At 47.7% G+C, this 71,434-nt stretch overlaps 2 protein-coding genes, 1 long non-coding RNA gene and 1 other non-coding gene across 10 annotated transcripts; 2 read left to right on the top strand and 2 right to left on the bottom strand.

Moving 5' to 3' along the window:
- Positions 1-3,171: 3,171 nt before the first annotated feature.
- On the top strand, positions 3,172-5,769 carry LOC149407937 (uncharacterized). Its single transcript, XM_089622691.1, has 6 exons — positions 3,172-3,538; positions 3,789-3,926; positions 4,028-4,836; positions 4,902-4,977; positions 5,065-5,477; positions 5,533-5,769. Exons 1-6 carry the CDS (start codon positions 3,172-3,174, stop codon positions 5,767-5,769), a joined length of 2,040 nt encoding a protein of 679 aa, XP_089478817.1.
- An 18,205-nt stretch (positions 5,770-23,974) lies between these two features.
- Positions 23,975-34,746, bottom strand: RIK (RS2-interacting KH protein). Of its 7 annotated transcripts, none has more exons than XM_089616065.1 (12): positions 34,582-34,746; positions 34,198-34,342; positions 33,770-33,871; positions 33,608-33,642; positions 33,431-33,506; positions 33,171-33,287; positions 33,004-33,090; positions 27,112-27,205; positions 26,907-27,024; positions 26,078-26,570; positions 24,562-24,784; positions 23,975-24,461 (listed from the first exon to the last, which is right to left on the bottom strand). In XM_089616065.1, the coding sequence occupies exons 1-12, from the start codon at positions 34,638-34,640 to the stop codon at positions 24,340-24,342; spliced, it is 1,671 nt and encodes a 556-aa protein (XP_089472191.1). In that variant the 5' UTR covers positions 34,641-34,746; the 3' UTR covers positions 23,975-24,339. The 7 variants fall into 7 exon arrangements, 6 of the variants coding, with proteins under 6 accessions (XP_089472191.1, XP_089472198.1, XP_089472210.1 ...); XM_089616072.1 differs by having other exon boundaries at positions 26,907-27,021; XM_089616084.1 differs by lacking the exon at positions 23,975-24,461 and adding an exon at positions 25,288-25,377 and having other exon boundaries at positions 24,651-24,784; positions 26,054-26,570.
- A 60-nt stretch (positions 34,747-34,806) lies between these two features.
- Positions 34,807-34,880, top strand: TRNAN-GUU (transfer RNA asparagine (anticodon GUU)). The gene has a single exon. It is a non-coding gene; the product is annotated as a tRNA-Asn (tRNA).
- Positions 34,881-59,741: 24,861 nt separating this feature from the next.
- On the bottom strand, positions 59,742-60,509 carry LOC149407934 (uncharacterized). The gene is made up of 3 exons (XR_016296172.1): positions 60,062-60,509; positions 59,895-59,987; positions 59,742-59,823 (listed from the first exon to the last, which is right to left on the bottom strand). It is a non-coding gene; the product is annotated as an uncharacterized LOC149407934 (long non-coding RNA).
- Between the last annotated feature and the right edge of the window lie 10,925 nt (positions 60,510-71,434).

Raw genomic sequence — 71,434 nt, 5'->3', positions numbered from 1 at the left:
AGCCCAACTCTCCGCCAACTTCACGCCACGGCCCGTAGGCCTCGCGGGCCTCGTCTACAGTCGCATAGGCCCCGCCTAGACTAGCAAGGTCCTGCGCGACACCCACCATGGGCTCTCCACGGGCTTTCTCCTCATGGCCTAGTCCGTGCACTCCAACTCCTACAAATAGGAGTCATCGCCTCACAATCTGTAAGCTATTCATAACCTGACACACCCATGCTCTCTGGAATACTCACTCTAAAATACTAAATCCACTCTAGTATGATTCCGAGCTTAGAGAATGTTCGCTCCATACACGCTTACATTACACCAATACTAATGTTGGGTGATGGAGTGCCCGTCGAAGGAAAACCTTCCGGGTCCCGCTAGTTCACGTTTGTTTTCTCTCTCATGTGATGAACAGAATAGACCCTCGACCATTCCTTGGAGGTCTGTGATCTCAGGCGTTTGGTGACACCTAGCCTACGTGCAGCCTTAAGGTCCGGTCCTAGGCTGAACAGCCGACGGCTCTTTAGTGTTGACTCGATTCTGAGTATTAACAAACATAAATTACAAAGTTAAAACTAAACGCACCAAATAAACATGGTGAGAAAATGAGTTGAAGATGTTAGATCATTTAAAGAGTAGGCCGTATTTCTATATGGATCTATATACATGATGCGACAACACAATGATATAGGTAAGAAAAAAAAATTCAATGGTCTAAACCGATTTATACCCTTATGTTAATGTAAAGAGACATGATGAAACATGTTGTGACAACATAATGCAATGGTTAGATCTTGGTCAACGGAATTCAATCGTCTAGAACGATTTGTCATTTTTTGAGAAGTAAGGAGACATGATGAGACATGATGCGACAATACAATGTAACGATTAGATCTTTGTCAAAGAAATTCAATGATCTGGATCAATTTGTTTCACACTATAATGATGGGTATCATCTTTAAAAAATATCATCATCTTCTTATTCACACCATTCTCCTCATAAAAGATGAATTTTCAATATGCTAATTCATTTAATAGATCATCTTCTTCTTTTTCTTCTTCCTCTTTTTCTTATAATTATTTTTATGATGATCTAGAAAAGCAAGTTGAGCTAGGGGTGATGATGATGCTCGTTTAATTTTTTTTTAAACTTGACACATATCAAATCAGATATAATAAAGCTCAAATGAACTTCAAAATGCACTATTTGAGCATTTGTCGAACGAACATACTAATTCATATATTTAGTATAATGTAATTTATCTTTCAAATGCATGTTCTTTTAGAATTATTTAAATTTGATATGTTTATTAAATTAATGTTGTATTTATTTCAAAATATTATTACTTTTAAATTTAGTAAATTTTAATTTTTGTTAAATATTGTCCGATAAGAATTAATAATTTTTTAACGATTTAATTAATTAAATATAAGAATTATAGTGATTTATCAAAATATTTATTAATAAGATTAATATTTAGGATTAATAATATAATAATAAGGAATATAATGTTTTAGTGCGAAATTTGTTGTTGTGGTTGGAGTAAAAAAAATTTAGGTACTAAAATTCCATCAAAATAATATAATTTCAACTTCAAAGTTAGTGTGTGATTGGATATGTTCTAGTAAAAAAATAAATTTCGGTACTAAAATTTCATCAAAATAATATAATTTCAACTTCTAATTTAGTTTTGTTTGATTGGAGATGCTCTAGTAAAAAATAATTTTTTATTTAGAAAAATAAGGAATATAATTTTTTTAGTGCGAAATTTGCTATTGTGGTTGGAGTAAAAAAAATATAGGTACTCAAATTCCATCAAAATAGTATAATTTCAACTTCTAATTTAGTTTTGATTGGAGATGCTCTAGTAAAAAAAATTAAAATCGTTGAGCATTATGTTCTTAAGATTTTTTATTTTATTTTTGTAATTTAATATCATCAAAATATGCCAATTTGACCCTCAAAATAAAAATTAGACAAAAAAAATGCATTAATTGGACAGTTTGTAGGGTGTTTATTGTACAATACATATCTGACTGTGTCTACAACAATGACGCAGAAACTTCTACAAACCATTTTCCCCAAGAGTGTAAATATCGACTATTAATCAAGGATTGAAATCCCGGACGAGAACCGGCCGGGATCGCCCTCTTTTGAACTCCCCGGTACCGGAACCACCAAAACCGGAAGTTTCCGGTGATTCCGGGGGAACCGGACCGGGAACCGGGGAGGAACCCGGTTCTCACTTCCTGGTCCGGTTCAATAAAAAAAAAACAAAAACCGGGTATAAATACCCGGGTTCCTAAAAAAAAAGTCATTCACGCCGGGTTTGGATCTGAAATTTTCCGCCGCGAGCCAAGCCATTTCTTCCTAGATCCCGCCCGGATCCCGCCAACCCACTAGCTTCCCGACGCGACGACGGCCATTTCTTCCCGTATCCCGCCGGATCCCTCCTTTCCCGGTTAGCTTCCCGACGTGTTTATGTTTTTTTTATGATTTTGAGTTTAATTTTTTAAAATTCTTGATAATTCTTGAAGATTAAGTATAAATTGATAGTTGTGAGCATGAATGTAGTGTTTATTTAGAGTTTGTGTTGATGTTTGTAATTTTTTTATATTTAATCCGAATTATGTTGTATTTTTTTTATTAGTTAGTGATGATTAAGGTTATGTTGAACTTGTTTATTGATTTATGGTATATTGTTATGAATTTTTTTTAATTTTAGAGTTTGTGTTCATGTTTATATTTTTTTTGTAATTAATCCGAATTATTTTGTAATTTTTTGATTAGTTAGTAATGATTAAGGTTATGTTGAACTTGTTTATTGATTTATGGTATATTGTTCTGAATTGTTTTTAATTTTAGAGTTTGTGTTCATGTTTATAATTTTTTTGTAATTAATCCGAATTATTTTGTAATTTTTTGATTAGTTAGTGATGATTAAGGTTATGTTGAACTTGTTTATTGATTTATGGTATATTGTTATGAATTGTTTTTAATTTTAGAGTTTGTGTTCATGTTTATAATTTTTTTGTAATTAATCCGAATTATGTTGTAAAGGTGATTTGTTAATTTGTAGGTTACAAGTTGTAAGAGTGTCGGCCCCCGACCCAGCTAGGAGGTACTGTACACCCATTTCCGGGAAAAATAGCGGCCACCAGTGTATATTTTGCGAGCACATTATGGGAGGTGGCGGCATCACGAGAGTGAAAAACCACCTAGCCCATGTAGACGCAACCAAGAGTGTCAGATTTTGTGAAAAAGTCCCTCCTGAAGTGAAAGCAGAGATGCAAGCTTTACTTCAAGGCAATGTCGTAAAAAAGAAGAAGAAACAGTCGTTGGATTCTACGCTTCGCAAGACATTGAATAAAAATGTTGGCGTGGAAGAATCAGACGAAGAAAACTACGAAGCGCAATTACGAGCAGTGATGAAGAGGCCAAGACAAGAGGCGGCTCAGACAGAATGGGAGGCTCGGATGATGTCGAGGTCCGGCAGTGGTTCTACGGCAAAATTTCCACCAGCTGCTCCGTCATTATATAAGTCAGCGAGTGCTAAGCAAAAAAAATTGATGAGATGGTGGAGCCGAAGAAGAGAACGTGGCTCGGAAGATCCATAACAAAATTCTTTGTTCACCAACATGTGCCGGCGAGTAAGGCGGACTCGCATGAGTTCAAAAACATGATAGCGAACGCTCAAGATCTAGGTAATCCTCAATTCGTGATAACTAATTGTATTTCCATATTGTCGCATCACATGTGTTCTTGAAACGTTAACATGATGTATATTGACATATTGCAGGTCCTAATGTTCCTATACCATCTCCGTATGAAATTCATAACAAGTACCTCGATATGGAGGTTGCAGACGCGAAGAACTACATTGAAGAACAAAAGAAGCGGTGGGTCAAATACAGATGCACCATACTCACTGATGGTTGTACGGGGCCGACCAGACTGATCATCATAAACATTATGGTTATTGTGCTGGTGCAACGGTGTTCTTAAAATCCGTTGATGCATCAAAGCATACGAAAACAGGGGAGTACACCTACGGAATATTGAAGTCAGTGGTCAAAGAAATCGGAAAACACAATGTTGTCCAGGTTGTGACCGACAACTGTTCGAACTACAAGAGTGCCAGTTTGAAATTACAACGCAAGTACAATGTGTACTGGACACCTTGCGCCGCACATTGTCTAGATATGATGTTTGTAGATATTGGGAAGAGAGATAGTGTTAAGCAGACTATCAAAGCAGCGAGGGATGCGCCAAAGTTCATCTACAACAACAACACTGTTCTGTCCAAGTTACGGGACACATCCCCAGGTGAAATCATCCGTCCCGACGCAACAAGATTTTTCACGAACTATCTAGCTCTCAGAAGTCTCCGAGAGAATTGCGCTGCGTTGAGGACGATGTTCAGTAGTCAATGGTGGGATGATTCCAAATTGAGTGCAACACCTACAGGTAGATCCATATCCGAGACTTGTTTAAACCCTAGGTTTTGGCATTCGGTGGACGAAGTGTGTGCCATATTCGAGCCGATGTACACCACTCTTCGAGTAGTGGACACTGAGGTGCATCCCATGATGGGATTACTATACTACGTCTTCCACGTGATGAAAAAAAAGTTGGAAGCGATGAGTGGGAAGAAATGGGTCGTCGACATCGTGAACCACATATGGAGTACTCAAATGGAACATCCACTACACATTGCAGCTTTCTTCTTAAATCCAAAATTGTTGTTTAACCCGGACATAACCATGAACAATACTCACATGGCCGCTGTCACAAAGGTGTTCGACTTCTTGCATCCGGATCTTGATGGGTCAACTCTTCAGAGAGAGGTATAAATTGTTACAAGGTATATCACATTATGAATATATGAGTCTTATTTGTTTTGTAATTACAGTTAATCGCATTTCGAGACGCTCGAGGGGACTTCTCACAAAGAAGTGTTGTTTCGACACGAGGCACCCTTTGTGCAAGTAAGCTTGTGAGATGAATTGTATGCATTAACTATGTCATGAAATGGTATGAAATGACATGATATGATTGATGTCACATGATTGCAGGTGAGTGGTGGGAGCTTTACGGAAATTGGACCCCGATTTTACAGACGTTGGCCATTCGAATTTTATCACAAACTTCATCCGCCTCTGCTTGTGAGAGGAATTGGAGTACATTTGCCCTCGTCCACACAAAACAAAGGAACCGTCTGGCGTACAGCAGACTCGAGAAGCTTGTTTTCTGCTCATATAACATGAAGTTGCAGCTCCGAGAAGCAACTCGGATTCACGACAATAACCTCACCCCGATGGATCCTTTGGATATCATCGAACGAACTTTCGAACGCTCGGGGAATGACAATGAGGGAGACGACGAAATGCTCCGCTGGATTGACGAAGTTCACATGGACGACATCAACCAGAACCCGGATCCGACATTAGCTGAAGCGGCTCGAGAGCATGGAGTTGATCCGGAGCGAGTGCTGAACGAGGACGTCCAACCTTAACGCGGATCCGGAAACAGTTTGGATTCAGATTGCGGAGGTTCAAGTCGTAGATCAAGCGGAGGAGGTGGAGATGAAGGTGGATCAGGGGGAGGTGGTGGAGGTTCATATCGGGCTGGAGGTTCCTTTAGTGCTGGACGCACTTCATTTGGTGATGTCGGCGGTGCTCAAGTTGGATACGCACCATCGGAAGAAGATTATGATCGTCTTCATCACCCTGCCTTTTTTTATTCAGGATACGGGCGCGGAGGTCAAGGCGGAGGTATGAATAATGCCATGTCATTTACGTCTAGCAATGACGTTGATGACTTGTCCTACAACTTCGGATCGGTATCAATTGGTCCTCAAGGCACAGAGTCCTCTTATGATAACGAATCTTCTAGTTACAACCAGGACTACTGTTGTCGGCTCGTCAACGATCGACAAGGGCAAAACCACAACGCCACCTCCCGGCCGGCCAAGGCCCGTCCGGTCGACTCCCGGCCGGCAGACTCCCAGCCGGCCAAGGTTTGCCTCGGCCATTGGCCGGCCCAAGGCTTGGCTCGGCCAATGGCCGGCTCAAGGCTTGTGTTATCGGCCCGACCCCGATTGTGGCCGAACGATGGCGAAGCGGCGTCGAAAGCGTCTCAGCAGCTTGCCCCGGCCATTGGCCGGCCCTAGGGCCAGCCTCGGCCAACGGCTGGCCCAATCAGCCTCGACCATTGGCCGGCCCAAGGGCCAGCCTCGGCCAATGGCCGAGCCAAGGCTAACCCCAGCCATTGGTCGGCCCTAGGGCCAGCCTCGGCCAATGGCCGGCCCAAATAGCCTCGGCCATTGGCCGGCCCAAGGGCCAGCCTCGGCCAATGGCCGAGCCAAGGCTAACCCCGGCCATTGGCCTGCCCTAGGGCCAGCCTCGGCCAATGGCCGGCCCAAAAAACCATCGGCCATTGGTCGGCCCAAGGGCCAGCCTCGGCCAATGGCCGAGCCAAGGTTATCCTCGGCCAAGGGGTTGCCCAAAATGCCCCTTGGTCGCCTATAAAAACCGAGGTCCCTCCCTTGGTCCAGGTAATCCATTCTTGAGTACTGAAACGCTGTCGAACTCGTGCCTCGCTCGTTTCTCTCAAGTCTCGGCCTCTAACCACCTAAACCCTCTACATTCTACCTCAACCATACTAATGTTGAGCGTCGGAGAGGTAAACAGAGGCAACCCCTCTGTTTCCCCTTTGTAGTTCACGTATCCTCTACTGCTTTCAGGTATCGAGACGAGGTGAACACCAACCACAGCTAAGGGAAGACTCGTGATACCGAGTCTGACACGCTCAAGCCCGAACGCGACCACTTGGTCCGGCCTTGGGTCGAACCGTTTGGGGCTTCTAAATAGTTGTTCGAAAAACAGCGACAACATTTTGGCGCTAGAAGGAGGGGATCTCTCGACCTTGGCGATGAATTCCCTCTACCACTCTTCTTCATCCTTAAACGGCAAAACTCTCGATAGATGAGTCAATTACCCGTCACCTCCGTGGCCGACCGAGCGACGAGCTCGACATACGGCCTCCGAAGCCTCGCGCACCGTCTAGGAGGGCAACCTCGTGACAACGAGAGCTAGCCCCAAGACTCGGCGAATGACCCCGAGGCCGCGGTCCGAGAGTACGCGGCTCGAGGGCTCGTCGAGCTCCTAAACCGTCCCGGCGTCGATGGCGCACTCATCACCGATCTCCTCGGCCATGGCATCGAGGACGACGCCAACCACGACGAGAAGGACCACGACTATGTGGCAAAATCAGGAATCCACCACGTTAGTCACGAAAGGGGACGCACACGCACGCTTCCAAGGGGACACCCTCGGGCGACCGCGTCGAGACGTCAACTTTCTAATGAGCACGCGCACGCGCCCTCGAGGGGACGCCCTCGGGCGACCACGTCTCGAGTAATGCTTGGGGACGCTTGACCTCTAGGTCCCGAAAGAGACGCTCCAAGCTCACCATCCACGTCCAAAACCCCCGGGGAGATGACGACGTCAATGGCCATGGCGTCTGTCGAGGACGTCACTCGAATGACGTATCCTCGCCTAAAGTGATAGGGACGGCCACCGGAGACTTGAGAGATCGCCTCAATTCCCAAAGGGAATCTCATGGGAGTGACTTGAGAGAAAAACTCAACGCCCAACGTGGGATCGAGAGAGAAGTCATCTTGGGACATCAACCACCCAACGTTGCTGACCGCGCATCCAACAAGAAGCGCGCCGCCACACTCATGGCACCGGCCACCGGTCTCGGCTCGCGAAGGAAGAGGCGTAGAAACGGTCAAGTCCCTAATGACCACCCTTCTCCAGCTCCGAAGCAACCCTTCGTCCCACTCAACACAACGCCCGACCGGATCCTGAGCTTACACAAGGAGAAGCTAGGATCTCCGCCCCCGTTAAAGACGGATCCCGCGACGAGGGACAGAAGCAAGCAATGCGAATATCACCGAGATCACGGACACGTGACGACCGAATGCTACCAGCTTAGGAAGCGAATTGATTCCCTGATCCGAGGTGGGCATCTCAAAGAGTTCGTCACATTCACTAGCAAGGTGACCCCGACCGAGCAACCGACTTGTCAAAAGGGAGAATCCTCTAGCACAAAGACAATGAGATGATGAGCACTGTCTAACACGCGCCTAGCATTCACGGCGACGACCGACACAACTTTCGTCATTGAATTCACGCTTGAACTTATTGTCATTTTATTTCAAACGTGTAATTTTAATTTCCCTAATAAGGCCAATAACCAAGGCAAGCTGTAAAACCCTGCTTGTTGCAATGAAAGTTGTCCTACCCATTGTCACATACTATTGTATGCCTCCGACACGAGAGTTTCTTGGCCTTCGTCTCACAAACACAAGAAACTCGGGGGGCTAATAGGGAACAATACTCAATAAAACAATACTCATCAAAACAACTCAAAAACAAAAAAATAAAAGTAAAACAAAGTCTCAAGGGGCCGATGGTTAGGCCGGAGGTCCCAGAGAGAGACGGTCTACACATTTCTCCTCGAGTAGAGTTCACTCCTCGAGTCGAGTACCGAGTCCACGAGTCGACAAGCTACTCCTCGTGCCGACTCTACATTTCTCCTCGAGTTGAGTTCATTCCTCGAGTCGAGTACCGAGTCCACGAGTCTCCAAGCCACTCCTCGTGCCGACTCTACATTTCTCCTCGAGTCGAGTTCATTCCTCGAGTTGAGTACCGAGTCCACGAGTCGACAAGCCACTCCTCGTGCCGACTCTACATTTCTCCTCGAGTCGAGTACCGAGTCCACGAGTCGACTAGCTACTCCTCGTGCCGACTCTACATTTCTCCTCGAGTTGAGTTCACTCCTCGAGTCGAGTACCGAGTCCACGAGTCGACTAGCTACTCCACGTGCCGACTCTACATTTCTCCTCGAGTTGAGTTCACTACTCGAGTCGACTACCGAGTCCATGAGTCGACAAGCTACTCCTCGTGCCGACTCTACATTTCTCATCGAGTTGAGTTCACTCCTCGAGTCGAGTACCGAGTCCACGAGTCGACAAGCCACACCTCGTGCCTACTCTACATTTCTCCTCGAGTCGAGTTCATTCCTCGAGTCGAGTACCGAGTCCACGAGTAGACTAGCTACTCCTCGTGCCGACTCTACATTTCTCCTCTGGTTGAGTTCATTCCCCGAGTCGAGTACCGAGTCCACGAGTCGACAAGCCACTCCCCGTGCCGACTCTACATTTCTCCTCGAGTTGAGTTCATTCCTCGAGTCGAGTACCGAGTCCACGAGTCGACTAGCTACTCCTCGTGCCAACTCTACATTTCTCCTCGAGTTGAGTTCACTCCTCGAGTCGACTACCGAGTCTACGAGTTGACAAGCCACTCCTCGTGCCGACTCTACATGTCTCCTCGAGTTGAGTTCATTCCTCGAGTCGAGTACCGAGTCCACGAGTCGACAAGCCACTCCTCGTGCCGACTCTACATTTCTCCTCGAGTTGAGTTCATTCCTCGAGTCGAGTACCGAATCCACGAGTCGACAAGCCACTCCTCCTGCCGACTCTACATTTCTCCTCGAGTTGAGTTCATTCCTCGAGTCGAGTACCGAGTCCACGAGTCGACTAGCTACTCCACGTGCCGACTCTACATTTCTCCTCGAGTTGAGTTCATTCATCGAGTCGAGTACCGAGTCCACAAATCGACTAGCTACTCCTCGTGCCAACTCTACATTTCTCCTCGAGTTGAGTCCACTCCTCGAGTCGTGTACCAAGTCCACGAGTCAACTAGCTACTCCTCGTGCCGGCTCTACATCACTCCTCGGTTTGAGTTCGATCCTCGAGTTGAGTTCCGGGTCCACTAGTCGACTGATGACTCCTCGTGCCGACTCTGCACATCACTCCTCGAGTTGAGTTCACTCCTCGGGTTGAGTTCGATCCTCGAGTTGAGTTCTGGGTCCACGAGTCGACGGATGACTCCTCGTGCCGACTCTGCACACGACTCCTCGAGTTGAGTTCCGAGTCCACGAGTCGACTGATGACTCCTCGTGCCGACTCTGCACACGACTCCTCGAGTTAAGATCACTCCTCGAGGAAAGGTCTGGGTCCACGAGTCGACTAACTACTCCTCGTATCGACTCTACATGACTCCTCGAGTTGAGATCACTCCTCGAGGATAGGTCTGAGTCCACGAGTCGACTGATAAGTCTTCGTGCCAGCTCTACACCTTACTGGCCCTCGAGTCGACCTTACGTGTAACTCCTTGAGTCAAGTCTATTCCTCAAGTTGAGTCCCAAAACCCACGAATCAACTTGAAAGTTCTCGTGTCAAAAATCTACAACTTCCTGAGTCACCAGTCAACGATAGACTCACAAGATTCAATGATAAATCTAAATGCTCTCACACAAGCAACAAAAATTGCCCCTAAACGGTAAACCAAAATTCGCTCCACGACGCTCTCGTGAGAGACAGAATGGGCCAATTGAGTGCCCAAACGTGACGCGCGCGCCATGGCGTCGTATTCACAAGGACACAAGACTCGACCCAAGAGACTCAACCCGAAAACGCGACTAGTGCACTAAGGTGCCACACTCGCCGGGTGATCAAGTCTACACCTAACCCCGCCTATCACACGACACGCGCACCCAATGGTGCCACGCTCGTGAGGTGGAACGGCCACACAAATGTGGCACCGCGCTCGCCGCCGAGCTCGTGCGCTGATAGGCAGCGAGTCACAAATGGGTTTCAAAGGTTTGCGTCTGCCGGACGTACCTGGTCTAGCCAGCGTCCACGGGAAATCTTGCCACACAAATGTGGCACCGCGCTCGCCGCCCAGCTCGTGTGCCGATAGGCAGCGATTCAAAAATGGGTTCCAAAGGCTTGTGTCCGCCGGACGTACCTGGTCTAGCCAGCGTCCACGGGAAACCTGGTCACACAAATGTGGCACCACGCTAGCCGCCCAACTCGTGCGCCAATAGGCAGCGAGTTACAAATGGGTTTCGAAGTCCTGCGCCCGCCGGACGTAACTGGTCTAGCCAGCGTCCACGGAAAACCCGTTCACACCAACATGACACCAAGGTCCCCCGAGGCCCAAGCCGTGCAAACCGATCACGCCTTCACTGGTAGGTCGAGAAAATAAGCCACGCACCATCAAGACGTGCGAATCGATTACGCCTTCATTGGTAAGTCGAGAAAATAAGACGCGCACCATCAATAAAGCCGTGCAAATCGATCACGCCTTCATTGGTAGGTCGAGAAAATAAGCCGCACAATTGAGTCGTGCGAATCGATCACGCCTTCATTGGTAGGTCGAGAAAATAAGCCGCACACAAAAGCCGTCCCTCGCGACGCACAAAAGCTATCCCTCGCGACACGCAAAGATCATCCCTCACGACGCGCAAAAACCGTCCCCCTCAACGCACGGAAGTCGTCCCTCGTGACGCACCAAAGCCACCCCTCGCGATGCGTTAAAAACCTTTCTACGACGCACTCGCGAACTCGAGAGTGTTCGTCTGAAGTCCACGCGTCAACATGATTCTTGAGTTTCCGCTCGACCCACACTCGACCGGAAACTCGGGGGGCTAATGTTGTCGGCCCGTCAACGATCGACAAGGGCAAAACCACAACGCCACCTCCCGGCTAGCCAAGGCCCGTCCGATCGACTCCCGGCAGGCCAGTTCCCGTCCGGCCAGCTCCCGGCCGGCAGACTCCCGGCCGGCCAAGGTTTGCCTCGGCCATTGGCCGGCCCAAGGCTTGCCTCGGCCAATGGCCGGCTCAAGGCTTGTGTTATCGGCCCGACCCCGATCGTTGCCGAACGATGGCGAAGCGGCGTCGAAAGCGTCTCGGCAGCTTGCCCTGGCCATTGGCCGGCCCTAGGGCCAGCCTCGGCCAACGGCCGGCCCAATCAGCCTCGACCATTGGCCGGCCCAAGGGCCAACCTCGGCCAATGGCCGAGCCAAGCTAACCCCGGCCATTGGTCGGCCCTAGGGCAAGCCTCGGCCAATGGCCGGCCCAAATAGCCTCGGCCATTGGCCGGCCCAAGGGCCAGCCTCGGCCAATGGCCGAGTCAAGCTAACCCCGGCCATTGGCCGGCCCTAGGGCCAGCCTCTGCCAATGGCCGGCCCAAATAGCCTCGGCCATTGGCCGGCCCAAGGGCCACCCTCGGCCAATGGCCGAGCCAAGGCTAACCCCGGCCATTGGCCGGCCCTAGGGCCAGCGTCGACCAATGGCCGGCCCAAATAGCCTCGGCCATTGGCCGGCCGAAGGGCCAGCCTCGGCCAATGGCCGAACCAAGGTTATCCTCGGCCAAGGGGTTGCCCAAAACGCCCCTTGGTCGCCTATAAAAACCGAGGTCCCTCCCTTGGTCCAGGTTGTTGTCGGCCCGTTTAGGGCCGACGAGGAAAAAGACATCACTTCAACCCACGTGACCGGTGCGAGGCCTTTGACGGCGGAGCCTTGCCTCGGCCATTGGCCGGCGCAAACCAATGGCCGGCCCAAGTTCCAGCCGGCCAATGGCCGGCCATATGCTCAGCCGGCCCAAGGGTCTCACTTGGCCATTGGCCGAGGCAAAGCTTCAGCCGGCCAATGGCCGGCCCAGTTCACTCGGCCATTGGCCGAGGCAAAGCTTCAGCCGGCCAATGGCCGGCCCAGTTCACTCGGCCATTGGCCGAGGCAAAGTTTCAGTCGGCCAATGGCCGACACAAGGGTCTCACTCGGCCATTGGCCGAGGCAAAGTTTCAGCCGGCCAATGGCCGGCCCAGTTCACTCGGCCATTGGCCGAGGCAAAGCTTCAGTCGGCCAATGGCCGACCCAACATGCTCACTCGGCCATTGGCCGGTCCAACCCTTCAGCCGGCCAATGGTCGACCCAACCTTGCTCACTCGGCCAAGGGGTCTTCAAACCACCCCTTGGCTGCCTATAAATACAGGGGCCGCTCCCCTAGTCCAGGTAATCCATTCTTGAGTACTGAAACGCTGTCGAACTCGTACCTCGCTCGTTTCTCTCAAGTCTCGGCCTCTAAACACCCCTAAAACCTCTATACTCCACCTCAATCCCACTAATGTTGAGCGTCGGAGAGGTAAACAGGGGCACTCCCCCTGTTTCCCCTTTGTAGTTCACAATCTCTTGTTTGCTTTTCAGGTATCGAGATGAGGTGAGCTTCACCCACAGCTAAGGGACGACTTGGGATACCAAGTCCGACACGCTCGAGCCGGAGTGAGACCACTTGGTCCGGCCTTGGGTCTAACCACTCTGGGCTCCTAAATAGTTGTCCAAAAAACAGCGACAACATTTTGGCGCTAGAAGGAGGGGCATCTCTCGACCTTGGCAACACATCCCCTCTACCAGTCTTTTTCTCACTTCTACGACTCTCGAGAGATGAGTCGTAGCCCCGTCACATTCATGGGCGCCCGAGCGACTAGCTCGTGGGGCGACCTCCAAAGCTCTGCGCACCGTCTCGAAGGGCAACCTCATGATAATGAGAGCCAGCCCCGAGACCCGGCGAATGACCCCGAGGCCGCAGTCCGAGAGGACACGGCTCGAAGGCTCGCCGAACTCCTAGACCGCCCCGGCGTTACCAATACGCTCATCGCCGACCTCCTCGACTCCAACAACGTCGGCGACATCAACCACGAGACCAACCTCGACCACGCTACTCACGAAAGTGGACACACGCGCACGCTTCCAAGGGGACACCCTCGGGCGGCCGCGTCGAAACATCAACTTTCTGATGAGCACCCGCACGCGCCCTCGAGGGGACACCCTCGGGCGACCACGTCAAGACGACAAGTGTCGATCGATACACGGGGACACTCAACATCTAGGCCCCAAGAGCGACGCTCCAAGCTCACCATCCGCGTACGAAACCCCTGGGGAGATGACGACAACAATGGCCGTGTCGTCTACGAGAACGTCACTCAAATGACGCACTCTCGCCTAAAGTGATAGGGACGGCCGCCGGAGACTTGAGAGATCACCTCAATTCCCGGAAGGAATCCCATGAGAGCGACTTGAGAGAAAAGCTCAACGCCCAACGAGAGATCGCGAGCACGATCGTCTTAAGGCAGCGACCACCCAACATTGATCGAGCACTCGACCAAAAGCGCGCAGCCACGCTTGTCATACCGGCCGTTGGTCCCGAGTCACGAAGGAAAAGGCGCCGGAAGGGTCAAGTCCCTAACGACCACCCTTCTCCAGCCCCGAAGCGATCCTTCGTCCCGCTCAACACAACGCCCGACCGGATCCTGAGCTTACGCCGCGACGAGCTGGGAAGCCCCGCTCCACTGACAAAGGACCCCGCGAAGTGAGATCGAAGTAGGTTCTGCGAATACCACAAAGATCATGGGCACGTGACGATCGAATGCAACCAGCTTAAGAAGCGAATTGATTCCCTAATTCGAGGTGGGGACTTCGAGGAATTCGTCGCATCTGCTAGCAAGCCATGATTGTCGCGACTTCGACATTTAAATTCACGCCCGAACTCGATCGGCTTCGTGGTCACATTCATTACAAAAATGTAATTTCTTTTTTTTTCAAAGAAGGCCAAGTGCCATGACAAACTGTAACGACCCCCTTATTGCAATAAAGAGTTATTTCACACATGAAAAAATGTAACGCACACTATTGTATACCTCTAACGCGAGAGTTTCTTGGCCTTTGTCGCACAAACGCAAGAAACTCGGGGGGCTAACAGGGATCAACGCTCAATCAAAAACAATTCAACAAAAAAAAATAATAATAAAGTCTCAAGGGGCTGATGGTTAGGCCGGAAGTCCCAAAGAAAGACTCTTCACGAAACTCCTCGTGCAGGCTCTACGTGAGTCCTCGAGTCGAGTTCGAGTCCACGAGTCGACTGATACTCCTCGTGCCGACTCTTCACATGTCTCCTCGAGATGAATTCATTCCTCGAGTCGAGCTACGAGTCCGCGAGTCGACCGATGCTCCACGCGCCGACTCTTCACGAAGCTCCTCGTGCAGGCTCTACGTGAGTCCTCGAGTCGAGTTCGAGTCCACGAGTCGAGTAATACTCCTCGTGCCGGCTTTTCACATGTCTCCTCGAGATGAATTCATTCCTCGAGTCGAGCTCCGAGTCCGCGAGTCGACCGATACTCCTCGCGACGACTCTTCACGAAACTCCTCGTGCAGGCTCTACGTGAGTCCTCGAGTCGAGTTCGAGTCCACGAGTCGACTGATACTCCTCGTGCCGACTCAACATCTTTGGGACACTCAACATCTAGGCCCCGAGAGCGACGCTCCAAGCTCACCATCCGCGTACGAAACCCCTGGGGAGATGACGACAACAATGGCCGTGTCGTCTACGAGAACGTCACTCAAATGACGCACTCTCGCCTAAAGTGATAGGGACGGCCGCCGGAGACTTGAGAGATCACCTCAATTCCCGGAAGGAATCCCATGAGAGCGACTTGAGAGAAAAGCTCAACGCCCAACGCGAGATCGCGAGCACGATCGTCTTAAGGCAGCGACCACCCAACATTGATCGAGCACTCGACCAAAAGCGCGCAGCCACGCTTGTCATACCGGCCGTTGGTCCCGAGTCACGAAGGAAAAGGCGCCGGAAGGGTCAAGTCCCTAACGACCACCCTTCTCATGTCTCCTCGAGATGAATTCATTCCTCGAGTCGAGCTACGAGTCCGCGAGTCGACCGATGCTCCTCGCGCCGACTCTTCACGAAGCTCCTCGTGCAGGCTCTACGTGAGTCCTCGAGTCGAGTTCGAGTCCACGAGTCGACTAATACTCCTCGTGCCGACTCTTCAAATGTCTCCTCGAGACGAATTCATTCCTCGAGTCGAGCTCCGAGTCCGCGAGTCGACCGATACTCCTCGCGACGACTCTTCACGAAACTCCTCGTGCAAGCTCTACGTGAGTCCTCGAGTCGAGTTCAAGTCCACAAGTCGACTAATACTCCTCGTGCCGACTCTTCACGTGTCTCCTCGAGACGAATTCATTCCTCGAGTCGAGCTACGAGTCCGCGAGTCGACCGATTCTCCTCGCGCCGACTCTTCACGGAACTCCTCGTGCAGACTCTACATGAGTCCTCGAGTCGAGTTCGAGTCCACGAGTCGACTAATACTCCTCGTGCCGACTCTTCACATGTCTCCTCGAGACGAATTCATTCCTCGAGTCGAGCTCCGAGTCCGCGAGTCGACCGATGCTCCTCGCGCCGACTCTTCACGAAGCTCCTCGTTCAGGCTCTACGTGAGTCCTCGAGTCGAGTTCGAGTCCACGAGTCGACTAATACTCCTCGTGCCGACTCTTCACATGTCTCCTCGAGATGAATTCATTCCTCGAGTCGAGCTCCGAGTCCGCGAGTCGACCGATACTCCTCGCGACGACTCTTCACGAAACTCCTCGTGCAAGCTCTACGTGAGTCCGCGAGTCGAGTTCGAGTCCACGAGTCGACTGATACTCCTCGTGCCGACTCTTCACATGTCTCCTCGAGATGAATTCATTCCTCGAGTCGAGCTACGAGTCCGCGAGTCGACCGATGCTCCTCGCGCCGACTCTTCACGAAGCTCCTCGTGCAGGCTCTACGTGAGTCCTCGAGTCGAGTTCGAGTCCACGAGTCGACTAATACTCCTCGTGCCGACTCTTCAAATGTCTCCTCGAGACGAATTCATTCCTCGAGTCGAGCTCCGAGTCCACGAGTCGACCGATACTCCTCGCGACGACTCTTCACGAAACTCCTCGTGCAGGCTCTACGTGAGTCCTCGAGTCGAGTTCGAGTCCACAAGTCGACTGATACTCCTCGTGCCGACTCTTCACATGTCTCCTCGAGATGAATTCATTCCTCGAGTCGAGCTACGAGTCCGCGAGTCGACCGATGCTCCACGCGCCGACTCTTCACGAAGCTCCTCGTGCAGGCTCTACGTGAGTCCTCGAGTCGAGTTCGAGTCCACGAGTCGACTGATACTCCTCGTGCCGACTCAACATCTTTGGGACACTCAACATCTAGGTCCCGAGAGCGACGCTCCAAGCTCACCATCCGCGTACGAAACCCCTGGGGAGATGACGACAACAATGGCCGTGTCGTCTACGAGAACGTCACTCAAATGACGCACTCTCGCCTAAAGTGATAGGGACGGCCGCCGGAGACTTGAGAGATCACCTCAATTCCCGGAAGGAATCCCATGAGAGCGACTTGAGAGAAAAGCTCAACGCCCAACGCGAGATCGCGAGCACGATCGTCTTAAGGCAGCGACCACCCAACATTGATCGAGCACTCGACCAAAAGCGCGCAGCCACGCTTGTCATACCGGCCGTTGGTCCCGAGTCACGAAGGAAAAGGCGCCGGAAGGGTCAAGTCCCTAACGACCACCCTTCTCATGTCTCCTCGAGATGAATTCATTCCTCGAGTCGAGCTACGAGTCCGCGAGTCGACCGATGCTCCTCGCGCCGACTCTTCACGAAGCTCCTCGTGCAGGCTCTACGTGAGTCCTCGAGTCGAGTTCGAGTCCACGAGTCGACTAATACTCCTCGTGCCGACTCTTCAAATGTCTCCTCGAGACGAATTCATTCCTCGAGTCGAGCTCCGAGTCCGCGAGTCGACCGATACTCCTCGCGACGACTCTTCACGAAACTCCTCGTGCAAGCTCTACGTGAGTCCTCGAGTCGAGTTCAAGTCCACAAGTCGACTAATACTCCTCGTGCCGACTCTTCACGTGTCTCCTCGAGACGAATTCATTCCTCGAGTCGAGCTACGAGTCCGCGAGTCGACCGATTCTCCTCGCGCCGACTCTTCACGGAACTCCTCGTGCAGACTCTACATGAGTCCTCGAGTCGAGTTCGAGTCCACGAGTCGACTAATACTCCTCGTGCCGACTCTTCACATGTCTCCTCGAGACGAATTCATTCCTCGAGTCGAGCTCCGAGTCCGCGAGTCGACCGATGCTCCTCGCGCCGACTCTTCACGAAGCTCCTCGTGCAGGCTCTACGTGAGTCCTCGAGTCGAGTTCGAGTCCACGAGTCGACTAATACTCCTCGTGCCGACTCTTCAAATGTCTCCTCGAGACGAATTCATTCCTCGAGTCGAGCTCCGAGTCCACGAGTCGACCGATACTCCTCGCGACGACTCTTCACGAAACTCCTCGTGCAGGCTCTACGTGAGTCCTCGAGTCGAGTTCGAGTCCACAAGTCGACTGATACTCCTCGTGCCGACTCTTCACATGTCTCCTCGAGATGAATTCATTCCTCGAGTCGAGCTACGAGTCCGCGAGTCGACCGATGCTCCACGCGCCGACTCTTCACGAAGCTCCTCGTGCAGGCTCTACGTGAGTCCTCGAGTCGAGTTCGAGTCCACGAGTCGACTGATACTCCTCGTGCCGACTCAACATCTTTGGGACACTCAACATCTAGGTCCCGAGAGCGACGCTCCAAGCTCACCATCCGCGTACGAAACCCCTGGGGAGATGACGACAACAATGGCCGTGTCGTCTACGAGAACGTCACTCAAATGACGCACTCTCGCCTAAAGTGATAGGGACGGCCGCCGGAGACTTGAGAGATCACCTCAATTCCCGGAAGGAATCCCATGAGAGCGACTTGAGAGAAAAGCTCAACGCCCAACGCGAGATCGCGAGCACGATCGTCTTAAGGCAGCGACCACCCAACATTGATCGAGCACTCGACCAAAAGCGCGCAGCCACGCTTGTCATACCGGCCGTTGGTCCCGAGTCACGAAGGAAAAGGCGCCGGAAGGGTCAAGTCCCTAACGACCACCCTTCTCATGTCTCCTCGAGATGAATTCATTCCTCGAGTCGAGCTACGAGTCCGCGAGTCGACCGATGCTCCTCGCGCCGACTCTTCACGAAGCTCCTCGTGCAAGCTCTACGTGAGTCCTCGAGTCGATTTCGAGTCCACGAGTCGACTAATACTCCTCGTGCCGACTCTTCAAATGTCTCCTCGAGACGAATTCATTCCTCGAGTCGAGCTCCGAGTCCGCGAGTCGACCGATACTCCTCGCGACGACTCTTCACGAAACTCCTCGTGCAAGCTCTACGTGAGTCCTCGAGTCGAGTTCAAGTCCACAAGTCGACTAATACTCCTCGTGCCGACTCTTCACGTGTCTCCTCGAGACGAATTCATTCCTCGAGTCGAGCTACGAGTCCGCGAGTCGACCGATTCTCCTCGCGCCGACTCTTCACGGAACTCCTCGTGCAGGCTCTACATGAGTCCTCGAGTCGAGTTCGAGTCCACGAGTCGACTAATACTCCTCGTGCCGACTCTTCACATGTCTCCTCGAGACGAATTCATTCCTCGAGTCGAGCTCCGAGTCCGCGAGTCGACCGATGCTCCTCGCGCCGACTCTTCACGAAGCTCCTCGTTCAGGCTCTACGTGAGTCCTCGAGTCGAGTTCGAGTCCACGAGTCGACTAATACTCCTCGTGCCGACTCTTCACATGTCTCCTCGAGATGAATTCATTCCTCGAGTCGAGCTCCGAGTCCGCGAGTCGACCGATACTCCTCGCGACGACTCTTCACGAAACTCCTCGTGCAAGCTCTACGTGAGTCCGCGAGTCGAGTTCGAGTCCACGAGTCGACTGATACTCCTCGTGCCGACTCTTCACATGTCTCCTCGAGATGAATTCATTCCTCGAGTCGAGCTACGAGTCCGCGAGTCGACCGATGCTCCTCGCGCCGACTCTTCACGAAGCTCCTCGTGCAGGCTCTACGTGAGTCCTCGAGTCGAGTTCGAGTCCACGAGTCGACTAATACTCCTCGTGCCGACTCTTCAAATGTCTCCTCGAGACGAATTCATTCCTCGAGTCGAGCTCCGAGTCCGCGAGTCGACCGATACTCCTCGCGACGACTCTTCACGAAACTCCTCGTGCAGGCTCTACGTGAGTCCTCGAGTCGAGTTCGAGTCCACGAGTCGACTGATACTCCTCGTGCCGACTCTTCACATGTCTCCTCGAGATGAATTCATTCCTCGAGTCGAGCTATGAGTCCGCGAGTCGACCGATGCTCCTCGCGCCGACTCTTCACGAAGCTCCTCGTGCAGGCTCTACGTGAGTCCTCGAGTCGAGACGAGGTGAGCTTCACCCACAGCTAAGGGACGACTTGGGATACCAAGTCCGACACGCTCGAGCCGGAGTGAGACCACTTGGTCCGGCCTTGGGTCTAACTACTCTGGGCTCCTAAATAGTTGTCCAAAAAACAGCGACAACACAGGTAATCCATTTTTTAGTACTGAAACGCTGTCGAACTCGTGTCTCGCTTGTTTTTCTCAAGTCTCGGCCTCTAAACACCTAAACCCTCAACATTCTACCTCAACCATACTAATGTTGAGCGTCGGAGAGGTAAACAGAGGCAACCCCTCTGTTTCCCCTTTGTAGTTCACGTATCCTCTACTGCTTTTCAGGTATCGAGACGAGGTGAACACCAACCACAGCTAAGGGAAGACTCGGGATACCGAGTCTGACACGCTCAAACCCGAACGCGACCACTTGGTCTGGCCTTGAGTCGAACCGTTTGGGGCTTCTAAATAGTTGTCCGAAAAACAGCGACAACAACTACTATGTCTTGTCGGCCCATACCGGACCGACGAGGACAAAAGCATCACTTCAACCCACACGACCGGCGCAGGGCTTCGGACGGCCACCGAACGGACAAAACCTTGCTTCGGCCATTGGCCGGCCCAAACCTTTGGCCGGCTAATGGCCGACCCAAGGTTCACTCGGCCATTGGTCGGCCCAAACCTTTGGCCGACCCATGGTTCACTCGGCCATTGTCCGGCCCAAACTTTTGGCCGGCCATTTGGACCGGCCAATGACCGACCCAAGGTTCACGCGGCCATTGGCCGGCCCAAACCTTTGGCCGGCCAATGGCCGACCCAAAGTTCCCTCGGCCATTGGCCGGCCCAAACCTTTGGCCGGCCAATGGCCGACCCAAAGTTCCCTCGGCCATTGGCCAGCCCAAACCTTTGACTGGCCAATGGCCGACCCAAGGTTCACTCGGCCATTGGCCGGTCCAACCCTTTGGCCGACCAATGGCCGACCCAAAGTTCCCTCGGCCATTGGTCGGCCCAAACCTTTGGCCGACCCAAGGTTCACTCGGCCATTGGCCGGCCCAAACCTTTGGCCGAGTCCACAAGTCGACTGATAATTCCACGTCCCGACCCTACACATGACTCCTCGAGTTGAGTTCACTCCTCGAGTTGAGTTCCGAGTCCACGAGTCAACTGATAATTCCTCGTGCCGACTCTACACATGACTCCCCGAGTTTAGTACACCCCTCGAATTGAGTTCCGAGTCCACGAGTCGACTGATAATTCCTCGTGCCGACTCTACACATGACTCCTCGAGTTGAGTCCACTCCTCGAGTCGAGTATCGCGTCCACAAGCTGACTAACTAGTCCTCGTGTCGACCTTGCACGTAACTCCTCGAGTTGCGTCACAAGCCCACGAGTCGACCTACAAGTCCTCGTGTCAAACATACACGATTTCGTGACTCACTAATCAACGATAGACTCACAAGTCTCGATGACAAATTTACATGCTCTCCTACAAGCAACAGAAAAATCGTCCCTAACGACGTGCTTAAGTCGCCCCTAACGGCGCTCCAAAATTCGCTCTACGACGCTCTCGTGAGAGAAAGAATGGGCCAATTGAGTCCCCAAACGTGACACGCGCGCCGTGGCATCACGCTCACAAGGGCACAAGACTCGACCCAGGAGACTAAACCCGAAAACGCGACCAGCACACTAAGATGCCACACTCGCCGGGGGATCAAGTCTACACCTAACCCCGCCAGTCACATGACACGCGCACCCAAGGGTGCCACGCTCATGAGGTGGTATGGTCACGCTCGCCATCCAGCTCATGCGCCAATAGGCAGCGAGTCACATGTGGGTTTCAAAGGCCTGCGCCCGCCGGACGAAACTAGTCTAGCCAGCGTCCACGGAAAACCTGGTCACGCAATGTGGCACCGAGGCCCCTCGAGGCCCAAGCCGTGCAAATCGATCACACCTTCATTGGTAAGTCGAGAAAATAAGCCGCGCACCGCCAACACGTGCAAATCGATTACGCCTTCATTGGTAAATCGAGAAAATAAGCCGCGCATCGCAAAAACGTCCAAATCGATTACGCCTTCATTGTTAAATCGAGAAAATAAGCCGCGCACCGCCAAGATGTGCAAATCGATTACGCCTTCATTGGTAAATCGAGAAAATAAGCCGCGCACCGACAAGACGTGCAAATCGATTACGCCTTCGTCGACAAATCGAGAAAATAAGACGCGCATCAACAAAACCGTGCGAATCGATTACGATAGTATGTCGAGAACATAAGACACGTAAAACGAAAGACAACCAAGGCCGTCCATCGCGACACACAAAAACCGTCCCTCGCGACGCACAAAAGTCATCCCTCGTGACGCAAAAAACCCGTCCCTCACGACGCAAAAAAGCTGTCCCTCGCGACGCACAAAAGTCATCCCTCGTGACGCAAAAAAGCCGTCTATCGTGACGCACAAAAGCCGTCCCTCGCGACGCACAAAAGTCGTCCCTCGTGACGCAAAAAAGCCATCCCTCGTGACGCACAAAAGTTGTCCCTCGTGACGCAAAAAATCCGTAACTCGCGACGCACAAAAGTCGTCCCTCGTGACGCACAAAATCCGTCCCTCACGACGCACAAAAATCGTCCCTCGTGACGCACCAAAACCGTCCCTCGTGATGCATTAAAAGCTTTTCCACGGTGCGCTCACAAACCCAGGAGCGTTCGTCCCAAGTCCGCGCACGTCAGCGCAAGTACTAAATTTCCACTCGACCCACGCTCGACCGGAAACTCGGAGGGCTAATGTTGTCGGCCCGTCCCGGATCGAGGAGGACAAAAGCGTCACTTCAACCCACACGACCGGCGCAGGGCTTCGGACGGCAAAACCTTGCCTCGGCCATTGGCCGACCCAAGGTTCACTCGGCCATTGGCCGGCCCAAACCTTTGGCCGGCCAATGGCCGAGCGAACTCTTTGGCCGGCCAATGGCCGACCCAAAGTTCCCTCGGCCATTGGCCGGCCCAAACCTTTGGCCGGCCAATGGCCGACCCAAAATTCCCTCGGCCATTGGTCGGCCAATGGCCGACCCAAGTTTCACTCGGCCATTGGCCGGCCCAAACATTTGGCCGGCCAATGGCCGACCCCAAATCCCACTCAGCCAATGGGACCTCCAAAACACCCTTTGGTCGCCTATAAATACAGAGGTCCATCATCTCCTAAAGGTAATCCATTTTTGAGTCCTGAAACGCTGTCGAACTCATACTTCACTCGTTTCACTCATCTTTGGCCTCTAAACACCTAAACCCTCTTATCCACCTCAATCCCACTAATGTTGAGCGTCGGAGAGGTAAACAGAGGCACCCCATCTGTTTTCCCTTCTTAGTTCACGGTTCTCTTATCTTTTTCAGGTATGCCGGCGAGCTCAGGGACCATTGACAGCTAAGGGAAGACTCGAGACATCGAGTCCGACACGCTCGAGCCGAAGTGAGACCACTTGGTCTGGTCTTTGGTCTAACCGCTTTAGACCCCTAAATAGTTGTCCGAAAACGAGCGACAACACTATGCATCAAGTCAAGCTCCTGAAACGGTACGACCAGTTCCAGATTATCCCCTCCACCCCATGTCTGTTGCTTCATCTCAGTATGAGTACGACTATCACTTAGACAGGTACTTTCGTGCATGTGCTCATTATATGAGTTGGTATGATTACTGTATGACCGCTGCACACGGTCGCTTTTTGTAGTCATTTATATTCCTTCTATGTTGAATTTATTGAACTATAGTATTTGGTGGATTGTGTTGAACTTTACCATTTTGGTTTGTACTATTGAAGTTACTTTTTGTTGTGTTTGTAATTTGGTATTGTGTTGAAACATTGTACACTATTTTTAATTTTATGAATTTTATCCTACGTACTTTGTATGTTTTCTGCATATTTCTTTTTTGAATTCCCCTCGATAAATACGGTATTTGACGGTATTCTTCTACGGTAATGGTAAGTTCAACGATACCGGTTTCCTTTTTTTTCCAGCTTTCTCCGGTATTCCTTTACGGTACCGGGGGTTACCAGTAAATTCGAAAGCTCGGAACGGTAACGGTCTTTCGATCCTTGCTATTAATAACTACTACATTCTACTAAGCCCTCTAAGCAAACTATTTCCCGTTTTTTTGTTTCCTCTACCAACAAAAAGCAAATAGAGAAAAAACATACGATAAAAAACCATGGACGAAGAGCGCACAAAACTATTTCCCTTTCATCCCATAAACCCTTTAATTTTTATTTTTCCTGGTTTCATTGCTTACCCAGAACCTATAATCTCTTTTAGCTATTGAGCCGATCGACCACTTAAATCAATATCAACTACTCACAAAGCCCAAAATGGCTTTCGAGCCGCCACGTCACCTGAATCACCACTGAATGCTTCATCTCCATTTTCCTCCTGGTCATCGTCGTCATCGCCGTATTCCATTAGCTTCACCAAAGTATCTGTATATACAGTCAAATGGGATTAATAGTATGAGAAATTTCACGACTAAAGATCAAAAAACAATGAACAATCAGTATAAACACAGGTGTGGTTATATACCAGAGACAAAACTGGATTCCACTTTGTTAAGAGCACTATTCTTGTCTTGCTGTTTCACAGAAGGGCTTGCTGAAGTAAATTTCGGAGGTGGCGGTGGAGGGAGAGTGGCTCTCGGTGGTGGTGGTGGCATTAGATTAGATGTTGGTGAGACAAACTTCTTCGGAGCTGGCATTGATGACACATTTCTAGCACTCAAATCTGCTGGTCTTTCAACTTCTGAACCCTGAAGACCCTCACAGACCTCAATATTATATCATACAACATTAACAAAAGAAAAATAAATAAAATAAAAAATACGAGCAACAATAATTAGGTAAACTATAAAACATGGGTTACACTTCCTAAGCTGTCAAGTTTCAAGGCATATAGGTTCTAATATGATAGTCTAATCTATGTCATTCCTTTTTCCAAGTTTTGACTTGAGAGGTAAGCATGCCCTGGAAATGATGTGAAAAATTTACTCTACTTTTGATGCTTGGAATCTTAGATATGGCTAATATCTAAATTTCTATCATAGTTTTGAATTGTAAGCTGATTCCTAAAATTTAATAAACAAAAGAACTTCCATGCCTTCAATCTTCCACATAAACAGCTATATCATCAAAATCATATAGTAACTGAACGACTTAAGAAACTCACCAAAACGCCCCTAGTTTCTAACACAAAAAAGTAATTTAACAGTTAAGATAGAAATCGCTGTTAGTCAGCTTTGGTGATAATCAATACCACTTCCAGAATCTACACCCAGAGGAGTAATGGTCCAATAGACAGATCTCCTGTGGCCAAGTTAGCTTCATAGAAGGTCAGAGAAAATACCTGGATAGTGAGTAACGCTCGTCAGAATTTATGTTAACACGTGATATAAACAATTAATATAATAATCTAAAGTGAACCAGTACTCAACTGCAACATTTTTTTAAGAAAAGTCCATACGCCGATGAAGGAAAAATAAATTGTCAGACTCGTAAACTAAGCTGTTCTAGAAAATATCAATTAATCATTAAAGATCATACTCCTACCATTGAGGTACATGCACTTGACATCACAAAACGATAAGGCTTTTCAGACATTAAATATGATACTATGGTTGCCAAACCAATACTCCAGTGTCCCCAAGACGAGTCATTTCAACCAAAGGACAGCTGAACATTAAAAAGCATTAATTAAAACAATTAAATTACATAGGAAGTCTGTCCGACTTGTGGGTATCACAGTAAAGTATAATGTCAATGCAGATAGCATCAGACCTTCGAGAACATGATATAATAAGATTGTGTAAATAAATTAATGAAATGACCGACCCTTTTGTGGGTCCCAACTAATTTCTGATCAGAATGAATATTACACAAGTGATTGACGGATGAATTCCATTCGATGTTAGAATTAATTTTTAGTCTGAATTGCAAAGCAGAATTTTTGAATTAGCTACTTAAACTTTCTTTTTCGATAAGGAATGTTAAACAATGATTAATGCCTTCGCATCACACTGTACCTGAAAAGCAACATGCATTGGTACCTGAATGGACTTTGCTGAACGCTTTGAAGTAATCGGCAATTCCCGAAATTTCCGCTTCAGAGGTGGCCGTTTTTCCTTTACAGGATTCGAACAAAGACTCAACTTTGGCTCAGTACTTGGTACTAGTGATGTTAGCGCAGCAGCGCAGCTCACTGGAGAAGCTGATTGTCTAAGCACAAGGGCAACTTGTTGCAAAGGAGTGGCCTGAGGATATATCCCACCATAGCCACTATAACTTGTTCCACCAGATAATAGAGGACGGGTATGACCAACGGAGTCAATCAGGGAATGCCCAGTAACTGTCCCTTGAGAAAAGACGGGTCTTATATGAGAAAAAGTTGGTGGCAAAGTTGTGACTCCGGCTGAGCTTGTACTCGTTTCAGCATTAGAACCAGAGTTTGGAACTCCGGCCAACAAATGCTGTGGAGGTGGAACAGCACGATATACCTGCTGTGGGGTTGGAATGGAACCATAAACCTTAAATGAAGAAACCCTATAACAGCGAGAAAAAAGCCGTAAGTTATTATGGCAAAAATAAACTGATCAAAACTAGTGTCTGCCCAACACGGTGATAAAACTACTGTTCGTGAAAAATACGAAGAACATCTCGTGACGGATGATTTACCAGGAAACTCCGATAATATGTTATGTATAACAAAACAGCCCCAAAACTTAACGAGAATCAAGTCCTGGTTATGTTTACTTTCCGACATGTTAAAAAGGCATAAAACACTCGGAGGAAGGATTTTATCAACCCTAAACGTTATGAAAATGGAAAGAAAAAGCCTAAAAAGCATTTAAAACCTTGGCTATACTGAGAGAGAGTTACCTGGAGACCCCATACTCTATACGGATTGTATCTAAAAGGTTTTCCGCCAATCGCTTGGCGTTTTCAAGACTTTTCGAATCATTGCTTGACAAAAGTAAATGCAGCGGCTCTGGTCCTTCTATAATAAATGGACGTAAAAAATAAGCCAGATAACACATCACAATACTTTCCACAATAGATCGTCGATGTCATGTGTATTTATTACCTTCAACGTGGGGATTTTCAATCTTTCCTGAACCGCGACCTCTGAGGATGACGTTCACTCCTGTTTCATTCATAATGTGATTTATATACTGGTCCTGCATACACATACCCGAACCACCAACAAACAAAAAAAAAAACAATCTCTCCGAAATTTTTGGAGATGACAGAGAATGCTTCACATATTAGAATATTTTATCTTCATCATAACCAGCATAAAATAAGCGAGAGAAATAAAAGGAATGTATATAGAAGCGAAACATAAGAAAGCTTTTATGACACACAATCAAAACTTTGTGGTACAAAGCTGCGCAGAATTAACTTGCCGCCATAGGTTTTGATACAGTAAAGAATGAAGAAGCTGCTATCGTATCAGATAAAGTGTAATTTTGCATGAAGACAGAATGGAAGGAAGCTGATAAGTTATCGCAACCAGCAACAGCAACTTATCCCTAGCGGGCCCCAGAAGAGAAGAAATGGACAGGCCTTAAATGGCCCTGTTTGGCTGGTACAGGTGTTGGGGGACAGGGGTAGAATTGGCAAAAGCAATCTGCCAGGGAAAGAAGGGACATGACAGATGGCAGAAGGAGAGTGGGTAGTGGGGAAAAGTTAGTTACAGGAAAAGAATAAAATGTGTGAGTGAGGAAAGCGAATCTTATCTTGTAATTGGTATTGTGTGTGTGAGAGGATATTTCTGGGAGGTTTCTCTATACCTCCCGTGACTCTGTGTATCTTCTTTACTGAATATCAATACAAGGCTCATTCTCTAATTCATCACGTTCTTGACTGAATTGTTGTGAATTAATTACTTTAGTTCATAACAAATTGGTATCAGAGCAAAAGATGACTGGGAAAGGGACTCGAAACCCACAGACCACGCAGATTGGAGCTTCTCTGGCACCGGTGCCCGAGAACGCACCGATGATGGAGGAGCAGATGGCGATGAACACCGCCAGTCTCATGGCGGAGATGCAATGCGGGATGGAGGCCATGAGGCGAGACAACGCGGCAAGCATCGCAGCGGAGATACAACGAGGAATGGAGCACATGAGGCGAGGCATGCAGGACGTACGAACCAGCCTGGAGCGCAACATACACGAGCTTCAGCACGAGGTCTTGACGGTGAAGAAAGATTTGGAGGTGAGAAATAGCTCGGATTCGAGATCGGAGCGCACCACGGGGAAGGTGTTCAGTGACGGATCTGGATCGGCGTCAAACCTGATCTCGACTCCCGTGCAAGGATCGGAGCCGGTCTCGATCGCGACGCTTGGACAAAGATCGGAGCCTACAGCAGCTCGTGAGGCTCCGTATGCGACGTTCCGAGACCAGTGGTGCGTAGGGCAGATTCGGAAGTTGGATATGCCCCTCTTCGACGGTGAAGCTCCCGATAACTGGATATTCAAAGCGGAACGATACTTCTCAGCGTGCGGGTCGACAGAGGCAGAGAAGCTCGCAGCGGCGGTTATCGCTTTGGAAGGGGAGGCAGTGTCTTGGTTCCAGTGGCGCGATGCACGGAGCACTATCACCACATGGGACGAGATGAAGGCCGCGGTGTTGGGGCGATTCCAATCATCGCAGGCCGGAAGCCCATTTGAAAGGCTGCTCGCCCTTCGCCATATCGGGAGTGTGACGGAGTATCGGATGGACTTCGAGATCCTATCAGCGCCAATTCCCACTTTGACGGACTCTTTGCTGTACGGGATGTTCATTAATGGGCTTCAAGAAGAGGTGAAATGCAAGATCCGGATGCATAAACCCGTGGGCCTGGGAGCAGCGATGGAGTTGGCCCAACGAATTGACGACAAGTATCGAGCTAAGGCCGGGTCGGGCGGGGGAAGTTCGGGTCAGCGGAGCCCTGCAATCCCGAACCCTAGGCACGTATCGAGTCGAGCATTGCGAGCTGCTCAACCAAACCCGCGCGACGAGCGATCAGCTGGAGCGAATTACGGAGGTCGACGCGAGCCGGCTATCCGGCGACTCACGGCGGCGGAAGAGTGAGAAAGGCGGGACAAGGGCCTCTGTTTTCGCTGCGACGAGCGGTACTTTTATGGTCACCGCTGCAAAACTAACCGCGAGCTCCGATTTTTGGTATTGGAAGAAGATGATATGGACACGTTTCTGATCGGCGAGGAAGCCTTGGAGGATCTTAGTGGCGGCACTCGATTCACCGAAACCAAGGAGGCTGCTGCTTTGGAGACCGTAGAGCTCTCGTTGAATGCGATGGTGGGACTCACACCGCCACAAACCATGAAAGTGCTCGGCAAGTTGAGCAATCGAAAGGTGGTGACCCTGATTGACTCCGGTGCAAGTCACAACTTCATCTCCGCCGCCCTAGAGCAGGAGCTCGGACTCACCGTCACCGGTACCTGCAAGTACGGGGTGGCTATGGGGACAGGAGTTACGGTGCAGGGTCAGGGAGTATGCAAGAAAGTTCACCTCATCTTTCCCGAGGTCGAGGTAATCACGGATTTCCTGCCATTAGACTTGGGCAGTTCCGACGTGATCTTAGGGGTCCACTGGCTTCGTACCCTCGGCGACATCACCGCAAACTGGGAGACTCTTGTTATGAAGTTCCAGGTTGGTGGCTCAACGGTCAAGATGTGGGGCGAACCCGCTTTCGGAAAGACGTCGGTGACAATCAAGTCGCTAGTGAGGACCCTCCAGGACGGAGACGAAGGAATGATGGTGGAATTGAGTGCCCTCACGAGCCAAGGGATTGATCCATACGTGGGCCTACAGGTTGTGCCCGCCGATATAGGACTTCTCACGGTATTTTCCGATGTCTTTCAAACGCCTAGCAAGCTGCCACCGCACCGCGAGAAGGATCACGCCATCACTCTCCGAAAGGGCAGTGGGCCTGTCAGCGTTAGGCCGTACCGCTACCCCCAAGTCCAAAAGATGCAATTGAAGAGCTCGTGGGAGAAATGCTACGCGCAGGGATCATTCGTGAGAGCACCAGCCCGTTCTCGAGTCCGGTCCTCCTCGTGCGTAAGGACGGGAGTTGGCGATTTTGTGTCAATTATCGTGCGCTCAACCGCGAGACGGTACCGGACAAATTCCCGATACCGGTCATCGACGAGTTACATGGCACGGCGTGGTTCACCAAGCTCGATCTACGTTCCGGGTACCACCAGATACGCGTACGCGACGAGGATGTACACAAGACCGCCTTCCGCACTCACGAAGGCCATTATGAGTTCCGGGTCATGCCATTTGGCTTGACCAATGCGTCGGCGACTTTCCAAGCGCTCATGAACTCCATCTTCAAGCCGCTCTTGCGAAGGTACGTGCTCATATTTTTCGACGATATACTAATCTATAGTCCGTCCTTGAGTGACCACGTGCAGCACCTTCGACATGTCCTATCGCTGCTACGATCCCACAAGTTAGCAGTGAATCGCAAGTGCAGTTTTGGTCAGCCGCGACTCGAGTACCTAGGGCACATCATTTCAGCAGCCGGAGTGGAAGTGGATCTGCGAAAAATTGAGTCGGTGGTCAACTGGCCGAGACCACGATCGGTGAAGGAGCTTCGCGGGTTTCTCGTACTCGCGGGCTACTACCGCAAGTTTGTGGAAGGGTATGGGAAGATCGCGTGGCCAGCTGAAGAAGGATAGCTTTGGGTGGACCGAAGATGCCGAGAACGCCTTCGCCGAGCTCAAGCGAGCGCTCACCACCACTCCGGTGTTGGCGTTGCCTGACTTCGACAAGGTGTTCGAGATCGAGACCGACGCGTCGGGGTTCGGGCTCGGGGCAGTGCTCATGCAAGAGAAGCGCCCAATCGCTTATTTTAGCCAAGTGTTGTCCGGACGAGGCCGACTGAAGTCAATTTACGAAAAAAAGCTCATGGCGATTGTCTTTGCCATACAGAAATGGCGTCCCTATCTTCTTGGCCGCGAGTTCCTCGTGCGAACAGATCAGAAGAGCTTGAAGTACCTGCTAGACCAGCGCCTCGTGTGTGAAGAGCACCAAAAGTGGATGACAAAACTTCTCGGGTATCAGTTTACGATCGAGTACCGACCTGGACCGGAGAACAAAGCCGCTGACGCACTGTCGCGCATGTCCAGCGAGGAATGCAACGCCTTGAGTCTCCAAAAGTGCGCTGAGTTCGAGGAGGTGGCTGCAGCGGTGGAGGCTGACCCGGAGACGCGTAAGATCAAGCAAGCCCTCATCACCGGTGACTAGACCGTAGACGGGTATGAGCTTTTCGAGGGTAAGTTACTTTTTAGGGGCCGGTTGGTCGTGCCCGCCGGAGCTCCCTTCATTCCCAAACTTCTTCGTGAGTATCACCATAGCCCGACGGGCGGACACTCGGGAGCACTTCGGACTTACCAACGGGTTGGACTCGACTGGTATTGGCCGGGGATGCGTAAATCGGTGGCTGAATTCGTGGCGAGCTGCGAGGTGCGCCAACGCTGCAAGCACTCTGCTCTCGCTCCGGCCGGGCTACTCCAACCTTTACCTATTCCCGAGAAGGTGTGGGAAGATGTATCCATGGATTTCATCGAGGGATTACCTAAGAGCCGTGGAGCTGACTCGATCATGGTAGTCGTTGACCGACTCAGCAAGTACACACACTTTGTCGCCCTCAAGCACCCTTTTTCAGCCCCGAGCATCGCGAAGGTGTTCGTGAAAGGTGTTCACTAGCACATTTTGGGAGGAATTATTGAAACTACAGGGCACGAAGCTCAATATGAGCTCGGCCTACCACCCAGAGACGGACGGCCAGACCGAGGTGGTCAACCGCACCCTCGAGACGTACTTGCGCTGTTTTGTGGGAGACCACCCGAACGAGTGGAGCTCGTGGTTTCCATGGGCGGAATATTGGTACAATATCGCGTATCACACCGCAGCACATACCACCCCTTTCCGGATCGTCTACGGAAGCGACCCACCGCCGTTTATGCGATTCGAAATCGGAGCTACGAAGGTGGACGCTGTGGACAGTCTCTTGACTGAGCGCGACAAGATGTTGGACGAGCTCGAGCGGCAGCTCGGTCGCGCACAGCAACGCATGAAGAACTTTGCCGATAATCATCGCCCCGAGGTCGAGTTTCATGAAGGCGACCTTGTGTACCTCAAGATGCGGCCATTTCGCCAACGATCCTTGGCCAAGCGCTCGAACGAAAAGTTGGCTCCTATGGACCATTTCGTGTCACTCAGCGCATCGGAGCCGTGGCGTACAAGCTTGCGCTACCTCCAACCACGAGAATCCACGATGTTTTTCATGTGTCACAACTCCGCCGTGTCATCGGCGCATCGGAACAGGTTCACGATCTACCGGAGCAACTCACTCCGGAGAAGGAGCTTCTAACCACCCCGGAGGAACTACTGGGTGTTCGTACTGGTACCGCGACCGGGACGGAGGTCCTCATCCGCTGGAAGAGATTGCCGGACTCGGACGCTACATGGGAGAATTACAACGATGTGCAGCGGGAGTTCCCTAGCTTTCACCTTGAGGACAAGGTGAAAAGTGGAGGCGGGGGTATTGATAAGTTATCGCAACCAGCAACAGCAACTTATCAAAAACGGGCCCCAGAAGAGAAGAAATGGACAGGCCTTAAATGGCCCTGTTTGGCTGGTACAGTTGTTGGGGGACGGGTAGAATTGGCAAAAGCAATCTGCCAGGGAAAGAAGGGACATGACAGATGGCAGAAGGAGAGTGGGTAGTGGGGAAAAGTTAGTTACAGGAAAAGAATAAAATGTGTGAGTGAGGAAAGCGAATCTTATCTTGTAATTGGTATTGTGTGAGAGGATATTTATGGGAGGTTTCTCTATACCTCCCGTGACTCTGTGTATCTTCTTTACTGAATATCAATACAAGGCTCATTCTCTAGTTCATCACGTTCTTGACTGAATTGTTGTGAATTAATTACTTTAGTTCATAATAGAAGCTTACACTTGGTCCATAGATCCTAGCAGCAATATTCAGTGAGGGCTCTGGATCAAATCCCAATAAAACACGCTCGCTAATTGCATAAGTACTCTGTTCATAGACAAGACAAAGTTAGCCATCAAAACAACAAGTCATTGCATATAGAATTTGCACACGTCAGCCACAAAAACCTTTATTCCATTGCTCAATGCAGGAAAGGCAGAACCTACTGCCTGTTGTTTCAGCATCTCTTCAACCATGGAGGCTGCTCGATCAACTGATAAAATTCGTTCTGCTATATCTTTCAACTGCAAAGGAAATCCAATACATCAATCATCTATAACTTGTTTTACTATTCAACAACCATCATCTACTTTATATATATAATTTAAAAGGCTACAATAGCTTCCAAACAATGACTCGTGTTGTCTACAATATGCGATTAGCTTACATGAGCTCCTGCAGAAATATGAAGATATAATGGCTTTTCACAGTCAGGTGCTGCATTTGGAGGATGATACTTTCCCCTGAAATTGCAATCAGACACACGCGTTGTTTCAGCGATACACAAGAACTATACGATTAATGTTCGTTTAGCCAGTCAGCAACATTCATGAAAAGTACAAACCTTGTAATAACAACAGCACCTGTGCATTTTTTAATCTGCGGTTTGGGATTCACAAACCCGTTAAGGATTCATCAATATTCGGAAAAAGATTAAAAAAAAAAAAACATCTAGCTGCATAAGTTAATGAAATAAAGGAAACTTGAAAAGCTTGATTAGACTGACCTCTTCTTGTGTCTGGCGCCTTGTGAGCTTGTAACGAACAGATGATTCGGCATCGTTGATTACTATCTCTCGTGCAATAGTCAATTCATCTTGGATCTTCGGCTAGATAACCCAACAGACAAATCAAAATGTCATTCGATAAATGAAAAACAAAAAGAATTATTAAGAAAAAACACCACCAGTACAGCCCAGCACAGCTATAGGCACTACGCAGCTAACTAGCGTTGTATTCTACACTCAAAGATCAGTATTATAAATCTCTTCCAACAGGATTAAACACACGAAACATAATTCATTGCCACAAGTCTAGTGTAGAATCAACTACTTTTCACCGTCTACTAAGCCCGATTCAATGAACATCGAGCGGTAACGTCAAAATGCATAGCATCTAATCACATACAAAACTACACGCCAGCGAATAGTCTCACCATATTCAATAATTGGGTTACTGCATTAGCATGTTGCTGAATCAAAGGCAACGGAATCGCCCCGAGCGAGTTCGTCCCGCCAATCAATGGCGCGAGCCCAGCTGAGACCAGCGACTCTGCCGGTTGGTCCCACTTCCGCTTTCTTCTGTTGGAAATAAAAAGAAGTTCTTAAAATTAGGGTTTACAAAGAATTGCCAATCACAGGGTTCAATTCAACAAAACAACACAATCCGCTCGGTGAAGCCCTAAGGGCAGAAATATTTGAAATAAACGCATTCTTAACTATGAACAGAAACGAACGCGATAGTGAGAACCAAATCACCAAGCTACTCAACGAAAATAAAAAGGACTTGGGATCTGATTAAGGCTGATAAGTAAACGAACCTTTGCCTGGTTTGAGAAGTCTCCTCAGAAGACACATTTGAGTTTCGCTCCTCGGTCATGCTCGAATCGATAATCGATTACGGCTCTTCGTCGTCGGTTTGGAATTCGATATTACGAGAGGTTCTGCGTCAGAGAGAGAGAGTGATCAGACAGAGAAGAGTGAATGAAGGAAAAATACGAACTGGGTTTTGATTAAATTAATTAGATTAAGTGTCGCATCAACAAGCTGGAATAGCTCAGTTGGTTAGAGCGTGTGGCTGTTAACCACAAGGTCGGAGGTTCGACCCCTCCTTCTAGCGTTGGTGTTTTTCTATCATTATTGCGTACAATATATATTTGAGTAAAAATGAAGTTTTTATTTGCTAAAATAAACTAATAAAAAATTTAACTCTTTTAGATTTAAGTTGTTTTACTTGCAGAAATCTGTTAATGTACTAGAACAATGTGGTATTTTAATTATTCATAGTCATAGGGAATGTTAATTTTTTTTCATAAATTTTATAAAAAATGTTACCAAGTATTGAAACAAGTATTTGTTGCAATTAGTCAATTTTCTACCTCATTTTAAAATTTTAGTCCAAGTTTTATTTTATTAGAAATATGGTCATCAGGATAAAGTAAATTAAATGATTTAATAAATTTACTTTTGTCTGAAAAATTATTTTAAATTAAATTAATCTAAAAGTTAATTAATTTACCTCAATTTTATCTATTTTTAAAAACGATAATATATTATTAACTATTGACCTAAATTTGGATAATTCTTTATTGTAAGGAATGTTATTTGGTGATATCGTACCATTGTGAGAAAATCTATGAAATTGTGTTAGATCGTAATTTCCTATATAGCTCTAACAAAGACCAAGGCTAAAAAGTTCTGAAGAAAAAAAAGGAAAGGATAGACATTGACTGTTATTGGATTGATTAATTTATTTTTTTTAATAAAAAATAAACTATTTTGTTAATAGAAAATGTAAGAGACATTACAAAAAATTGGATTTTTTGAATATTTTTTTAGTGAGTTATGTTAACTTTATTGATTGACAGAAAATATATATTCGGATATTGTTATCTACTTATTCATGCATTTGACTTTTTTTGTTTCACATTTGTTATAAGCTTGACAAAATAAAAATGCCATGTTTAAAATTATATATTTGTTGATCTAATCACCCACCTTTTTTATTATTATTATTTTAAAGGCAATCAACCACCCTTTATGTGCAGGAGTTTCTCACGGGTTAAGAAATAATAGTTTTTGACATCTGTTGTCGCTCGTTTTCGGACAACGATTTAGGAGCCCCGGACGGTTCGACCCAAGGCCGGACCAAGTGATCGCGTTCGGGCTCGAGCGTGTCGGACCTGGTATCCCAGGCCTTCCCTTAGCTGTCGATGGTGTTTGATCTCGCCGGCATACCTGAAAAGATAAGAGAACCGTGAGCTAAGAAGGGAAAACAGAGTGGGTGCCTCTGTTTACCTCTCCGACGCTCAACATTAGCGGGATTGAGGTGGAGAATAGAGGGTTTAGGTGTTTAAGGGCCGAGACTTGAGAGAAACGAGCGAGAGGTGAGTTCGGCAACGTTTCAATACTCAAGAATGGATTACCTTTTGAAGAGGGTGGGCCTCTTGTATTTATAGGCGACCAAGGGGTCATTGGTGGGCCCCTTGGCCGAGGATAGCATAGGATGGCCGAGGATAGCATAGGATGGCCGAGGATAGCATAGGATGGCCGAGGATAGCATAGGCTCGTGAGGCCGAGGTCAGGCTCGTGAGGCCGAGGTCGAGCTCGTGAGCCGAGGTCGAGCTCGTGAGGCCGAGGTCGAGCTCGTGAGGCCGAGGTCGAGCTCGTGAGGCCGAGGTCGAGCCCGTGAGGCCGAAGGCCGAGGTCGAGCTCGTGAGGCCGAGGTCAAGTTTATGAGGCCGAGGTCGAGCCCGTGAGGCCGAAGGTCGGCCATGGAGCTAGAGGTCGAGCTCATGAGGCCGGAGGTCGGCCATGGAGCTGGAGGCCGAGCTCATGAGGCCGGAGGTCGGCCATGCGTTGGGGGAGTCCCGGGGTGGTCGTTATCGCGGCCTTCGCTGCTCTACCGGGCCGAGATGGACCGGTAACATTAGCCCCCCGAGTTTCCGGCCGAGCCTAGGTCGAGTGGAAACTCAAAATCTATGCTTTCATGCGGATGCGGGATGAACGCTCTCGGGTTTGCGAGCATGCCGTAGAAGGGCTTTCAGTGCATCGCGGGGGACGGCCTTTGGTGCGTCACAAGGGACGGCCTTTGTGCGTCACGAGGGACGGCCTTATGCGTGTCCTATGTTCTCGACATACCATCGTAGTCGACTCGCACGGGTTTGTCGGTGCGCGTCTTATTTTCTCGACTTACCAGCGGAGGCGTAATCGATTTGCGCGACTCGGGCCTCGGGGGGCCCCGGTGTCACGTTCGTGTGATCGGGTTTCCCGCGGACGCTGGCTAGACCAGATACGTCCGGCGGACGCAAGCCTTTGAAACCCATTTGTAACTCGCTGCCTTTCGGCTCACGAGCTGGGCGGCGAGCGCGGTGCCACATTTGTGTGGCCGGGTTTCCCGTGGACGCTGGCTAGACCAGATACGTCCGGCGGACGCAAGCCTTTTAAACCCATTTGTAACTCGCTGCATTTCGGCTCACGAGCTGGGCGGCGAGCGTGGTGCCATATTTGTGTGGCCGGGTTTCCCGTGGACGCTGGCTAGACCAGATACGTCCGGCGGATGCAAGCCTTTTGAAACCCATTTGTAACTCGCCGCCTTTCGGCTCACGAGCTGGGCGGCGAGCGCGGTGCCACATTTGTGTGGCCAGGTTTCCCGTGGACGCTGGTTAGACCAGATACGTCCGGCGGACGCAAGCCTTTGAAACCCATTTGTAACTCGCTGCCTTTCGGCTCACGAGCTGGGCGGCGAGCGTGGTGCCACATTTGTGTGGCCAGGTTTCCCGTGGACGCTGGCTAGACCAGATACATCCGACGGACGCAAGCCTTTGAAACCCATTTGTAACTCGCTGCCTTTCGGCTCACGAGCTGGGCGGCGAGCGTGGTGCCACATTTGTGTGGCCAGGTTTCCCGTGGACGCTGGCTAGACCAGATACGCCCGGCGGACGCAAGCCTTTGAAACCCATTTGTAACTCGCTGCCTTTCGGCTCACGAGCTGGGCGGCGAGCGCGGTGCCACATTTGCGTGGCCATACCGTCTCATGAACCTGGCACCGTTGGACGCGTGCGTCACATGACAGGCAAGGTTAGGTGCAGACTTGATCCCCCGACGAGTGTGGCACCTTAGTGTGCTGGTCGCATTTCCGGGATGGGTCTCTTGGGTCGAGCCTTGCGCCTTTGTGAGTGCGGCGCCCTGGTGCGCGTTTCACGTTTGGGTACTCAGGTGGCCTATTCTTACTCGGTACTCGACTCGAGGAGTGAACTCGACCCGAGGAAATATGTAGAGTCGACACGAGGAGTAGCCAGTCGACCCGCGGATTCGGTACTTGACTCGAGGATTGGACTCAACTCGAGGTGACATGTAGAGTCGGCACGGGGAGTAGCTTGTCGACTCGTGGACTCGGTACTTGACTTCGAGGAGTGAACTCAACTCGAGGAGAAATGTAGAGTCGGCACGAGGAGTGGCTTGTCGACTCGTGGACTCGGTACTCGACTCGAGGAATGAACTCAACTCGAGGAGAAACGTAGAGTCGGCACGAGGAGTAGCTTGTCGACTCGTGGACTCGGTACTCGACTCGAGGAGTGAACTCAACTCGAGGAGAAACGTAGAGTCGGCACGAGGAGTAGCTTGTTGACTCGTGGACTCGGTACTCGACTCGAGGAGTGAACTCAACTCGAGGAGAAACGTAGAGTCGGCACGAGGAGAAACGTAGAGTCGGCACGAGGAGAAACGTAGAGTCGGCACGAGGAGTAGCTTATCGACCCGTGGACTCGGTACTCGACTCGTGGAGCGAATTCAACTCGAGGAGAAACGTATGTTGGAATCGATCTAGGGTTTGAGAAAATAATTAACGCTTCGGTAAGCGGCGGAATTTTAAAAATTTTCTTTTACAAGTAAAACAGTTTTTACTAACCTAGACAAGTGCAAGTACATGTAATTAAAAACCAATATGAGCTAAGAGTTTACTAACCTTTCTTGAAGCTTGAACTTTGAAGAAGCTTTTGGAAAGTTCGCAACGCTCGTCTCCCCTCGCAGCACGTCTCTCTTTCTTTCCTCGGCACCTCGAGCAACCACGAAAGTTTCTATCACTAAATCACTCGAAAAGAAGGAATCAGTGAGTGGGCACTTTTAAACGCTACGACTTAAGAACTAGTCTCGAAGTCGCAGAGCTAAACACTAGGTCGAGTGAGGACCTAGGTGCCAAGACAAGAAAAAATCGAAAATAAACTAGAGTGAGAGAGAGAGGAGTTCGGCCAACAATGTCTAGAGAGAGAGTCTCTCAATCTCTAACTTATGTTGAATGAATAAAATGAAGGGAATGAGGGTCCTATTTATAGGAGAGGGGTTGGCCTTGGAAAGAAGTAGTTTCCTCTTATTTTCCAAGCCTTTATGAGTAATCTTTTATTACCGATACCTATCAATATAGGCGCCCATCTCATACAATCCACAAGGGATTAGTTTCCTCTTTTGTTTCCCTTCTTGGTTGCCTTGGCCGATTCTCCTTGTTTCCTCATAGAGAAAATTTGTTTCCTCTTTTTCTTTTGGCAAGTATCTTGATACATTTATGGACAAAATATTCTCTTTCTCTTGGGTATTTTGGGCGCCCATCTCTCATCTAGAAGGAGCTTCTAGAAGCTTCTTCATTTGTTCATGACAACATGAGAAAAGCCCATTAAGAATTTTCAATAAAATTCTTATGAAATGAAATTAATCCACAAATCCCAATAAACAAGTTATGGCCGAGTGACATTAAGTCATCAAATGAACTTGTCAAAAAATTTATTGACATTCATTTCATCCTTTGTCTCAAAAGACAAAAATACCCTTTTAACTATTTTCGTTCTTGTTTTGACTTAGCTTCCAGTTTAACTATTCATATCGATGTGATTCGTGACAGTGACCTCATGGACCCAAATGAACAAAGCTTGAGCTAAACACTTGGACTCAAAAGTTCACAAACCTTTTCCAAGTTTAGTTTAATGCCAACTGACTCCACTAAAGAGCTGACACTGAAAATCTCTCGGTTCAAATGAATTTATTTTCTACTCAAGAATTTGACCTAATTATGATGAGCGGATCCACTGAATATTATCTATGTTTACCCTTCATGAATGTCATCAGCTAGTCGGGATTTACTAAATTACCATTTTACCCTTCTAGCTGTTATTTCCTCAACTCCTTTGTCGCTTGTGAATAAGTTAGAAACAATGTATTGACGAGGAGCTAACAAGTCACATTGTTTCATCCAAAAGAGTCAGGACTCAATTTGGACACAGGCCAGTTCATTTATTCACACTCCAAGGAACAAAGCATGAGGTGACATACATTGCATTTCAGCAATCTTGTACATGAATTCCATATCTATGAGAACTTCATAAAGTTACTCATGACAGACTCACAACTTAGTACTTCACCAATAGGCCTTGTTCGGAATCACATAGTGAGTCCGAACTTTGACTTTCTCAAATGAGAATACTAAGGTGTGAAATGGCATGTCTCATTTCAGGATTAAGGTAAGAATGATGCAATTCATACATAGTGACTTCGAGACATAAGAGGTTAAATGGTTTGTTCTTATATTGTCTCTAGAAGTGCACTGGTCAATTCAGTATCTTCGGAAGATACCTAGAAGAACTATAGAGTCCCCAACTCTCAATGCCTCATAACCAGACATCATAGATTCTTCTAACAATCATACTGAGGTCAATAGTCCTTTGACCCTAAGATTGCGAATATATCGTTTTAAGCAAACTACGAAGAGTTTGTTCATGCAAATCTACATTTGTCTCTTCGTAAGTTGTTAAGTTTGTTTATGGACTAAAAGACTAAGGTTTTATCATAAAGCTTCAAACAAAGAAAGAATGAATGAACGTTTCAACTTTATTAATGAATAGATAGGCAATTACAAGCAAGAGTCTTCATGAGACTTTATTACATCAAATGTACAAAATAAAGAGTAGAACTCTTCTTGTGCCCACCATTGACAACAAACTCCCACTTGACTCAAAGAAGGTGTGTGTAGTCCTTCATGCCTAATCCCTCACGATGTTGGTCGAAGACCTTGTTCGCTAGGGCCTTGGTGAATGGATCTGCGAGGTTGTCCACCGTTGAGATCTTCTTCACTTCCACGTCTCCGCGCTGCACGATCTCTCGAATCAAATGGTATTTCCTCTCAATATGCTTAGAGCGCTTATGGCTTCTAGGTTCCTTTGAGTTAGCGACAGCCCCACTATTATCACAATAAAGGGTCATGGGCTCGTCGACGTTTGGAACAACTTCCAAATACTTAAGGAACTTTCTAAGCCATACAGCCTCTTTGGATGCTTCACAAGCAGCCACATATTCTGCTTCCATTGTGGAGTCAGCAATGCAAGATTGCTTAATACTTCTCCACACAACAGCTCCACCATTAAGGATGAACACAGATCCCGAAGTGGATTTCCTGGAATCCTTATCCGCTTGAAAATCGGAGTCGGTATATCCCGTCATAGTCAGGTCAGTACCTGAGTATGTAAGCATCAAGTTCCTAGTTCTTCGAAGATACTTAAGAACATGCTTAACAGCAATCCAGTGCTCGGGTCCAGGGTTGGATTGGAAACGGCTAACTACGCCAACGGCGAAACATATATTAGGTCTAGTGCAAAGCATAGCATACATGAGGCTTCCTACGGCAGAGGCGTAAGGAATCTTCCTCATGTCTTCAATCTCTTGTGCAGTCTTGGGAGACTGGTCCTTAGAGAGTGAAACTCCATGCCTAAAGGGTGTTTGACCCCTCTCGCAGTCTTGCATCGAGAAGCGATCCATCACCTTATCAATATAAGATGCTTGAGAGAGCGACAGGGTCCGGTTTTTCCTATCTCGAAAGATTTGGATTCCCAGAATGTATGCGGCTTCTCCTAGATCCTTCATATCGAATTGCTTTGCCAGCCAGACCTTAACCTCAGATAACTTACCCACGTCATTACCAATGAGCAGTATATCATCGACATATAGTACCAGAAACACAACTTTGCCTTCGTGTATTAACTTGTAAACACAAGGCTCATCTATTGACTGTTCAAAGCCGAAGCTCTTTACAGTTTCATCGAATCTAATATTCCATGACCTAGATGCTTGCTTTAGTCCATAAATGGATTTAAGCAACTCACAAACCTTGGTCTCTTGACCTTTATCCACGAAACCGTCTGGTTGAGCCATGTAAATGCGCTCGTCAAGATTGCCATTCAGAAAGGCTATCTTGACATCCATTTGCCAGATCTCATAGTCGAGAGCTGCAGCTATGGATAGGAGTATGCGGATGGATTTAAGCATCGCGACTGGCGAGAAGGTTTCTTCATAGTCAATCCCTTGTTGTTGGGTATAACCCTTCACCACAAGTCGTGCTTTGAACGTCTCGACGTTCCCATCAGGACCCCTTTTCTTCTTGTATATCCACTTACACCCTACGGGTTTAATCCCTTCAGGAAGGTCTACAAGTTTCCAGACTTTGTTGACATACATCGAGTGCATTTCAACTTTCATGGCGTCAAGCCAAAGGTTTGATTCAGAACAAGACATCGCTTGGCTATAGGAAACAGGGTCATCCATGTCGGAGACGGCTACAAGAGAGTCTCCATAAGACATGTACCTGTCAGGCTTTTGAGTAGCCCTCCCACTACGTCTAAGTACTACTTGACGAGATTCTGATGAGTTAGGTTGTGTTTCAGTTGGGGTAAGAACAGTTCTTACAGATGAGGTAGAAGCTTCCTCACCCAACTTTTCTTCAAGCACAATTTTGCTTCTAGGTTTTGCATCTTTCATAAAGTCCTCCTCGAGGAAACGAGCATTCGTGCTAACGAAAGTCTTATCGTCCTCGGGACTATAGAAAGTAAAACCTTTGGTTTCCTTCGGATATCCTACAAACAGGCACAATTCTGACCTACTAGCCAACTTGCTAGTCTTTTGCCTCAGCACGTGTGCAGGGCAACCCCAAATTCGGATGCGGCCAAGATTCACTTTACGGCCAGTCCATCGTTCATAAGGAGTACCAGGAACCGTTTTAGACGGAACTTGGTTCAGAATGTAAGCGGCTGTTTCGAGGGCATATCCCCAAAAGGAAGGAGGGAGTGATGAGTAACTCATCATTGATCTAACCATCTCCATAAGAGTTCGGTTCCTTCTCTCTGACACTCCGTTTTGTTGAGGTGTGCCAGGTGCGGTAAGCTGAGAAGCGATACCTTCTACTTTAAGAAAGTCATCGAACTCTCCAGACATATACTCACCACCTCGATCAGATCGAAGGGTTTTGATCACTTTGCCAGTTTGCTTTTCCACTAAAGCCCTAAAGACCTTAAATACGTTAAAGGTCTCGGATTTGTGTTTGAGCAATTAGACAAACCCATATCTTGAGTAATCATCAGTGAAGGTAACGAAGTATTCGTATCCTCCACGTGCCTGTTGGTTGAGCGGACCACATACATCAGAATGTATTAGTTCCAGCAACTCAGTTGCTCTTCGACCCTTATCGGAGAAAGGTCGCTTAGTCATTTTTCCTTCTATACAGGATTCACAAGTAGGTAGTGAACCTATTGCAGAGGCTTGGAGTGGACCATCCCTCACAAGTCTCTTAATCCTATCTAGACTGATATGACCAAGTCTTAAGTGCCAGAGGTATGTTGATTATGTTAGATCGGAGGATTCAGAAAGTTTGATCCTCTTTGGCTCCCTAATTAGATCGTTATCTATTTCGGTGTCTAAAAGAGAAGGTTGAGTGGGATAGATGTAAAAAAGACCATTCTTCATACATGCATCAGTGACAAAAGAATTAGAAAAAGAAATACGAATTCCATTCTTTATAAACTTTAAATAATAATCTTGCTCGAAAAGTTGAGCAACAGATACTAGGTTTTTCCCAAAGGAATGAACATAATAAACATTATTCAAATTTAAAGTTCGATCTTCAAAAGATAGCGTCACGGATCCCACAGCCTTCGCAGACACCACGCTCTCATCACCCCACTTGAAGCAGAAGTCGCCATCCTCTAAGCTTTTGCTTTTCCTAAAACCAGTCAAGGAGCAGCAAATATGGTTAGTAGCAGCGGAGTCAATAATCCACGATGATACATTACCAGCTACTAAACAGGCTTCAGTAACAAGTACAATACCTTTTGCTTTGGTTTTGAGGTAGGCAGGACAGTTCCTACGCCAGTGACCAGGCTCGTTGCAGTGGTGGCACTTGTCGTTAGACTTGTCCACCTTCGGAGCCTTTGGCGCCTTCTTCTTCGTGTGAACCTTAGGTTGGTTCTTCTTCTCGGCATTGCGAGGTCTCTTCTTAGATCCAGAGGTGGAGGCAGTAGCATGTACTTCTCCTTGAGCCCTCTTTTTCTTAGTGAGTGCCTCAGCGGTTTGAAGTTCCTTCATGAGCTCGGTAACAGTGTACTCCAGCTTGTTCATGGAATAATTCAACTTGAAGGTATCAAAGGTTTCGGGGAGAGTTTCCAAGATCATATCTATTTTAGTCTCCCCATCAATCTCAGATCCAAGAATCTCCATTTCGTTTAGATAGCTAATGATCAGCATCATATGATCTCTAACGGGAGTTCCAGCCTTCATACGACAGTTCATGAATTGTCGGACCGCTTGTTGCCTAGCTTGACGTCCTTGCCCTCCAAACATCTCATGGAGATTGTAGAGCATATCGGTGGCAGTTTCATAATCACGATGTTGTTGTTGCAACACATTGTTCATCGATGCCAAAATATAGCATCTCGCAATCTCATCGGATCGAAGCCAGGCCGCCAGGGCGTCTTTCTCCTCTTGCGTCGAATCTTCATTCGATTGAGGACAGGGGGTGGTGAGAACCCATTTGTGCTTGTCGACAGTAAGGACTATGTCGAGGTTACGTTTCCAGTCGACGTAATTGTCGCCTTCGAGTTTATTCGAGGAAAGAATTGTAGAGAGAGGGTTGAGAGACATATTGCCTATAAAAGTTGAAACAAGTTTATGATTAGTCTTTGGTTTAGGATTTAAGTTTTATTAAGACTTTTGTAAAATCCAAAGGTGTTATAAACCAAACGATAATTTACTCCCTCAAGAGAAGGCCGCAAAAAATCTCCATTTATAAGTAAATGACACATCATTAATGCTAAGCCAAGATGTCAATACATCTATTTTGGCTAGCAACCTTTTAAATTGGTTTGATCACTCACATCCTTTCGCAGAGCCTCAAGGGAGGATTACTAGGGATTGAGCCTAAGTGTGTAACCAACCACTTAGTCCAAAAGATCAGCTTTGAAAAACAATCCCCCAAGGGGAGGCCTTGTCATCATCGCATCACTCTCGGACGTAGCTCATTGAGCAATGATCGAAGCAATAACGCCTTGGAGTACTCACATTTAAGTGAGGGTCGCAAGAGCGGCTCTTAGTCCCACGTTATTGCATCTTTTATTAGTGTTGGGGATCGCGGGTTACAAACAACGAATATAACCCTCCCACTTAGTTTTTGGAGATGGTTCATCGACTCTTATAAGTTCGGAAACAAATTTCCTAGTTAGAGAGCGACAGAGCGGACAACTAGAAGAGAATCCTAGATCGACATGTTCAGAGCAGTATTAGTGCATAAAGGCACAAGGTACATACTCGATCTTTTCCTATTTTCTATTTCGGGAAAGTGAGTGAGGGAAGTGTGAACTTCAACTCACTCGAACACTTGAAAGTTTGAGATTATACATCTTTTTATTTTTCGGCTTGTCTACAAGGAGACCTCCCACTCAAATTTTCAAGAGCATATAGATTTTGAACATATGTGATATAGATATAGTTTTGAAAACATTTTGAAAATTTATTTGATTTGGATGGCAAAATATTTTCAAGTTTGAAAGTGAAAACGGTTTTTCAAAATTCAAACTAGTTTTGTAAATAATTCAATTTCAATTAAACTTTCAAAAATCAAAACATTTTAATCTTACACATCATGTTTATAATCATATGAAAAACATTTTTTCTCAAGAAAGTTTTCTCATTAGAGTTCTATAACTCATGGTAGTGGGGTTTGAAAATCCGGATTTCTAAAAAACTGGAGTTTCAGACAGCCGCGCACCTCAGAGTAAAATCGCCATATCTGGCGGCTTCGATGTCCTTTTCAGCCGAAACCGGTGGCATTGGACAGAGGACAGACAGAGCTTTAATTTGATTCAAGAATCATTAAATTTCGATTTCTGAGCAAAGAGGTATGCCACTTTTAATGCGGGTTTACTCCAGCTCGAAGAAAAAGAAATAAATTAAAGCTTGGTCCTATTTAGGTGCGAAAAAGAATCAAGTGTAACGGAACGTTTTAAGATGTTGTTTAAAGCTTTTATTTGTGTTTTATTAGCAGGGTAATAACATAGAATAAAAGAAATAACAACAAGCATAAAACGAATACGGTAAATAAAAGAAACTAGAAAGACAAAGTAACTAGTCACAAAATTTACGGAAATTTCTCAAACCTTTAAAACACGTTTTTCAATATAAAAAATTAAAAACTTTTAGAACTGATTCTAATGTGTTTTAAAAACATCCCAAACTCATAGAAAATCAACATGCTTTTTAATTTAAAGACATGAGCAATAAATTAAAAAAAAAATCTAAGATAACAATTCTAACTTGTCACAAAATTAGTAAACTTTCGAAAACGATTTTCAAGCTCATAATTTTAAAAACATGTACATGCTAATCTTTGACCATAGCTCTGATACCATTTGTTGGAATCGATCTAGGGTTTGAGAAAATAATTAACGCTTCGGTAAGCGGCGGAATTTTAAAAATTTTCTTTTACAAGTAAAACAATTTTTACTAACCTAGACAAGTGCAAGTACATGTAATTAAAAACCAATATGAGCTAAGAGTTTACTAACCTTTCTTGAAGCTTGAACTTTGAAGAAGCTTTTGGAAAGTTCGCAACGCTCGTCTCCCCTCGCAGCACGTCTCTCTTTCTTTCCTCGGCACCTCGAGCAACCACGAAAGTTTCTATCACTAAATCACTCGAAAAGAAGGAATCAGTGAGTGGGCACTTTTAAACGCTACGACTTAAGAACTAGTCTCGAAGTCGCAGAGCTAAACACTAGGTCGAGTGAGGACCTAGGTGACAAGACAAGAAAAAATCGAAAATAAACTAGAGTGAGAGAGAGAGGAGTTCGGCCAACAATGTCTAGAGAGAGAGTCTCTCAATCTCTAACTTATGTTGAATGAATAAAATGAAGGGAATGAGGGTCCTATTTATAGGAGAGGGGTTGGCCTTGGAAAGAAGTAGTTTCCTCTTATTTTCCAAGCCTTTATGAGTAATCTTTTATTACCCATACCTATCAATATAGGCGCCCATCTCATACAATCCACAAGGGATTAGTTTCCTCTTTTGTTTCCCTTCTTGGTTGCCTTGGCCGATTCTCCTTGTTTCCTCATAGAGGAAATTTGTTTCCTCTTTTTCTTTTGGCAAGTATCTTGATACATTTATGGACAAAATATTCTCTTTCTCTTGGGTATTTTGGGCGCCCATCTCTCATCTAGAAGGAGCTTCTAGAAGCTTCTTCATTTGTTCATGACAACATGAGAAAAGCCCATTAAGAATTTTCAATAAAATTCTTATGAAATGAAATTAATCCACAAGGCCCAATAAACAAGTTATGGCCGAGTGACATTAAGTCATCAAATGAACTTGTCAAAAAATTTATTGACATTCATTTCATCCTTTGTCTCAAAAGACAAAAATACCCTTTTAACTATTTTCGTTCTTGTTTTGACTTAGCTTCCAGTTTAACTATTCATATCGATGTAATTCGTGACAGTGACCTCATGGACCCAAATGAACAAAGCTTGAGCTAAACACTTGGACTCAAAAGTTCACAAACCTTTTCCAAGTTTAGCTTAATGCCAACTGACTCTACTAAAGAGCTGACACTGAAAATCTCTCGGTTCAAATGAATTTATTTTCTACTCAAGAATTCGACCTAATTATGATGAGCGGATCCACTGAATATTATCTATGTTTACCCTTCATGAATGTCATCAGCTAGTCGGGATTTACTAAATTACCATTTTACCCTTCTAGCTGTTATTTCCTCAACTCCTTTGTCGCTTGTGAATAAGTTAGAAACAATGTATTGACGAGGAGCTAACAAGTCACATTGTTTCATCCAAAAGAGTCAGGACTCAATTTGGACACTGGCCAGTTCATTTATTCACACTCCAAGGAACAAAGCATGAGGTGACATACATTGCATTTCAGCAATCTTGTACATGAATTCCATATCTATGAGAACTTCACAAAGTTACTCATGACAGACTCACAACTTAGTACTTCACCAATAGGCCTTGTTCGGAATCACATAGTGAGTCCGAACTTTGACTTTCTCAAATGAGAATACTAAGGTGTGAAATGGCATGTCTCATTTCAGGATTAAGGTAAGAATGATGCAATTCATACATAGTGACTTCGAGACATAAGAGGTTAAATGGTTTGTTCTTATATTGTCTCTAGAAGTGCACTGGTCAATTCAGTATCTTCGGAAGATACCTAGAAGAACTATAGAGTCCCCAACTCTCAATGCCTCATAACCAGACATCATAGATTCTTCTAACAATCATACTGAGGTCAATAGTCCTTTGACCCTAAGATTGCGAATATATCGTTTTAAGCAAACTACGAAGAGTTTGTTCATGCAAATCTACATTTGTCTCTTCGTAAGTTGTTAAGTTTGTTTATGGACTAAAAGACTAAGGTTTTATCATAAAGCTTCAAACAAAGAAAGAATGAATGAACGTTTCAACTTTATTAATGAATAGATAGGCAATTACAAGCAAGAGTCTTCATGAGACTTTATTACATCAAATGTACAAAATAAAGACTACAACTCTTCTTGTGGGCACCATTGACAACAACGTAGAGTCGGCACGAGGAGTAGCTTGTCGACTCGTGGGCTCGGTACTCGACTCTAGGGGTGAACTCAACTCGAGGAGAAACGTAGAGTCGGCACGAGTAGTAGCTTGTCGACTCGTGGACTCGGTACTCGACTCGAGGAGTGAACTCAACTCGAGGAGAAACGTAGAGTCGGCACAAGGAGTAGCTCGTCGACTCGTGGACTCGGTACTCGACTCGAGGAGTGAATTTAACTCGAGGAGAAACGTAGAGTCGGCACGAGGAGTAGCTTGTCGTCTCGTGGGCTTGGTACTCGACTCGAGAAGTGAACTCAACTCGAGGAGAAATGTAGAGTCGGCACGAGGAGTAGCTCGTCGACTTGTGGACTCGGTACTCGACTCGAGGAGTGAACTCAACTCGAGGAGAAACGTTGAGTTGGCACGAGGAGTAGCTTGTTGACTCATGGGCTCATTACTCGACTCGAGGAGTGAACTCAACTCGAGGAGAAACGTAGAGTCGGCACGAGGAGTAGCTCGTCGACTCGTGGACTCGGTACTCGACTCGAGGAGTGAACTTAACTCGAGGAGAAACATAGAGTCGGCACGAGGAGTAGCTTGTCGACTCGTGGGCTCGGTACTCGACTCGAGGAGTGAACTCAACTCGAGGAGAAACGTAGAGTCAGCACGAGGAGTAGCTTTTCGACTCGTGGACTCGGTACTCGACTCGAGGAGTGAACTCAACTCGAGGAGAAACGTAGAGTCGGCACGAGGAGTAGCTTGTCGACTCGTGGGCTCGGTACTCGACTCGAGAAGTGAACTCAACTCGAGGAGAAACGTAGAGTCAGCACGAGGAGTAGCTCGTCGACTTGTGGACTCGGTACTCGACTCGAGGAGTGAACTCAACTCGAGGAGAAACGTAGAGTCGGCACGAGGAGTAGCTTGTCGACTCGTGGGCTCGGTACTCGACTCGAGGAGTGAACTCAACTCGAGGAGAAACGTAGAGTCGGCACAAGGAGTAGCTCGTCGACTCGTGGACTCGGTACTCGACTCGAGGAGTGAATTTAACTCGAGGAGAAACGTAGAGTCGGCACGAGGAGTAGCTTGTCGTCTCGTGGGCTTGGTACTCGGCTCGAGGAGTGAACTCAAGTCGAGGAGAAACATAGAGTCGGCACGAGGAGTAGCTTGTCGACTCGTGGGCTCGGTACTCGACTCGAGGAGCGAACTCAACTTGAGGAGTTATGTGAAGATTGTCTCTCTTTGGGACCTCCGGCCTGACCATCGGCCCCTTGGGACTTTTTTTTTATATTTTTTTTAGTTGTTTTTGTTTTTGATTGAGCATTGATCCCCATTAGCCCCCCGAGTTTCTTGCGTTTGTGAGACGAAGGCCAAGAAACTCTCATGTTGGAGGTATACAACAGTGTGTTAGAATAATTCTTTATTGCAATAAGGGGTCGTTGCAGGTAGTCACGGCACTTGGCCTTTTTTTGAAAAAGAAAATTACATTTTTGAAATAAAAGCGATCACGAGGTCGATCGAGTTCGGTCGTGAGTTTGAGGGTGGAAGCTGCGACAATCATGGCTTGCTAGCAGATGCAACGAATTCCTTGAAGTCCCCACTTCGAACTAGTAAATCAATTCGCTTCCTAAGCTGGTAGCATTCTGTTGTCGCGTGCCCGTGGTCATGGTGATATTCGCATTGCTTGCTCTCGTCCCTCGTCGCGGGGTCCGTCTTTAACGGGGCCGGAGTGTTGGAATCGATCTAGGGTTTACGAAAATAATTAATGCTTCGGTAAGCGGCGGAATTTTAAAAATTTTCTTTTACAAGTAAAAACAGTTTTTACTAACCTAGACAAAGTGCAAGTACATGTAATTAAATCTAATATGAGCTAAGAAGTTTACTAACCTTTCTTGAAGCTTGAACTTTGAGAAGCTTTTGGAAAGTTTGCAACACTCGTCTCCCCTCGCAGCACGTCTCTCTTTCTTTCCTCGGCACCTCGAGCAACCACGATAGTTTCTATCACTAAATCACTCGAAATAAAAGGAATCAGTGAGTGGGCACTTTTAAACACTACGACTTAAGAACGAGTCTTGAAGTCGCAGAGCTAAACACTAGGTCGAGTGAGGACCTAGGTGCCAAAACAAGAAAAATCGAAAATAAACTTAGAGAGAGAGAGAAGAGGGGCGGCAACCACAAGTTCTAGAGAGAGAAGCTCTCAATCTCTAACTTATGTGGAATGAATAAAATGAGGGGAATGAGGGTCCTATTTATAGGAGAAGGGTTGGCCTTGGAAAGAAGTAGTTTCCTCTTATTTTCCAAGTCTTTATGAGCAACCCTTTATTTCCCATTCCTATCCAAGTCACACGGCCACATAAGCCTTCATGACACCTTGGATTTGTTTCCTCTTTTATTTTTCTTCTCCCTTGACTTGTCTTGGCCGAAATTCCCATTGCCTTGAATAGGAAATTTGTTTCCTCTTTTTCTTTTGGCAAGTATCTTCATACATTAATGCACAAAAGGAACTCTCTTTCTCTTTGGGTAGTGGGCGCCTATTATGCTCTAGAAAGGCCTTCTAGAAGCTTTTCCATTTGCTCATGACAACATGAAAAAGGCCCATTAAGAATTTTCAATAAAATTCTTATGAAATGAAATTAATTCACAAGGCCCAATGATCAAGTCATGGCCGAGTGACATTAAGTCATCAAATGAACTTGTCAAAAAATTTATTGACATTCATTTCATCCTTTGTCTCAAAAGACAAAAATACCCTTTCAACTATTTTCGTTCTCGTTTTGACTTAGCTTCCAGTTTAAATATTCATATCGATGTGATTCGTGACAGTGACCTCATGGACCCAAATGAACAAAGCTTGAGCTAAACACTTGGACTCAAAAGTTCACAAACCTTTTCCAAGTTTAGCTTAATGCCAACTGACTCCACTAAAGAGCTGACACTGAAAATCTCTCGGTTAAAATGAATTTATTTTCTACTCATGAATTCACCTAATTATAATGAGCGGATCCACTGAATATTATCTATGCTACCCTTCATGAATGTCATCAGCTAGTCGGGATTTACTAAATTACCATTTTACCCTTCTAGCTGTTATTTCCTCAACTCCTTTGTCGCTTGTGAATAAGTTAGAAACAATGTATATGACGAGGAGCTAACAAGTCACATTGTTTCATCCAAAAGAGTCAGGACTCAATTTGGACACTGGCCAGTTCATTTATTCACACTCCAAGGAACAAAGCATGAGGTGACATACATTGCATTTCAGCAATCTTGTACATGAATTCCATATCTATGAGAACTTCACAAAGTTACTCGTGACATTCTCACAACTTAGTACTTCACCAATAGGCCCTGTTCGGAATCACATAGTGAGTCCGAACTCTGACTTTCTCAAATGAGAATACTAAGGTGTGAAATGGCATGTCTCATTTCAGGATTAAGGTAAGCATGATGCAATTCATACATAGTGACTTCGAGACATAAGAGGTTAAATGGTTTGTTCTTATCTTGTCTCTAGAAGTGCACTGGTCAATTCAGTACCTTCGGAAGATACCTAGAAGAACTATAGAGTCTCCAACTCTCAATGCCTCATAACCAGACATCATAGATTATTCTAACAATCGTACTGAGGTCAATAGTCCTTTGACACTAAGATTGCGAATATATCGTTTTAAGCAAACTACGAAGAGTTTGTTCATGCAAATCTACATTTGTCTCTTCGTAAGTTGTTGAGTTTGTTTATGGACTAAAAGACTAAGGTTTTATCATAAAGCTTCAAACAAAGAAGATTGAATGAACGTTTCAACTTTTTATTAAGCAATTACAAGCAAGAGTCTTCGTAAGACTATATTACATCAAATGTACACAAATAGACACTACTACTCTTCTTGTGGGCACCATTGACAACACGGAGATCCTAGCTTCTCCCTGTGTAAGCTCAGGATCCGGTCGGGCGCCGTGTTGAGTGGGACGAAGGATTGCTTCGGGGCTGGAGACAGATGGTCATTAGGGACTCGACCGCTTCTACGCCTCTTCCTTCGCGAGCCGGGACCGGTGGCCGGCGCCATGAGTGGGGCGGCGCGCTTTTTGTTGGATGCGCGGTCAGCAACGCTGGGTGGTTGATGTCCCAAGACGACTTCTCTATCGACCCCGCGTCGGGCGTTGAGTTTTTCTCTCAAGTCGCTCCCATGAGATTCCCTTCGGGAATTGAGGCGATCTCTCAAGTCTCCGGTGGCCGTCCCTATTACTTTAGGCGAGGATACGTCATCTCCCCGGGGGTTTTGGACGCGGATGGTGAGCTTGGAGCGTCCCTTTCGGGACCTAGAGGTCGAGTGTCCCCGAGTATTACTCGACCCTTGACACCTTGGCGTGGTCGCCCGAGGGTGTCCCCTCGAGGGCGCGTGCGTGTGCCCATTAGAAAGTTGACGTCTAGACGCGGTCGCCCGAGGGTGTCCCCTTGGAAGCGTGCGCGTGCGTCCCCTTTCGTGAAGAGCGTGGTGGAGGTCGGTCTCGTTGCCTCTCGACTTTGCCACGTAATCGGGGTCTTTCTCGTCGTGGTTGACGTCATCGACGTTGTTGGAGTCGAGGAGGTCGGCGATGAGCGTGCCGGTGACGCCGGGGCGGTCTAGGAGCTCGGCGAGCCTTCAAGCCGTGTCCTCTCGGACTGCGGCCTCGGGGTCATTCGTCGGGTCTCGGGGTTGGCTCTCATTATCATGAGGTTGCCCTTCGAGACGGTGCACGGAGCTTTGGAGGTCGTGCCTCGAGCTAGTCGCTCGGGCGCCCACGGAGGTGGCGGGGACACGACTCATCTCTCGAGAGTCGTAGAAGTAGCGAAAATGTGGAATGGAAGGGAGAGCGTGCTGGGGCCGAACAGATCTGGCCGGTTGGGATGGAAGCTTCGGCGAGCACCGGAGTCGGCTTGCGCGCGCTGGGGCCGAACAGATCTGCAGCGCCGGTGGGAGTTGAGGCTTCGGCGGGCATCAGAGCTGGTTCGCGAGCGCCGGGGTCGGCTGGATCTGCAGCGTCGGCTGGGATGGAGGCTTCAGCTGGCGTCGGAGCTGGTTCGCGAGCGCCGGGGACGGCTGGATCTGCAGCGTCGGCTGGGATGGAGGCTTCAGCGGGCGTCGGAGCTGGTTCGCGAGCGCCGGGGTCGGCAGGATCTGCAGCGTTGGCTGGGATGGAAGCTTCAGCGAGCACCGGAGTCGGCTCGCGCGTGCTGGGGTCAAACAGATCTGTAGCGCCGGCGGGAGTCGAGGCTTCGGCGGGCGTTGGAGTCACAAGAGTCACGGTCGTTGCCGAGAGCGCCGATGTGGCCGCCGTCTCCTTCTCTTTCCTTTCTTCTCTCTCTTCTCTTTTTTTTCTTTTCTCTGATTTTTCTTCTCGCTGGAGGTCTGAGATGAAGACCAGAGAGGACTCTCTTTTTCTCTCTTTTGTTTTGTGGCTGAAGAATAAAATGGGAGAGAGAATCTGTTTGGAGAGGAAATTGTTGGCTTTGATTTTCTGTGGTCTTCCGTGGAGGAAGTGAGTTTGCCGGTGGAGAGCTCGTGGTTGTTCTCGAGATCCCCTCCTTCTAGCGCCAAAATGTTGTCGCTCGTTTTCGGACAACGATTTAGGAGCCCCGGACGGTTCGACCCAAGGCCGGACCAAGTGATCGCGTTCGGGCTCGAGCGTGTCGGACCTGGTATCCCAGGCCTTCCCTTAGCTGTCGATGGTGTTTGATCTCGCCGGCATACCTGAAAAGATAATAGAACCGTGAGCTAAGAAGGGAAAACAGAGGGGGTGCCTCTGTTTACCTCTCCGACGCTCAACATTAGCGGGATTGAGGTGGAGAATAGAGGGTTTAGGTGTTTAAGGGCCGAGACTTGAGAGAAACGAGCGAGAGGTGAGTTCGGCAGCGTTTCAATACTCAAGAATGGATTACCTTTTGAAGAGGGTAGGCCTCTTGTATTTATAGGCGACCAAGGGGTCATTGGTGGGCCCCTTGGCCGAGGATAGCATAGGATGGCCGAGGATAGCATATGCTCGTGAGGCCGAGGTCGAGCTCGTGAGGCCGAGGTCGAGCTCGTGAGACCGAAGTCGAGTTTATGAGGCCGAGGTCGAGCCCGTGAGGCCGAAGGCCGAGGTCGAGCTCGTGAGCCGAGGTCGAGCTCGTGAGGCCGATGTCGAGTTTATGAGGCCGAGGTCGAGCCCGTGAGGCCGAAGGTCGGCCATGGAGCTGGAGGCCGAGCTCATGAGGCCGGAGGTCGGCCATGGAGCTGGAGGCCGAGCTCATGAGGCCGGAGGTCGGCCATGCGTCGGGGGAGTCCCGGGGTGGTCGCTATCGCGGCCGTCGCTGCTCTACCGGGCCGAGATGGACCGGTAACAACATCCCTAATATGGTTAGATTGTAGCATTGAGAGTGCTCTTAGCATTTTGTAACTATGGAGACTGTTGATGACTTCAAACCAAGGTTTAAAATATCTTCGATATCTCCCGAGATATCGACGATATATCTCTACCGAAGAGACTTCGGTAAAAAAAACTTTAATATATCGTTTCGTTTTATAAAATATCATTTATAAATCGGGATATATCGACAAAATGTCAAAATAAGTTCAATTTCAGGAAAATATCGTCCGAAATCAGGAATAAAAAAATTTTACAACTTCAAATAATCCCAGTTTCGAACGGGCCCCAAGTTACATTAAAGCCCGATTGACAAGGCCTTATTATTTGTTGGGGACGGAGATCTTTTTCATGTTTTATAGGGGTTTTAACCAACACATTTTCTTATTAGAAATCGATGTGGGACATTTGAAAATAAGCAATTGCCTATGTTATCACTTGTTGTAAACTTGTATCTGTCTATGTTTGCACATCAACTTTTTATTTCTTTTTAATGAATATACCTACTTTATTTGACTTATTTGGCATGCCTTTTTATTACATTTCCTTCAAGATTGTATATACTGTATATGACAATGTACAGTTTTTATTTTTAATAGATTCGTGTAAATATTTTATAATACATGTAAGTGTATATATAATCATATATATGGAAAATACTTATTTATATATGTATATATTTAATACAATTAAACTATATATATTTGTAAAATAAAATAAAAATAAAGCTTTTGAATATATATATATATATATATATATATATATATATATATATATATATATATATATATATATATATATATTAATATGTAGCATTTAAGAACTATTTTATCTTTTAAATTTGAATATATATATTTTAGATTTTTTAAAATTATATTTTGTTATAAGATTTTTGTCGATATATCCGTCGGTAATCGATATATCATCGATATATCACCGATATAATCGGTAATCGATATTGAAATTGTTATAGAATATCCGTTGATATATCCGTCGATATTCGATATATCCGTAAAATCAGAACCTCGGTATGGATATCGGTATCGATATTTTAAACCTTGCTTCAAACTAAAAGTGCCAACATATAATAATAGGCAAACGGGTCGGTTCACTAAAAAAATCCGAAACATTAAATTATGCGCGACTTACGTGAAGTTCCTAATTCTAAAGTTCAAGAAGCGGGATCACTAAAAAATCCATCACGGACAACAACGGTTAAGACCCACTCAAAACGGCCTGAAAGTTCGAGCCCAAGCTCACACATGAAATAGAGCTCACCAGCGCGTGCTCCTCAAAAAAAGCGTGCGCTCTGCGCACCCCTCGAAAGAGCACGCTCGACGCGCAGAAGACATGGTGCACCACGCCATCCACCCGACGCGATGCGCCAGTGCGCGCTCTAGAATCGCCTTGCGCGCTCGAAATCCGTGGCGCGTCCCCGAGGTGCGTCCAAAGACCGTCTAAGGCCACCACATCCACTATAAATACCCCTTCTCAGTGAGGGAGAGAGAGACATTCATTCCTCAAGATCACGATCTCAGAGTTCTGAAACGCTGCCAGAGACATTCTGCTCATAATTTCCTCTGATCGAGCGCTTAATCTCCCGCGCACACGGCTGCGCCCGGGATTCTCTACTGAGAATCTCCTTCATCTCTAACGCACACGGCTGCACCCGGAGTTCTCCACTAAGAATCTCCCTCGTCTCCAAAAGAGAAAACATACATTCTCTTTCGAGTCACTCGATTCTAGAGTCCCAAGATGTTGCCGAGGACTCCTCCGCGCTCCGTCTCCTTTGTCGAGCACACCCTATAGGCTCCGCGCCTCAAATAGCGTATACATACGCCTCGAACTACGTTATTACTTGATTCTGCTGTGTTCAAGTACGTAGGCAGCTCATAAGAAGCACAGTCACCACCCCCCCCCCCCCCCCCCCCAATTCACCCCATTCTCTCCTCACAGAGTGCCTCCGACTGGAGGAACCACAACTCGAGACTTTCGAGTTCTCACATTTGCTCGGGTGCTGCCACTTGGTCCGGCCTTGGGTCGAACCGCCCGAAGTTTTAAATTGTTGTTTATTTTCGTGCGATAACAGTAAACTTTCTAAAGATAAGTAAAATAGATTTTATTTGACATAACGATATTAGATACAATATTCATATATGATTTTCATTCGAGTTATAAAATCATATGTCGAGAATTATAATACGAAAAAACTAACACAAACCAACCTGATTATTTTTGGGTTGGTTTGGTTTGATCTTTCAATAATATTAGTTTAGATTTTAAAACTAAAAAATTAGTTATAACGATTCGAGTTGATAGCATATGAAAAAATCGAATAACCCAACTCGATTACACCTCTATCATTAACCATGATAGTTTGGATGCTACTCAAGACTTCTCTATCTAGAAAACTTGAGAATCAACAATAGAATTAAGAAAAATTAAGAAGTGATATACTCGTGCAAATAATTGATATTTAATATATTACTTGTTAAATATTGTTGTCGAATTAGTCAGATATATGTTCGTATTCTATAAATTGAACTTGCACTATGAAATCATTGGAGCTTTTCTAGAAACAGCTTGATGCTTTCGGTAGCTGAAATTGAATTGAAAAAAAAAAAAAAAAAAAAGCTTAGCACAATGTTGATGGTATTAAAAGATAATTATATGTTGTTATACACTTACCTCTTCATGAAAGCCCACATGATCGTGACTTGTAAGTTTGCCACCGGTTATGTTTATGTAATCCCATGTCTCGAGAACATAGCCATGATCATATCCTTTGGATGTATTAATTTTATTGGTATTATCAATTATTAATCATTTAAAAAATAGCATATGTAATTATAGATATGAAATTTAATATCAAGTATATATTCTAAATTGTCTTATTTGTATTATGGAGAATTTCTTTGTACACGATATTCTTTGGTTTGGATATTTATTCATGCGTTCGTGAATTAATACAAATAATCCATTTCATGATTTTACATATAGCTGATCATGAGTAAAAATTTCATCTTTTATGTACAAACCAATTTTATCAAGAGATTGTCTTTGACTTTTATTTATTATCATGACATATGAAATTCTACAAGAAAATTATCTTCTTTTTGAAGTGAATGACCATTTTGATTCATGTAAAATTATCTCTATTTTAAGAATGTATACTTTTTTCATTTGATTATTTGCCATTCTAATGGACTACCATCACATGAGTTAAATCTTAAAATAGTAACACCCATTATGTTAGAGTAACTCAGTAATTTTCTCTATTTCCACTAGTACAAAAAACATCATTGGGTGCGACTTTTTTCGCACTTAAAAGTCAAAAGTCGCACCCAATGATACCTTTAGGTGCGACTTTGTCGCACCCAAAAGTTCGTACCTAAAGGTCATGGGTGCGAAAAGTCGCACCCGATGGTCATGACTTTTAGGTGCGGTTTTCCGCACCCAAATTCGCACCCATAAGTCAGAAAAGATGTGCGAAAAAGTCCGTGGAAAGGGCATTGGGTGCGACTAGTCGCACCCAAAGGTCTACCCGCCAAACCTTTGGGTGCGACTAGTCGCACCCAAAGGTCTACCCGCCAATTTTTTCGGTGCGACTGGTCGCACCCGTTGGCCTACCCGCCAAATTTTTGGGTGCGACTAGTCGCACCCAATAGCCTTCCCGTCATTATGTGGCGGGGAATGTTGACCTTTGGGTGCGACTATTCGCACCCAAAGGTCTACCCGCTCAATTTTCAGGTGCGGATAGTCGCACCCGATAGTTTTTTTTGAAAATTTTTTTTTGGTTTATTATGCTTATAAATTTATGATTATAATCAAATAATACTTACTAAATAGTTTATTAATTAAAAAATTCATTAATTAATATTCATAATAATAATAAAAACTAAACATTTGTTCGATTACAATAATTATTATAATGTACGACAAATAATTAAAAAAATGTTCATTCTTTTCCCTTTCCTTTTCCTCGGTTTGTAAACCACTCCTTGAATGATTTACTCCCTTTTCCGCCAAATCTTCCTCCGGAACTGCTGCTAGCTCCTCGTGCACTGCCGCTCGTACGCTCTCGCTGGAATTCTGCTGAAGCTGGCGGCGTCGTCTGAGCATCTGCCATTGAAACTGATGGCGGCGTTGTCTGAGGCGACGGGTGCATTTGAGGCGACGGCGTCGTCTGAGGCATCCGTGGCATCGTGCCGGGCGACATCTGAGGTATCTGTGGCATCGTGCCGGACGACATCTGAGGCAAGGGCGAATACTGCTGCGTGAACGCGAACAGTTGTCGCTGCATCTCCTCCATCTGCTGTTGTTGGGCTCGTCTCATCTCATCCATAGCGAGTTGTTGTGCCGCCACCTGAGCTTGGAGCTCGCCAACAACTGGATCTGGAACGCGGCGCCGCGACGAGCCTGAGCCTGACGACGAGCTTTCGTCCTGAGCCTAAGCAATAGCCCAAGATGATCTCGGGACCGCTGGACCTATTCCAACGTACCAATCTTGACGGTTCCCGAGAATTTCTAGCATCGCGTGCTCCTCTGCGTCGTCCTGGTTAAAGACTACGCCTTGCTCTTCTGCTTGTCGCTGAAGATCCGCCAGTAGAGTAACTATCCGCGCGTTTACACATAAGAAAAATTATTAAAAATTAATTATTATGTAAGTAACGTAATCGTAATTATCACATATGACTTACATGTGCTCGTCTCGCCCAATCTGTCGTCCATTCACCTTTTCTATTATGGTGTTTTTGCTCCCACGTCGTTAACGCGGAGCCCAAAGTCCCATCATCCTTACTCTGCAATTGTTATGAAAATATAAGTATTGAATTTATTTCAAATTAAGTATTTCAAAATTAGAATAACTTACGTTCAAATGACGATGAGCCAAGAAAGAAAGAGATCCTTGAGTCGACCTCGTCTTCTTCTTCTTCGAATTCTCCTTGTTGCGATTAGACTTTTTCTGCAAATAATTAATTTTGTCATTATTCAATCTGATAAAGATATTGTGATTTATTACAATCATACATTACGTACATTCCAATCGTCAGTTGCGAACTCGTCTACCACCGCCTCCCAATCCTCTTTCTTAAATCCCGGTGGTGTTTCCGCCTTAGCGTTTTCTTTGCTCCCACAAAACTCCAACCTGAACTTCTCTGATAGCTTGGACTTCTGGTTGCGTCGCCTGATCTTGGCATTCCGAATGATAGCCTGATCAATCGTATTCTGAAAGCAATCCGCAGGCAGATCCTCGCCGGTGTCAGGATCCGTGTACACAAATCTGAACTCGGAATGAAGTGTGCTCAAAATAGCAGCCAACGTCTGGGGCGTCACTTCACTCCAATCACGAGTCGTAGGCGGGATATGTGTTTTCACCAAAGCACCGAGGCGGTTGTTAAATAGTCCAACCTTTTTATTTTCTTTCCTTATCTCTTGATAGAATGTTTGGTTTATTGGGTCCCACTTGACCACCTTCGCACCAGGTACACCCTGTGTTGCTCGCGCCGACGTCGAGCCGGTTGTTGGTCCCCTTGGTTTCTTAGGACCTTGGGAATCAGGTTCCTGTGGCGGACCTTGAGAATCTGGTCTCTGTGGCGAATCTCCACCAGAACCTGAAGCGGTTGACATCCTATAAAATGAAAACAACATTTGTAAATTGACATCGTATAAAATAAAACAACATTTGTGAACATACATCACAAAACAAAAGGGAACAACATCATACAAAAACGTGGGTGACACCACGGATATATTTTATTATAAAACCTCACATATGGCGGAGGAAAACCGTGGTTACATAGATAGTTCTCATTTATCGTCATCACTACCTATATCAACATCAACATCAACATCAACATCAACATCTTCTCCCTCAAAAACGATGCATTCCGCATGATCATCATCGTCTTCCTCACCATCGTCAACGATATTTATTAGCTCAGCATCTTCGATTTCATGTCGATGATTCAGACGATCGATGTTTGACAATTCTATTGTCAACGGAATCGAGGCTGAGGTGGTGGGGTCGACTTCAGGAACGTCCCAAATCCCTCGATGATTGCATTCCTGAACGATTTCCCAGTTACCACCTAAAACAAGATCTTTGATGTAAAAGACTTGTTTCGCCTGAATTGCGAGTATGTACGGCTCCTCTGTAAACCACTGTTTCGCGGTAAAAGCACTCGTTTCTCCAGTAGTCTTATCGTTGTGAACTAGTCGCCGAGAATCGTGCTTGTCACCATACCATATACATTTGAATAATACAACACGAGAGTCGTACCTATAATTCAGCACCAAGACGTCTCCCATCCGACTGTAGTAAGTGAAATCATCCACAAGCACACATTGTTGGGAATATTGCCCACTTGAAGATAATGAATAAATGATTACTAAATTCGATAATAAGATTACTTTATTAGCATTATATGATTAGTGGGTTGAGTTCTAAACAATTAGAATCAATAACAACTACCTTCCATAGCCTCCGTATCTAACTGAGTCACGTGCTGGACACCTGAGTTCGGGCGGTGAGCTAAAACGAGGTCGATGACTGATATACGCCTGTAAAGCTATATCTAAAGTCATATATGTGGAACACATAGGTGAAGGCTGATCACTATGTGGGAGCATTCTACACTTGTGGTAAGTGTACGACTTGGACAGGTCTTGGTTGTAGATGTGTCGTTTAAGGACCGTTACGACACACTAACCGAGGCCACTATGATGGTCATAGTGAGACTTGATCTAAATCCTGAAGTGATCATGGACACTGGGTTATGTTACTGAGCTCTTTGACTCATTCGCTAAAAGGCTATTCATGCTAATCACAGCTTATGTCTTGGGAGTTTTCTCAGAGCATGATTCGAGTGGGAAGTGATTTACAGATACGGAATCCAGCCTTCCTGAAAGAAGGTTAATGTTCACTCACCTAAGGGTTGATTCCAGAACCGATAGATTGCTAGCACTTTCGAAGTAAGTAACGTTCGAAAGAATCTTTCGCTGGGGAAGCAACAATGCTTAGGGCTGATATGTATCAAGAGAAGTATAACAGAAAAATTGACTTCTCTTGACACGGGTTGAACCTGGAGGATCTTGATCACGAACTGACTATATCAGTGGACACTCGTCACGATGACTAAATATAATTCTAGTATAAAGGAGAGTTCAGTCTTGGCTTACAAGGTGGAGTATTTGACCAAGATTAGACGAATCGATGGACAAAAGAGAAAGGACTATTTCGTCTTTTTCATCGGATTTGTTAAGCTCCTATTACTAGGTCCATAGTCCCCGATTCGGCTCTGATAAAGGCGGATAAGAACTTTCGTATAATAATGTTTATCATTATTAATCTCACTTGCTGTAATTGTGATTGACAGCATTAATTCTGGAAAACGGGTATTCGCAGAATTAAATAAATATTTATGGTAGAATTGTTTATTTATTGTTTGATCAAGTAAATAAACAATTATTAATTATTTGTTTATTGTTGGACCAAGTAAATAAATGATTAATTGGGTTTTAAGCAATTGGGCCTTGCACACATGGAAAATTCGAATTTGGTTATTTGGCACTAGGGTTTGTGTTGTCGGTCGTTTTCGGAAAACCCGAGACACCGAGAAGGTACGTCGCTCAAAGGGCCGATGGTCAGGGCCGAGGTCCTGAAGAGCAGCAAGCCTCCAAACCCTCGTCCAAACTCTTGACTCCTTGAGTCGAGCTTAGCCCCTCGAGTTGAGACTTGAGTCGGTTCCTCGGGTCGAGCCTCGCTCTTCGAGTTGAGCCTTGAGTCGGTCTCCTCGGGTCGAGCTTCGCTCTTCGAGTTGAGCCTTGAGTCGGTCTCCTCGAGTCGAGCTTCGCTCCTTGAGTTGAGCCTCGAGTCGGTCTCCTCGGGTCGAGCATCGCTCCTCGAGTCGAACATCAACTCGGGTCCTATCCGTCAAACAAACATTTGTGTCATAACCCAAAATACCATGCCCACAATAGCTCAACGGGCCCGGAAGCCAGACGATCGCGAAAAGCCCGCAGAAACGAAGCCCAGCACGCGCCGCGGGTCGCGCGCCGCGCCCGGACAAGGCCGCGCCGCGCGTTGAGCCCGGACAAGGCCGCGACCGCGACCCTGATTACGAGGATACTGGTGAGTTGGAGGATATCGAGACTTCTCTCACGAAGGACGGGGGACTCCCCGCCATGTTTGAAGCCGGTCCGTCGAATCCCTTACCCCGAACAGGCGATGCGCCGGCAGCTTCTCGAGAGGGGAATTCCCGACGTTCAACCCTCGACCGACTAGGTCCAAGGGAGAATGTTGCGGAAAGTCAAGGCACGCGGAGAGCGCGCCGTCGCAGACGAAGCCTGCGCCTCCGTACGACCAACCCTGATCTTAGGGACCGCCTCACTGCTCAACGCATTGGGCGTGGCAATGATATGAGAGAGCGACTAAGCTCTAGACCCAATATCCCGCTGGCAGCCCCAACTAACGGGAACCGCCGCGCAGGGCAAGGGTCTAACGAGAGGCTGCAGGTGACTCCTCCCGAACAAGGGGTCACTCCAACGACCGGTCTCGTTATGGTCACTATGATCCACAACCTTCGAAATGAGGTACGAGATCTCCGAGAATACGGAATAGGTGGAAGCGCCTATGGGGCCGTTGAGGAGAATTCATCGCCTTTCACGGCTCAGATACTGGCTGAGGTTTGTACGGGGAATTTCAAGCTCCCGAACCTCACTCCCTATGATGGGAAGGCAGATCCTGCTTACCACATCCAGCACTATGAAACCTGGATGACGATGCAGGGTGTTTCTCCTGGCGCCATGTGCCAAGCTTTTAGTTTGACTCTCGCCGGACCCGGTTTTGAGTGGTTCAAGAACTTAAGGCCAGGAAGCATCCACTCGTTCAAAGACCTGAAGGACATGTTCCTAGCACGGTTCGCTACATCTATGGTCCAAAAGAAGACCAAAATGTACCTATGGTCAATCAGGCAAGAGAGTGGCGAGTCTCTTAGACGATACCTCGCCCGATTCACTGAAGAGTCAAACAAGGTCGACCGCTTTGACGACGGTGACGCAATTGCCGCTATCATAGAAGGCTTGCGCACAAGTGACTTCCTCAAGTCCGTCGTCGGCCGTGTCCCTTCTACCATGGCCGAGTTAATGACTCGAGCTAAGACCTTCATGGGAGTCGAAGATTACCTCGACGGCCGCAAGAGCACTAATCAAAGCTCTCGTCGTCGAGAGGAACCTAGCCACGAGCAGAACGAACCTCGTAAAAGGCGAAACAAGGGGAACCAGGTTTCTGGTAACCAACCCACTGTACCCCAGAAGCCGCGACTTGCGGAAAACTTCAAAGGGTACTCGTCGTTCACGCCGCTGAACACGGCGCCGGAACGGATTCTGGCTCTGGCACGTGACAAGTTCACGCCCCCGGCTCCAATGAAGAAGGATCCCGCAACTCGCGATCGATCCAGATATTGTGAGTTCCATCGGGAATACGGTCATTTGACCTCGGAATGCTACAATCTCAAAAGACAAATCGAGGCTTTGATCCAACGGGGTGAGATGAAGGAGTTCGTGTTACGCATGATTAGCGCTGCGGGCCCCACCACGAACAGACAACAGTCTGGTCAGGGAGGAGGAACAGCCGCTGCTGCCGACCGAACCACAGCTGCTGCCAACGCCAATCCACAACTCCACGTGGTAACCACCATATTGGGAGGTCTGCAAGATGGAGATTCAGCCCGACAACAGAAGAAGTTCCTTAGGGCTGTGACTCAGGAAGACGCTGCTATGCACGTCAACTTCACATATGAAGAACCTCCGTCCGTGCCTCACGAGACGATGTATTTCACCAATGAGGAGGCCAAGCGAGTTGTGCATCCACACAACGATGCGATCGTGCTCAAAGCCCAAGTGGCTAATAACGTGGTGAAAAGGGTTCTCATCGATAACGGCAGCGCTGCTGACATAATTTTCAAGTCCACCCTAGAGCGCATGAAGCTCGGGGGGCTGCATCTGACTCCGACCCAAACGCCATTGTTTGGGTTCACTGGAGAAAAGGTTATGACCGAGGGCATCATCGACCTGCCGGTCACCTTTGGGACCCCTGGAGGAATTGAGGCCGTTCACATGGTCCCATTCCTAGTGGTTGACTAGGAGTCGCCCTATAACTTAATCATTGGGCGACCCACGTTGAACCGGCTAAGGGCAATCACTTCCACGTACCACCTACTGGTAAAATTCCCCACCGAAGAGGGAATTGGCATTATGGCTGGAGACCAATCCCAAGCCAGAATATGCTACGTGCAAGGAGTTGATGGCAAATCCACGGGAAAAGCGGTCAACACAATCTTCCAACTGGAAGACGATTTCCCATGCAACCCAAGGGATGCAAGGAAGTTCGGAGAACTTGACCCCCGGGATGAAATCGAAAGACTCAAGGTGGAAACCTCCGATGATCTTGTGCCAATTGTCCTGGACGAATCTAAGCCTGATCAGGTTGTAAAGGTCGGCACCCGACTTCCACTCGCCATCAAAACTCAGCTTACTGCCTTCCTCAGGGAGTTCAAGGACGTTTTTGCATGGACTTATGCAGACATGCCCGGAATAGATCCCAAGGTAATAGTGCACCGACTGAACGATGACCCAAAAGTCGCCGAAAAAGTGCAGGCTAGACGAACGTTCAACCCGGAACGGTACCTGGCCATAAATGAAGAGGTCGAGAAACTCCTCACCGCGAACTTCATTCGAGAGGCTAAATATCCCAAGTGGGTCGCCAACGTGGTAATGGTGAAAAAGCCTAACGGGAAGTGGCGAATTTGTATAGACTGCAAAGATCTTAACAAAGCCTGCCCTAAGGACTACTTTCCACTCCCGCGCATCGAACAACTGGTGGACGCCACGGCCAGCCATGAACTTCTAAGCTTCATGGACGCCTATTCAGGCTACAACCAAATTCGAATGCATGAGCCCGATCAAATTAAGATGACCTTTGTCACCGATCGAGGTCTCTATTGTTACAAGGTCATGCCTTTCGGCCTTAAGAACGCGGGAGCAACGTACCAGCGCTTGGTGAATCGGATCTTCGCCGATCAAATCGGCAAGACAATGGAAGTATAAGTGGACGACATGCTCGTTAAAAGCCTACTGGCAACCAATCACGTACGCGACCTAAGGGAGATGTTCACAATCCTCCGCCGATATAAAATGAAGCTCAACCCCAACAAATGCGTATTCGGGGTTGAATCCGGGAAGTTCCTCGGTTACATCGTCAGCCGACGAGGCATAGAGGCGAATCCAGAAAAAATCAAGGCACTCCTTGAAATGAAGTCGCCAAGACGAGTCAAAGAGGTACAAAGCCTGACCGGTCGGATCGCCGCTCTGACACACTTCGTGTCTAAGGCCACCGACAAGTGTCAACCGTTCTTCAAAGCTCTAAAGAAGACGGACGGCTTTGAGTGGATGGACGAATGCGAAAGTGCCTTCCAAGAAATGAAGGCTTACTTTGGGTCCCCACCATTCCTCTCTAAACCAAGAGAGGGCGAGACGCTATACGTATATCTCGCCGTCTCTGAAAGAGCTGTAAGTGCTGTCCTTGTCCGCGAAGAAGATAAGGTCCAATGGATGATCTACTACGTGAGCAAAGCCTTACTCGACGCGGAAACGCGCTACACCGAGATTGAGAAACTTTCTCTGGCTCTCGTAACGGCAGCTAAGAAGATGCGACCGTACTTCCAAGCTCACCCAATCGCGGTGCGAACTGAGCATCCGATCGGTAAAGCTCTTCAAAAGGGAACATCGACTCGCATGGCGATCTGGTCCCAAGAATTGAGCGAGTACGGGATTGAGTTCCACCCAAGAACGGCTATAAAGGGGCAGGCCTTAGCCGACTTCGTGGCAGAATTCTCCTATACTCCCGATATGGGAAGAGCGGAAGCTGACTTAAGCGATGATGCGTTAACTTGGAAAAGGAAGGTAGACCCAACAGGTCCCATCAGGGAGCTATACGTAGATGGGGCATCTAATGCTCGGGGGGCTGGCGCCGGGATAATCTTGATTAACCCCGACGGGGAAAAGCTGCGATACGCCCTCCACTACGGCTTCCAAGCCTCCAACAATGAAGCCGAATACGAGGCGCTCATTGTAGGGATAGAACTAGCTCAGAAGCTCGGCTCCCGTAGCCTGCGAATACACTGCGACTCGCAGTTGATCGTAAACCAGGTAAATGGAGATTACACCGCCAAGGAACCTAATATGGTTGCATACCTGGCTAAGACAAACTCCAAACTCGATCCCTTCTCTTGGTTCGAGATTCACCAAATCCCAAGAGAACAAAATTCGAAGGCTGACGCGCTTGCTCGCCTCGGATCTGGCATCGACGAAGACGGATTGGGGACCGTACCCATTGAATTTCTCCCACGGCCATCCGTCTCCCGAGACGAAGTCGGGACCATAGAGGTGGCATCTCAGCCCACTTGGATGGACTCAATTGTCAAATTTTTGCGAAGAGGGGAACTCCCCGAAGACCGCAAGGAAGCTGATAAACTGAGGGCCTTAGCATCCAAATACACGCTCCGTGAGGGCATACTCTATAAGCGCGGTTACTCGACGCCGCTGCTCCGGTGCCTCGATAGCGTTGAGTCGACCAAGGTCCTCCGCGAAATTCATGAGGGCATCTGCGGGAACAACGCCGATGGAACTTCCCTTGCGCTCAAAGCGCTTAAGCAAGGCTATTTCTGGCCTACCATGAAGCGAGATGCTTGCGAATGGGCAAGGCATTGCGTTAAATGTCAGCGCTTCGCGGAAATTCCGCGACAGCCCCCGACCCCATTAAGCAGCATCGTTGTCCCACGTCCCTTTGCTAAGTGGGGCGTGGACATCATTGGTAAGCTCCCTAGAGCGCCAAGGCAATACGAGTACGCCATTATCGCCATCGACTACTTCACTAAGTGGGTAGAGGCCGAGCCGCTTGCCAGAATAACTGAAGCAAATACGACAAACTTCATCTGGAAAAGCATCATATGCAGGCACGGTATCCCCGCCTCGATTGTGACCGACAATGGAGCACAATTTGACAACGCGCGAGTAAGAGATATCTGCGATCAATTGAAGATCAGCAAGATCTTCTCCTCGCCGCGTCACCCTCAGGCCAACGGCCAAGTCGAGGCAGTCAACAAGACTATCAAGAGCAACCTGAAAAAGAAGCTCGAAGACAAGAAAGGCGCCTGGGCCGAGGAATTGCCATTCGTCCTATGGGCGTATAGGACAACCGCGCGAAATGCCACCGGCGAGACGCCATTCTCCCTTGCATATGGGGTCGAGGTCGTGGTTCCGATTGAAACCGAGATACCCACGTTCCGAGTCGACACGTTCGACGAAGCAGACAACGACGAGGCCATGCGCCTTGAGTTGGACCTGATCGATGAAAAGAGAGCGGAAGCATTCAGAAGCCTCGCCGCACAGAAGCGCAAGGTCGAAAGATACTACAATTCAAAGATCAAAAGGCGAACCTTTGCCATCGGAAGCCTCGTCCTCAGACGAGTGTTCCAGAACACACAAGTCCAAGGCACCGGCGTCCTAGGCCCGAACTGGGAAGGCCCTTATAGAGTCCACAAAGTCATTCACGACGGGACATACTACATCGAGCACACAGACGGAACTCCGATTCGCCACCCGTGGAACGCGGAGCACCTGAGGCAGTACTACCACTAGCTAGCGTTCCCTGCATTTTTATCGCTTTTATTTCCCATTTTCAATAAGGCCTACGAGCCAATGTTCTAGGATTCTAATTTTCTCGCAAGTTTTTCGCAAAAGTAATAAAACACGAGTTTTCCGTGTCAAATTCCGTTTAGTGCAAGTTTTCCCGTTATAAAAGATTAAACTTATAACCCAAAAACTTGGGGGGGCTAGCTATGGTAAGGAAACCCTCAAAAGAACACGCTCCACCAAAACACGCTCCACCAAAACAAAACCTAAGACGCCTACATGGCGCACTCAAGACGCCTACATGGCGCACGTAAGACGCCTACATGGCGCAACCTAAGACGCCTACATGGCGCACTCAAGACGCCTACATGGCGCACGTAAGACGCCTACATGGCGCACCTAAGACGCCTACATGGCGCACGTAAGACGCCTACATGGCGCAACCTAAGACGCCTACATGGCGCACGTAAGACGCCTACATGGCGCAACCTAAGACGCCTACATGGCGCACTTAAGACGCCTACATGGCGAACGTAAGACGCCTACATGGTGCAACCTAAGACGCCTACATGGCGCAACCTAAGACGCCTACATGGCGCACTTAAGACGCCTACATGGCGCACTCAAGACGCCTACATGGCGCACGTAAGACGCCTGCATGGCGCAACCTAAGATGCCTACATGGCGCAACCTAAGACACCTACATGGCGCACTTAAGACGCCTACATGGCGCACGTAAGACGCCTACATGGCGCAACCCAAGACGCCTACATGGCGCACGTAAGACGCCTACATGGCGCAACCTAAGACGCCTACATGGCGCAACCTAAGACGCCTACATGGCGCACTTAAGACGCCTACATGGCGCACTTAAGACGCCTACATGGCGCACGTACGAAGCCTACATGGCGCAACCTAAGACGCCTACATGGCGCACGTAAGACGCCTACATGGCGCAACCTAAGACGCCTACATGGCGCACGTAAGACGCCTACATGGCGCAACCTAAGACGCCTACATGGCGCACTTAAGACGCCTACATGGCGCACTCAAGACGCCTACATGGCGCACGTAAGACGCCTATATGGCGCAACCTAAGACGCCTACATGGCGCAACCTAAGACGCCTACATGGCGCACTTAAGACGCCTACATGGCGCACGTAAGATGCCTACATGGCGCAACCTAAGACGCCTACATGGCGCACTCAAGACACCTACATGGCGCGCTTAAAACGCATGCATGGCGCAACCTAAGACGTCTACATGGCGCAATCCGGCGCACATAAGGTGCGTACGCGGCATGGCTAACTCGCAGTCGAAAAACTTAAGAACGCGAACCATCCGAGTGACTGGCGCGTCAGAAAAGGTATCCTGCTGAGGTAAAAGAATCGGCAAGACCATTGACACAAACACTTGCCTATCTAAACATGCCATGACAAACGAATGAACGAAAACATTCATAAAAATAAATAGATAACTTCTCATAAAAGAAAGGGGCAACTGTCTCAAATCCTAGAAAGCATGCGCTAAGACAAGTGCGCTAAAGGGAAAAATCCTAGTAAGCAAGCGCTAAAACAGGTGCGCTGAACGGAAAAACCTAAAAAGCATGCGCTAAACACTTGCGCGAGAAAAATAAAGAAGAAAAAATGTCACTCGGCGGGATCGTCGCCTACGGGATCAGCTCCGTCGAGTGGTGGGAACAACGAGTCGAAGAAGTGGAAGGTGACCCTCCGAGAAACATTCTCGGTAGCCGTGGTGTCCCGACACTCCACCGCCGCCGCATGTCTTGCCTCCTCGACTCCGACATCAAAGTCGTCTTGAAGGTCAGACGCAAGTTGTTCCGCCGGAGCCTTCTCCGCGGAGACCCGAACCACCTCCTCCGCCAAGGAGTCGCGCTCGCGCTCCGCTCGAACACGGGCAGCCTCGCTCGATGTAAGCTGGCCCTGGAGAATGCCGACTTCTTCTGTGCGCGATTCCAACTGGCGTCGAAGGTCCCGCGCTTCGCTCCGGAAGACCTCCGCCGATCGAGTCGCCACTTCGAGAGCTTGACGTTCCGTCATTAGCTCCTCAGCCATCTTCGCCACCGCCGCCTGAGCACGGTCGCACTTGCCGCGGGTAACTCCCAATTCCACACGGGCCTCCTGAAGCTGCTCGCGGAGACTCGCAAACTCCGCCTTTGAGTGAGAACCTCGCTCGGCGTGGGCCAGCTGAGACTTCGCTTGAGCAAGCTCCTCCTGGGCACGGCTCATCCGCCTGATGAGGTCATGTAGGATATTCTCGCCCAGGGTCGCTCGAGCAAGCACCTGAGAAGGCAAAAAGACAATTTAGCGAAAGATAGATTCATAACAAGCGAAGCGAGAGAAACTCACTCTCTGTGCATCGGAAACGCCGTGACGAAAGAACTCCACGTCGCTGCTGGCCACAACGCTCTTCCACATCTTCATCGAAGATTGAGCAAGGCCCAGGGAACATTCCCCCCTAACCTCCGCAGCCTCCACGTCGACCATCGAGTTCACACGCTTGGAGTCCGAGGACGTGTCGGGCAGAGCCGAGGAGGAGGGTCGCTTCAAAGAAGCGCGAGGACCGCTCTCCGCCCGATGATCGGTATCGGGCTTCTCCCGACCGTTCCGTGCAGCAATCCGACAACGGACCGCCGCCAACGACTTCGGGTCTCGAGAAGCCTTCGCTAAACGCGCTCGAGCCCTCGCCCTAGCCGA

This window comes from Urtica dioica, chromosome 1, assembly GCF_054948205.1.
Source record: "Urtica dioica subsp. dioica isolate 48M chromosome 1, U.dioica_male_clone48M_v1_H2, whole genome shotgun sequence".
NCBI classification, from domain to species: domain Eukaryota; kingdom Viridiplantae; phylum Streptophyta; class Magnoliopsida; order Rosales; family Urticaceae; genus Urtica; species Urtica dioica.
The sequence above is the reverse complement of the archived record's forward strand: the minus strand, read 5'-3'. Positions and strand labels throughout refer to the sequence as shown.

Excerpts from the sequence above, each read along its gene's own strand:
- RIK (XM_089616065.1), bottom strand. The coding sequence starts at position 34,640 with ATGACCGAGGAGCGAAACTCAAATGTGTCTTCTGAGGAGACTTCTCAA. Across the intron at positions 34,343-34,581 it reads ACTTCTCAAACCAGGCAAAG|AAGAAAGCGGAAGTGGGACC; the intron begins GTTCGTTTACTT and ends TATTTCCAACAG. Across the intron at positions 24,462-24,561 it reads GGAATCCAGTTTTGTCTCTG|ATACTTTGGTGAAGCTAATG; the intron begins GTATATAACCAC and ends CTGTATATACAG.
- LOC149407937 (XM_089622691.1), top strand. The coding sequence starts at position 3,172 with ATGGGAGGTGGCGGCATCACGAGAGTGAAAAACCACCTAGCCCATGTA. Across the intron at positions 3,927-4,027 it reads CACCATACTCACTGATGGTT|GGGAGTACACCTACGGAATA; the intron begins GTACGGGGCCGA and ends ATACGAAAACAG. Across the intron at positions 5,478-5,532 it reads ATGGAGTTGATCCGGAGCGA|ATTGCGGAGGTTCAAGTCGT; the intron begins GTGCTGAACGAG and ends GTTTGGATTCAG.